The sequence below is a fragment of the Triticum aestivum genome, chromosome 5A (assembly GCF_018294505.1).
Source record: "Triticum aestivum cultivar Chinese Spring chromosome 5A, IWGSC CS RefSeq v2.1, whole genome shotgun sequence".
NCBI lineage: Eukaryota > Viridiplantae > Streptophyta > Magnoliopsida > Poales > Poaceae > Triticum > Triticum aestivum.
Window position 1 is genome coordinate 9,393,259 of NC_057806.1, and position 66,602 is coordinate 9,459,860.

The following is a 66,602-nucleotide window of genomic DNA, read 5'->3' on the forward strand; positions in this document are numbered from 1 at the left end:
AGGAAGGGGAGGGAGGAGGAGGGAGGAGGAGAAGGGAGGAGGAGGGGGCCGCCGGAGGGAGGAGGAGGGGGCCGCCGGAGGGAGGAGGAGGGCGCAGAGGGAGGGAGGGAGTTACCTAGGGGCGCTGGTGGGCGACGGCGGCGACGGCGAGCGGCGGTTTATGCGCGAGTGAGAATGCGAGTGGAGTGGCAGGGACGCACGCGGGTGGATAAGATACACATAGTAGTAGCGCTAGAAGGCAAATAGCGCTACTGCTAATGTACATAGCAGTAGCGCTTCGTTGCAAAAAGTGCTACTGCTATGATCATTACCAGTAGAATTTCTAGTAGTAGCGCTTGTTAGTGTAAAGCGCTACTGCTAAGTTCAATAGCAGTAGCGCCTTTCAATTATAAGCGCTACTAGTATACCTAGCCTGCCTGCAACTGTCTGATAATTATAATAGTAGCGTGTTTTGCATCCACAGCGCTACTGCTAAGTGATTAGTAGCAGCGCTTGTTGTCAAAAAGCGTTGTTGCTATTTAGCAGCAGCGCTTGCTTATGAAAAGTGCTACTGGTGAGTTCCTATGTATAAGCATTTCCCTAGTAGTGCCACACGAGGTCGTTTGAACAATGGTGTCAATCAGTCAATGCAATATAATCATTGAAGGGTTGGCAAGCAAGTGTGGCGTGCTAAATCACCAAGTGCTGAAATTTCAGAGCCTAGCAAGCAAAAGGAGAAGAGTACTAGTGCTGAAACTATTATGATAGGCACTAAAGAATTAACAATCAAAGAGCCGATTATTGTTGATAATCCGACTGATTCTAATAAAGATGTGGTTGTTGTCTAGCTGGGTCCCATGGCTAATGATCATGAAGCTAGCACAAGCAAGGCCAAATCGAGGGATCCAAAATATAATTAACCTAAGTGGTGTCCTTCCGGTCTGACCAAGGCACAAAAAAGGAGATTGTAGCGCATGAGGAGCCACGAGAAGGAGGAACAAGAAGCAGAGAAGCAAAGGGATAAATTGTTGAATGAAAGTCGTCCCATGGTACCCCCAGAACAAGTGTGGAAGCCTAAGAAAAAGAAAAATGTAGCAGCTTCTGCATTGACCATAGCAACACCTACACTACCAACGGAAGACGATGCGACTGCTATTACACTACTGCAGGATGCTGCTAACGCGACACTACGATCAGAGACCCTTCAAGAAACTGTGTGCGATGCCATAATCGCAAACGGTGGGGTATGAAAACCGTCAGAAATGTGTAAAACATTTGCGATGGAGGACACATCAAACACGGTTCAGATTTTAGTTGCGTGTGCGATGTAGGGCATACGGTTCAGTTCAATTAACTGTTTGCAGTGAGGGGGAACCAAAGAAATGGGTAGCCAGATGAAGGCGTGTGCGATACACAGCATACGGTTCACTCAGATGAACTGTTTGTGATTAGTCAACACAAAAGAAACAGGCAGCCAGATGAAGGTGTGTGCGATATACAGCATACGCTTCACTCGGATGAACTATTCGTGATTAGGCAACACAAAAGAAATGGTCAGCCAGATCAAGGTGTGTGTGATTGAGGGCATATGCTTTAGAAGGATTAACTATTTGCGATTAGGCAACAGAACAAAAACGGGTAAGCCAGATCAAAGTGTCTGCGATTGATGGCATACACTTCACATGGATGAACTGTTTGCGATTAGCCACAACAAACTGAAATAGTTAGATAGATCAACATGTGTGCGCTAAACGACACACCCATTCTAATTAAAAGAAGTGTGCACAATGGTAATAACGAGCGTGCGCGGTTGTTGGAACAAGACGTGTGCTGACATTGCCTATTGCGGTGCACCCTATGGTGCAAACGCCACGTACGCGGCCGAGAAGGCGTACGTGCCCACGTTACGACTTCTGGGAATAGTGCCGCACTTATAACCATCAGTAAATTTTGCGCATGTGTCCCATCACATTCCAAATTGCAAACCTATTCACACTGATCAAAACCTAAACGGTTTCCCACTTAGGAGTGTATTACTACGCGGTTATAAATACTACAACTCCAAGATGAATGCACATTCCTCCTCAACTCCTCATCCACAAAAAGACAAAAACAAACAAGTCATTCATCATCGTTCCCTTGTGTCCGCCATGGCCAGCGTGAGTTCTGGGTCGAGAGATTGCCACCAGGGAGAGGCGAGCCTGGAAGCGGGAGCACGAGAGATGTCCCGCCTCGTTGCGATAGCAGCCAACATGTCCTGCCGCATGGCCGTAGCAGCTGAGAGGTCCCGCCGCGCCGCCAAAGCAGCACGAAGGACCTGCCGCGCCGTCGATGCAGCAGACTGGTTCGACCGCGCCGCGGAAGCAGAAGAGATGTCCCGCCGCGCCGCGAATGCAGCAGAGATGTCCTCCCTTGCCACAGCGGCCTGGGAAAATGCCTCACGGGCAGGCGATGACTCTTACAGGCGCATCCGTGCCCTCGTCCTTAGGCAGATGGATCAGATCTCCAGGTGGGCGAGGTTGCAGGATGACCTGCAAGCCTCGTTTGAACAGTCTACCGACGTCATCCGGCAACTAAATGAGAGGAATACGAAGCTCCGGGCCGAGCGCAACCTGCTGATGGCGAAGATCGTCGGAAGTGCGGAGCAGCAGGAGCAGACCACTGCCTTGTTGAAGAGGACCGGCGTCATCGTCGAGAAACTTATGGACAAGAATGTCATGCTGCGCAACGAGCACAGAAAGCTAGTGGAGGAATCCGTGGATGCTCTCAACCAGCATCTTGAGGATAATAAAGAGCTTGTCGCCGCCCGCCGCGGAGACTGGTTGTCTTCCTTCTTCTTTTGCCCTTGTCTATATCGGGCGTTGCCGCATGTGTCTTTTTTTAATTATGTTTATAAATATGTAAGACAATTATTATCCAATGTCATCGTCCTTATATTCATCATGCTTGCTATAAGTCGCAGTCAATGCTATATAGGTCCATCGGATCTTACATCAAGATCCGTGCAAAACTTTCTTTTCAGATTTTCCTTTTTCTCTCTTAAATCTCAGTCTAGTGAGACATATAGCCACGCCGTAGAACAGGTGCTCGAGCGCCATTAATGGAGACGTTGGGAGGGAGGTGCGCGGCGGGTAGCGGTCAAAAGGGCTCTCCTCCCGATGAGCACGCGCAGGGGTCTGATCGCACGCCTCCCGTACTCAAATAGCTACCCCGCACGGCACCTCCTAGCCAATAAAAAAAGGGGGCGCGTGGCCGCACGTAAATGGTAAGTCAAACGCCCATGGTTTCAATAATGCTTGTGTTTCCGATTTGTAACGTGACAACACTTGTTCCAAAATGACTTTGTTGATTGTTAAGGTGTGCGTCTTCGCAAATCAGACAGAAAAATTACCACAGCATGTTGGTGCAATGTCATGAGACCATGCCAAGTTTCATGATTTTCAGGCGTGTTTTGGAATTACAGGAATTAAAAAACCAAGTTTCTCAATCTTTCCGGCCGAGCCACGATGCCTAGATGTTTGAATTACACTCCCATCTCTTGCGTGGGACCTAGAAATTCACCCAAGGACACACATGAGATTATTCAAACAATTTTGGTGCACTGGAGCATGTGCTTGCAGTTCAAATTTGAATTATGCACATTAATTGCCTAGAAACTCAATTAATGTATAAAAAAGGCTAAACGAACCCGGAATAATTCTAAAATTTAGCACGGTACTCCTATTTTGTCTAATCTGGCTGTGTAAAAAAATTAAGGCGGGAGAAGGCAGTGTACGTATGTCGTTTCGCACACGGAATTGACACGTTCCTTCTCGGAACCACGAGCCTTCTTGAGGGAAGCTCCGGTTTGCAAGAAGCTTACACCAAAGCTTGTCCCAATTCGGCCAAAAAAATACCGCAGCATGTCGGTGCCATGTCATGATACCATGCCAAGTTTCATGATTTTCAGACGTGTTTTGGAATTACAGGAATTAAAAAACCAAGTTTCTAAATCTTTTCGGCCGAGCCACGACGCCCAAATGTTTGAATTTCACTCAATCTCTTGCATGGGACCTAGAAATTCACCCAAGGACACACATGTGATTTTTCAAACAACTTTGGTGCATTGGAGCCTGTGCTTGTAGTTCAAAGTTAAATTATGCACATTAAATGTCCAGAAACTCAATTAATGTATAAAAAAGGCGAAACGAGCCCGGAATAATTCCAAAATTTAGCACGGTACTTCTATTTAGTCTAATCTGGCTGTGTAAAAAAATAAGGCGGGAGAAGGCAGTGTACATATGTCGTTTCGCACACGGAGATGACACGTTCCCTCTCGGAACCACGAGCCTTCTTGAGGGAAGCTCCGGTTTGCAAGAAGCTTACACCAAAGCTTATCCCAATTCGGCCAAAAAAATTACCGCAGCATGTTGGTGCCATGTCATGACACCATGCCAAGTTTCATGATTTTCAGGCGTGTTTTGGAATTACGGGAATTAAAAAACCAAGTTTCTCAATCTTTCCGGCCAAGCCACGACGCCCAGATGTTTGAATTTCACTCCAATCTCTTGCATGGGACCTAAATTCACTCAAGGACACACATGTGATTTTTCAAAAAACTTTGGTGCACTGGAGCCTGTGCTTGTAGTTCAAATTTGAATTATCCACATTAAATGCCCATAAACTCAATTAATGTATAAAAAAGGCGAAACGAGCCCGGAATAATTCCAAAATTTAGCACGGTTTTGGTCTAATCTGGCTGTGTAAAAAAATTAAGGCGAGAGAACGCAGTGTACGTATGTCGTTTCGCGCACGGAGGTGACACGTTCCCTCTCGGAACCACGAGCCTTCTTGAGGGAAGCTCCGGTTTGCAAGAAGATTACACCAAAGCTTGTCCCAATTCGGTCAAAAAAATTACCGCAGCATGTTCGTGCCATATCATGACACCATGCCAAGTTTCATGATTTTCAGGCGTGTTATGAAATTACAGGAATTAAAAAACCAAGTTTCTCAATCTTTCCAGCCGAGCCACGACGCCCAGATGTTTGAATTTCACTCCAATCTCTTGCATGGGACCTACAAATTCACCCAAGGACACACATGTGATTTTTCAAACAACTTTGGTGCACTAGAGCCTGTGCTTGTAGTTCAAATTTGAATTATGCACATTAAATGCCCAAAAACTGAATTAATGTATAAAAAGGCCAAACGAACATGGAATAATTCCAAAATTTACCATGGTACTTCTATTTAGTCTAATCTGACTGTGTAAAAAATTATGGCGGGAGAAGGCAATGTACGTATGTCGTTTAGCACATGGAGGTGACACGTTCCCTCTCGGAACCACGAGCCTTCTTGAGGGAAGCTCCGGTTTGCAAGAAGCCTACACCAAAGCTTGTCCCAATTCGGCCAAAAAAATTACCGCAGCATATTGGTGCCATGTCATGAGTCCATGCCAAGTTTCATGATTTTCAGGCGTGTTTTGGAATTACAGGAATTAAAAAACCAAGTTTCTCAATCTTTCCGGCCGAGCCAGAACGCCAGATGTTTGAATTTCAGTCCCATCTCTTGCATGGGACCTAGAAATTCACCCAAGGACACACATGTGATTTTTCAAACAACTTTGGTGCACTGGAGCTTGTGCTTGTAGTTCGAATTTAAATTATGCACATTAAATGCCCAGAAACTTAATTAATGTATAGAAAAGGCCAAACGAACCCGGAATAATTCCAAAATTTAGCACGGTACTTCTATTTGGTCTAATCTGCCTATGTAAAAAAATTAAGGAGGGAGAAGGCAGCGTACATGTGTCGTTTCGCACACGGAGGTGACACGTTCCCTCTCGGAACCACGAGCCTTCTTGAGGGAAGCTCCGGTTTGCAAGAAGCTTACACCAAAGTTTGTCCCAATTCGGCCAAAAAAATTACTGCAGCATGTTCGTGCCATGTCATGACACCATGCCAAGTTTCATGATTTTCAGCCGTGTTTTGGATTTACAGGAATTAAAAAACCAAGCTTCTCAATTATTCCGGCCAAGCCACGACACTCAGATGTTTGAATTTTATTCTCATTTCTTGCATGGGACCTATAAATTCACCCAAAGACACACATGTGATTTTTCAGCAAAGTTTGGTGCGTTGGAGCATGTGCTTGTAGTTCAAATTTGAATTATGCACATTAAATGCCGAGAAACTCAATTAATGCATAAAAATGCCAAATGAACCTGTAATAATTCCAAATTTAAACACGACAGTCGTGTACAGGTTGCATGTTCATTGTACGTAAATGTTCTAGCAATTCAGACACCATCTTTCCCTCCGTAACACCATTTTGTCTTCCAAAACATAATGAAAAAATCAGGTATACCACAAACAGTTCACTAGAAAGAATCGTGTGGGATGCGATATAAAATATCTTGGCGCACCGTCTTGTCTGGCTTATGCAGGAAGCTTCGTCGTCTACAGTACACCGCCCCCGCATGAACCACACTTGCGCGCCAGTTTCTCGCGGCACCGAGCGAATTTTTTTGCCACCGCGGAAATATCTATCTCCCCGCCCCCTCCCTCCTACCAAAAGCCACATTTCCACTGTTCCTCCTTGCTTTCCAAGTTCAAACCTTCACTGTTGCTTACTGGCAGCTCAGCCTCCTCGCCGGCGACCCTTCTTCTTGTAGAGCCGCCTCCTCGCCGGCTACCCTTCTTCTTGCAGCACTGCCTCCTCGCCGGTGACCCTTCTTCTTGCAGCGCCGCCTCCTCGCTAGCGACCCTTCTTCTTGCAGCGCGGCCTCCTCGCCGCCGACACTTCTTCTTGCTGCGCGGCCTCGTCGATATGGTCAGGTAATCCACACCCGACCCACACCATCCTCCTCCTTTCCCGTCCCACATACCCCGACTGACGGACCGACGCCTTCCACCCAAATCACTACCCCCTCCTCCAATTAAGCGCCGCCCACAGCCATTTTACATGCAGTATAACATGGAGCTGAGTAGCATGCGGCCGCACGCATGAACGAGGTTGCTATAGCTGCCATGCGGGTCGACCGCCAGATCTTGGAGGAGCACCTCATCTTCGAGGCCACCGTCGACACCGCCGCGCGGTTGTCTACTTTAAAATACAGTTCGTGATGTTTTCTCGAGGCCACCGCGAGTGCCTTCTAGTGATTTGTCCTCTGTAATGTTAATATGCAATCTGATGTTCCGTTAACAGTTTGGTCCTCTGAAATGTAATGTTCAGTTAACACTTTGGTCCAACAATTGCTACATTTCGTAGTACTGTTCTCAAGCATCCTTTGTTTTGTTAACTGTCTTATCTTCTAGTACATGTTTCTATTCTGCAATGTCGTGCTCAGTTAACTATTTTGGTTCATTTGGTCTGCTGTCCATTTAACTGTTTGGTTCAGTTCTGCAATTTGATTTTCATTTGCTGTGGGTACAATTTTGTATTGTTATGCATGTGACACCAATCGAATTTGGCTGTACTCAACACATATTCTACTGATAGTATGGCAACTCTCAGTTAACCTGATCAAGATCTTCCTTATGTGTGTTGCGGGGAAACAATGGGAGATACTGCAGTTTACCATCGAGGTTTGTTCAAGCAGGGTCCTTTGGCTAATAGCACATTATTGTGCAGTTGCAGGAATCATTCTAATATTTAGGTTTCTTACAATTTGGTCTTGCACATGTAGGTCCTGCTGTCAGAGGCTTAGACACACTGTTCGACCCATTTTGCATATGGGGAAATGATATGTCCATGAATATCAGTCAAGTCAAGAAACTCAGAAAGATTGTTAGGATGAAGAAACTTGCGACGAATAACAGCAAGATCTTTGTTTGCACAATGAAGAAGACATCAGTCAACTATAGGATGGTACCAACTCTTTTACCTTGTTTTTATCCCTTGCGCCATTTCAAAATTTACAACAGCGATTTATGCATAGCTTTTGTTTTTAGTACTTTTCAAAGCAGTTCACCGATGATTACCTCTCAAACCACCTGCATGGTCAAGAGGCGAGGAAGGTATTCATTCAACACCCACGGTACAATATTGAAGTCTTGCTGAAGAGGACGAAGGTCGGGCCGGCAATTATCCATAGCCACTGGCCTAAAGTTGCAAGAACATTCAACATCACTGAAGGCTCAATATTTGCCTTCCGCTTCTGCAGTTTCCCAGATGAGATTCATCTGTCTATTTACCGTGTATGCTGCTACTTTCCAAAGGTTTTTGATGCTGCATGTGAAACTTGGTGCTGTTGTGTAATGGTGTAACTGAGTGTTGAAGCTATCTGATGTAGTTCGATTATGAAATCCTGGTTGCTTTTATACGGATATGAAATATCTGGCGTGTTTTATAAGAAATATCAGTTTGATTAGTACATAGATTATCAATAATAGGCTAATTCACTGCTTATTGGGGTTTTCTATTGCAAACGGTTACTCAGACAGCACCGTGGGCGATGAACTCAAACAACCCGCACGGTTTTTAGAAAGTAGGCGTGTTCGATCAACTAACAATCACACACGGCTTCCGGCAGCGAACTGTTTGTGTTAGGCCACCTTGCACAAACATTTCCACACAAAGAACTATGTGGGATGTACATACCTACGGAAATGATTTTCTGGGATTCACCGTGTGGGATGTACATACCTACGAAAATGATTTCTGGGATTCACCGTGTGGGATGTACATACCTACGGAAATGATTTCTGGGATTCACCGTGTGGGATGTACATACCTACGGAAATGATTGGGTTTCCATGCCTTGCCCAATCGCACATGGCCCCAGCCTGGGTCCCACGAGGGCCTATCCCCGACGATTTCTGGGTCGTGTGGGAAGGACCCCCCTATCGCCCACACTCACTTGGCGACGGTTCCAAATGCCATCGCGGAAAGGGGTTTTAAACCGTTTGTTTAGGACGTCGCTATACCAGTGTTACATCGTCCACTGCACCTATTACTTCCTCTTCACTTGGGGATATTTCAGAGCCAGTGGACATGCTTGAGGATGAAGATGATATGCTTGATTATGAGTTTACACCGGTTCATGAAAGTATGGATATTAATATGGTGTACTGCTTACCCGCTAAATTTCATGCTATAGATGAAGAAGGAGAAGTAGCTCAGTTGGATTTTGGTCCTAAAAATGCTATATTCAAGAAGCCAAAAGAATCGGTGATGCACTTGAAGCCATTGTTCCTTAAAGGTCATATTAATGGATCGCCGGTTGCTAGAATGCTTGTTGATGGTGGTGCTGTGGTGAATCTTATGCCATATTCAGTCTTCAAAAAGATGGGGCTGCGTGATGAAGAGTTGATAAGACCGACATGGTGCTCAATGGATTTGAAGGCAAAGAGAAAACTGAAGCCAAAGGTGTGATAGATGTGGAGCTCACGGTGGGAAGGAAAACTTTGGCTACTGCATTCTTTGTCGCTGAGGTGCAAGGTAACTACAATGTGATATTAGGCCACGATTAGGTTCATGCAAACCAATGCGTGTCATCTACTATGCACCAGTTTTTAATTCAATGGGTTGATGATGAAGTAGAAGTCATTCATGCGGATAATTCGGCTTGTGTTTCTTTGGCCGATGCATCGGTGGATTGGCAACAACCCAATGCTACTTGCTTGACGGGGCATGACTTATCAGAATTTGATTTTCTTAGCGCCACAAAAAGTGGTTTCGTGCCTGTTTCCTTAAAGCCGGTTGGCGATAATCGGCTCCAAGGTATGATGTATTTAAATGGATCCTAACTTAGAGTGGTTACAAAAGCGTCTTGTAGTATATTGGTCCAATGAGAACGATATGTATGAGTCCATAGAAGAGTTAGATGATATTGATAAATTGGGACAAGGTTTTACATCGGCCGATCCATTAGAAGAGATAGATATAGGAGATGGTTCAATTCCTAAGCCGACATTTGTAACCAAAATTTAAGAACCGATCATAAAGCTTAGCTGTTAAAAGAATATGTCTGTTGCTTTGCATGGGAATATCATGATATGCCAAGTTTAAGCCGAGAGCTAGTGGAGCATCAGTTACCTATAAAGGCCGGTTTTAGACCATGCAAGCAATCGGCCAGAAAGTTTAATCCAAAAACGTATTATCGGATCAAGGAAGAGATCGGTCATTTGCTTAATGCTAATTTTATTAGACCTTGCAAGTATGCCGAGTGGATTTCTAACATTGTGCCAGTAGAGAAGAAAGACTCCGGCAAGTTGAGGGTGTGCATTGATTTCAGAGATTTAAATTGAGCTACACCTAAAGATGAGCATCCCATGCCAATAGCCGATATGCTTATTAATGATGCTTCTGGACATAAGGTCATTAGCTTTCTTGATGGTAATGCTGGGTATAATCAGATTTTTATGGCCTAAGAGGACATGTCCAAAACGGCTTTTTGATGCCCCGGTTTCCTTGGTTTATTTGAGTGGACGATGATGACCTTTGGATTAAAGAATGCCGGTGCCAGGTATCAAAGGGCTATGAATTTAATTTTTCATGATTTACTTGGTGTTATACTTGAGGTCTATATTGATGATATTGTTGTCAAATCAGATGCTTTTGAATCTCACTTAGCCGATTTGTGTTTGGCTTTTGAAAGAATGGAGAAATATGGGCTGAAAATGAATCCTTTGAAGTGTGCCTTTGGTGTATCGGCTGGAAAGTTTTTGGGTTTCATTATTCATGAAGATGGCATGGAAATTGATCCCAAAAAGATAGAAGCTATACAGAAAGTAGAGGCTCCAACATGCAAGAGAGATATGAAAAAATTCCTTGGCAAGGTCAATTATTTGAGGAGATCCATGGCCAATCTATCAGGGAAGGTTGATGCATTTACTCCTATCCTTCGGTTAAAGAATGATGTTGATTTTACTTGGGGGGCAAAACAGCAAGAGGCATTTGATATGATTAAGAAATATGTGTGCACTCCTCCGGTTATGAAAGCGCCCAGGCACAGGGAGCCATTTAGACTTTACATTGCAGCGGAGGAAGGTGTTATTGGTGCTGTTTTGACTCAAGAGACTGAAGGAAAGGAGCATGCTATTACTTATTTGAGCCGACGATTATTGGACGCCGAGACAAGGTATACATTTATTGAGAGATTATGCTTATGCTTATATTATGCTTGCACAAAATTGAGACATTATCTAGTGCCTAGTACTTGCATTATAGCTTGTCAAACCGATGTCATCAAATACATGTTGCATAGGCCAATTCTTAGTGGTAGAATTGGCAAGTGGCTTATGCTTTAATTGAATATGATTTGGCTTATGAATCTATGAAATCCATGAAAGGCCACATTGTTGCTAATTTTATTGTTGAGCATCAGATTGATGACAAGCATGATATTGATATAAACATTGTCTCATTAGTGCCATGGAGATTATATTTTGATGGTTCGGTTTGTAGCAACGGCCAAGGTGTCGGTATTGTTTACATATATCCTCATGGTGCTGTTTTTGAAGCCTCGTGCCGCTTAGAATATTTTTGCACAAATAATCAAGCCGAATATGAAGCATTGTTATTCGGCTTAGAGATGTCGCTTGCCATAGGTGTTACACATATTGAGGCTTTTGGTGATTCATTATTAGTAGTGCAGCAAATATCCAAAGTTTTTCAATGTTTTAACGAATCACCGATTTTTATCTTGATAAATGTCTAGATATAATTTCTACTTTGGATTATTTTAGCATTGCTCACATATCTAGACATGAAAATTGGAGAGAAAATGAGTTGGCACAACAAGCATCTGGCTATCATGTTGATCATGGCATGTTTCATATTTCCCAAAGGTCGATGTCTAGTCTTGCCAACGTAGGGGAGGCTGAACCGGAGCCCACCATTTCAGCCGCTAATGAAAATTTTAATGCAGGAGAAAATCAGGACTGGAGGAAGCCCATTATTGATTATTTGTGTGATCCTAGTAAAAGAGTGGACAGGGATGTTTGGTGTATGGCTATCAAATACACAATGAGAGATGATGATTGAGGGAGTCCTGGATTAGGGGGTGTTCGGATGGCCGGACTATACCTTCAGCCGGACTCCAGGACTATGAAGATACAAGATTGAAGACTTCGTCCCGTGTCCGGATGGGACTTTCCTTGGCGTGGAAGGCAAGCTTGGAGATGTGGATATTCAGATCTCCTACCATTGTAACCGACTTTGTGTAACCCTAACCCTCTCCAGTGTATATATAAACCGGAGGGTTTTAGTCCGTAGGACAACCTCAACATACAACAATCATACCATAGGCTGGCTTCTAGGGTTTAGACTCCTTGATCTCGTGGTAGATCTACTCTTGTACTACCCATATCATCAATATTAATCAAGCAGGACGTAGGGTTTTACCTCCATCAAGAGGGCCCGAACCTGGGTAAAACTTCATGTCCCTTGTCTCCTGTTACCATCCGCCTAGACGCACAGTTCGGGACCCCCTACCCGAGATCCGCCGGTTTTGACACCGACATTGGTGCTTTCATTGAGAGTTCCTCTGTGTCGTCGCCTTTAGGCCCGATGGCTCCTTCGATCGTCAACAACGATGCAGTCCAGGGTGAGACTTTTCTCCTCGGACAGATCTTCGTCTTCGGTGGCTTCGCACTGCGGGCCAATTCGCTTGGCCACCTGGAGCAGATCAAAAGCTACGCCCCTGGCCATCAGGTCAGATTTGGAAGCTTAAACTACACGGCTGACATCCACGGGGACTTGATCTTCGACGGATTCGAGCCACAACCGAGCGCGCCGCACTGTCTCGATGGGCATGATCTAGCTCTGTCGCCGAACAGTGCCCTAGAGGCCGCACACGCATCGGTTCTGACCCTTAATTCGGAGCCGGTTGCATCTATCGAGGATGAGCGGTTGGACGCTGCCTCGGGGGCTGTGATCCCAAAGGCGATCGAGCCGAATACCAGCCCCGCACTCTGCAAGGCCCGTGGCTCCGAGTGGCCGGACTCCTCTCCGGACTCCGAGCCCTCCGCGCCCCTGCCGATCTAACACGATTGGGTGCCTATCATGGAGTTCACCACTGCAGACATCTTTCAGCACTCGCCCTTCGGCGATATCCTGAAGTCACTAAAGTCTCTCTCTTTATCAGGAGAGCCCTGGCCAGACTACGGTCAGCAAGGTTGGGATACGGACGATGTGGAAATTCAAAACCCACCCACCACCCATTTGGTAGCCACCGTCGATAATCTAAACGACGTGATCAATTTCGACTCTGAAGACATCGACGGTATGGACGACGATGCAGGAGAAGCATATGAACCAACGCCTATAGGGCATTAGACAGCCACCTCATCTCATGATGTGTACATGGTGGATACACCTAAAGGAAGCAACAACGAGGAACACGGGGATGCAACGAGGGATCGATCTCTCGAAAAGAAAACAAAGCGGCGGCGTAAACGCCGCTCCAAGCCCCGCCTCGATACAGACCCAGCCATAGAGCAGGATGAGCTAGCAGACGACGAGCATGCCTTAAAGCAACCGTCCGAACAGGGCAACTCGGATAAAGAAACCGAACAACCCATCCCCGCGAAAACGGCATTCCAGACAACCTTACTCCGGATAAGCCCATGGAGCAGAAGAACCTCCACAAAAGGCTCGTTTCAACCGCACGCAGCCTGAAAAAGCAGAAGCGGAAGCTAAAAACTGCGGTAGATGCACTCAGAATTAGTTGGAGCAAAGTAATCAATACCGCAGACAAATACGGCAGCAGTCGCCACACTAAAAGCTATCCGAAGCGAAAGCTACTGCTCGAATTCGACGAAGAGGCCTTAGAGCCCTCGCATTCAAAAAATAAGAAAGCCACACGGTCGGATAGACGACCCCATGGCCAGCATAAAGCAGCAAGCGGCGCCGCACTTAAGCCGGCATGCGACCCACTTAAGGATTCGCATCAAAAAGATGGCCCAGCCAGGTCCATTTATGGGCCAAGAAAGCAAGCTCCCGTAAGCAATGCAATAAAGCCAGTATCCGAATCCGGCACACGCAAATACAGGGGCTCCGCACACCCCCTATGTTTCACCGATGAGGTCCTGGATTATGAATTTCCAGCGGGATTCAAACCCGTAAACATAGAGGCATATGACGGAACAACAGACCCTGGAGTCTGGATCGAGGACTATATCCTCCACATACATATGGCTAGAGGAGATGACCTCCACGCCATCAAATACTTACCCCTCAAGCTTAAAGGGCCAGCCCGGCATTGGCTTAAAAGCCTTCCTGAAAACACAATTGGAAGTTGGGAAGAGTTCGAGGAAGCTTTCCGAGCAAATTTTCAAGGGACCTATGTCCGCCCTCCGGATGCAGACGATCTCAGTCATATAACCCAACAGTCCGGAGAGTCAGCTCGGCAGTTCTGGAATAGATTTCTCACTAAGAAGAATCAGATAGTCGACTGTCCGGACGCCGAAGCCATAGCAGCTTTCAGGCATAACGTTCGAGACGAATGGCTCGCCAGACACCTTGGCCAAGAAAAGCCAAGAACAATGGCCGCATTAACAAGCCTCATGACCCGCTTTTGCACAGGAGAGGACAGCTGGTTGGCAAGATGTAGCACCAGCGACCCAAGTACATCCGAAACTAGGGATGGAAACGGAAAACCGCAATGCAACAAGGATCATCGCCGGACTAAGGAAAACAGTCCGAAGAGCACGGCAGTCAACGCCGGATTCAAAAGCTCATGGCAGAATCAGAAAAAGCCGCCCCTCCAGGATAACAGAGATGATTTATCCAACCTAAACAAAATCTTGGACAGGATATGTCAAATACATAGTACTCCCGGGAAGCCTGCTGACCATACCCACAAAGATTGTTGGGTTTTCAAACAATCTGGCAGACTCAACGCCGAACACAAGGGGCTCGACACACCAAGCGAAGACGATGACGAATCCCAAAAGCAGAGCACCAGAAAACAAAAGAATTCTCCACAAGAAGTAAAAACAGTAAACTTACTTCACATAACAAAACGTGCGGCGCCCATAAAGGTACGCGCCATACGGCCTACCCCAACGGAGTCTCGCCACTGGTTGTCAAAACCAATAATCATCGATCATCTGGATTATTCTAGAAGTATCAGGAACGCAGGCTGGAATGCCTTGGTACTCGATCCAATAATTGGCGGACTCCAATTTACAAATGTCCTGATGGACGGCGGCAGCAGTCTAAACCTGATATATCAGGACACAATCCGCCACATGGGGATAGACCCAACAAGAATTCGCCACAGCAAAACCTCCTTTCAAGGGGTAACGCCAGGTCCGGACACCCATTGTATGGGTTTTCTCCGGCTCGAAGTTATATTCGTCTCTACCGATAACTTCCGTCGCGAAAAGCTGACTTTCCATATCGTCCCATTCTCAAGTCGCTATCAAGCACTGCTGGGACGCGAAGCTTTCGCCCACTTTAACGCAATACCGCATTATGCATCTCTTACGCTTAAGATGCCTGGTCCGCGAGGCATCATCTCTTTGAAGGGGAAGCATTGAGTGCGCCTCCCCCGAGCGGAGGATTGTGCGGCCGCTTTAACAGCCCCACAATAAAATGGCTTCACCAGCCAAAACATCTGAACAGGTCATTAAAACCACGGACACGGATAGACAAGTCCGGCACAAAAATATCATTAATAAAGGCTTAATAGCCGTACATCTCTGCTCTAGGGGCTCCACACATATAAAATAAGAGACAATCAAGCTCAATTTTACCCATTTCAATTTCTACTTTTTATTTTATATAAACTTCTGTTCGGCACGACCTCTTTTCAACTAAGTTCCTCTCTTTTACAGATGAACATCATGCTGCGCCCGTCCAGGATACGGCACAACGGAGACACAGGCGCAGACGTGCAGTAGGGACCCGTTCCAAGGATTCTTTTCAGATTAAGACCCTGTGTAAACCTTTTTTACTGTCTCTTGTTGATACACATCCCCTGGTTTTCTCTGGTATAACCAAGGAGGAGGCTGGCGTCTTGGCATGTGGCCACGTCAGAATTATTTGCACGTACCTGGACACTAGGGGCTTTTAATAAAGGGCGTTGTCTCGCCCGCACTCATAAAGACCGAATGCCTTAGGGAGTGTTCAGCGTCGCGAGTTTTGGCCTTATATGCATCAGCTCCGAATCATGTCTTTGGTCAAATGTTGGGTTGCCCGGCTCCTGTGTTCGGCTGCCTTATGTTCCGCTCTATCGGCTAAGGTAGCACCAGGAGAACTACTGCGATTGTGCCCTGGTTCGGCCAGGCGAGTACCTCAGTAGAGAAAGCCAAAAACTGACTGTCATGATATACCGTGAGACTGGTCAGCCACTCGATGACCTACCGGAATCTATAGGATTCCTCCGCTTTAACGAAGGGTCGTTTCCCGGCCAGGCACATACGCGCCCCGAATTCAGGCGAGCGCAGTCGCCACCAGGGGCTATCTAAGTAGCCTCACTGTCAAGCTCCTATGGCTAAGTGAAAGTGATAAAGCATTATAGTCCGATTGCCTAGTTCGCTGCGCTATCACCTCCTTTGTAGGACCAAGGCGTTGGATTAAGTGTGAAAACGCGCCTTCTACGAACACCCCGGCATTATGTGCGTGGGGGCTGAAGCCGACGACTGCCATCTTTCAGATTTTATATAAACGGACGCACAGGAGGTGTTAAAATACTTGCAGGCACAAGTATAAAAAGTTCCTATAATTTATCAAAATATAGTTTTACAATCGCATATGCTATTCGAAGATAGCATCCTTCGAGCACTGCGTCTCTATTACACGAGCGCCTTGCATAACTTCCTAAAAATAGTGCTCGGCAGGTACTCGGCTTCCGTCCGAATCTCGGGATGCAACAGCGGTGGTCTCCATTTCCGCCCAGTATGTCTTGACACGGGCAAGAGCCATCCGCGCACCCTCTATACATGCTGACCTCTTCATTGCATTAATACGCGGCACCATACCAAGGAATTGCTGCACCAAGCTGAAATAACTCTTTGGCTCCGATCTCTCCGGCCACAAATGACTCATGGCGCACTTCATGGCGAGTCCAGACAACCTATTCAGCTCGGCCCATTCGGCCAGGCGATCGGCCACTGATAGTGGACGCTCTGGATTGTGGAACTGCGACCAGAAGAGTTTCTCCACTTCGCAATCTTTCTGATCTCGGAAGTGTTCGGTCACATCAGCAGCACTTGCCGCCAAATCCAGATAGGTGTCCGCCGTACTCCACAGTCAGTCCAACGGAGCATGCTTAGGATCACAAAACTTCCTCCGCATCATATAGGGCTTTCCAGCCGCGATTTCTCCGGCCTGACGCAGCTCCTCCTTCGCAGCTCTCATTGCAGAGCGAGCATCCTTGGCATCGGCAACGGCCTTCTTCAAGTCCGTCTGCTCCGCCCGGTCTTCTTTTTCAAGAAGCTTGCAACGGTCAGCAGCGCTTTTTAGCTTCACGGCCATCTCGGACATCTCTTTCTTGCTTCAGCAGTGAGCAGCCTGTTCGGCTCTCAGCTCTTCAAGGGCCTTCTCGGCAGCCGCATCACTTTTTCAGGCTTGTTCCTTGGCTCGGGCAAGTTCCGCCCGAAGACTCTCCACGGCGGCTGCACCATCTGCGTCAAGCATACACGATGTAAGATACTGGCATAAAGCTCCTCTTACCAGGTGCTGCCCGAGGAATTACATACCTTGTGCCTCATCAGGCCGCTTGTTGACAAGCGCGATGTCGGCACCTGCCACGTCAAGTTGCCGCTTTAGCTCGGCAAATTCATCAGTCCGACTGGATTCCGGACACTTCGCCACCTATATACAAAGGCGACATTTTAGACCTGGGATTATGATCCTCTGCGCGTCGTCACTTTTGACAACGCATAGAGTCTCAGGGGCTAATATCTACACAGGGCGCATCTTATTTATGCGCAACTGTCAAAAAGTGTACATTATTTCACTTACCTCAAAACTTGTTAGTAAACTTCTGACGGCCTCGTGCAAACCGCTTTCCACGGACGAAATCCTTTCAATCACCATGCCCATCAATGCACGATGCTCCGCTGAGATAGAGGCTCGCCCTAGCAGATTCTTCAGCTCCTCCGACCGCGCACCGGGCGGTGCCGGACTCGTCCTATGGCCTCTTTCAAAAGCCGGACGCGGAGAACCTTGGGGGGCCATATGGATACCTTCCGCCCCTGCCGGATTCGGAGAAACCCTCCGCGACGATACCTCAGGGTCTCCCGCCTCGCTAGGCGATACGGCAGGGGGAGGCGTTCCACTCTCCATCATTTCCGGAAGAAGGTCCCCCGAAGACGAGCTCTGCTGAGAAGGGCGGAGGTCCGAACTACAAGGTAAATTCTCTGTTACTTTTCTCAGATATAAAGCAAGGATTTCTCTCATCTTTCAAGAATAAAATCTTTCTCTACTTACGGCTCACTGGAGGGCTGATCCCCTTGAGGGCATAATTCGGCCGAGGTACCCCCCGGCGTGGGACCCTCTGACGAGGATTTTTTTCCCCACTTCGAGGCCACGGTCTCCGGGTCGTCAGAGGCGACCCTCTTCTTCCCCTAAGGAGAGGAATTGTCGGTTCCTCCCTTCGGAACAGCCTCCTTCGAGGAGGCCGAAGTCTCCTTGTCCCCTCCCTTGCTTTTCTCCCAAGGCATAATCTTCAACATCCTGACCAGCACGTGATCCGGCCTGGTCTCGAGGAGGGGAGCCCGACACCTGACTAGCTTTGCTTTTGCTATCCACTCCTGTTTAAAAGGACATCTCTTTTTAGGGGCAAGTTTATGACAAGTATATGGATAGCGAGTCCGGGCACAAGGCTACTTACTTGAGTATCCGGGCGATTGCAGTTTAGACCTGCGTCCTCGGTCAAATCCGGACACATTGCTTGTGATCCGAAGAACAGTTTATATATCTTCGCGGGCGTAGCACCCATAAAATGCTGGAGAGCTCGCGGTCCCTCTGGATTAAACTCCCACAGACGAAGGGAGCGACATTTGCCGGGCAGGGTTCGGCGAATCAGCATGACTTGCGTCACTTTGACCAAGCTGAGGTCTCTTTCTAAGAGATCCCTGATGCGGCCCTGCAACAAGGGCACGTCCTTAGATGGCCCCCAGTCTAGGCCTTTATTGGCCCACGACCCTAGCTGCTGTGGGGGACCCGAGCGAAAGGCAGGCGGCGCCACCCACTTGGTGCCCCTGGGAGCGGTGATATAGAACCACTCTTGTTGCCATAAGCCGAGCTCCTCTTGAAAAGAGCCCTCGGGCCATGGAGCATCAGCGTTCTTGCTTATAACAGCGCCTCCGCACTCTGCGTGCCGTCCCTTAATCATCTTCGGCTCTACTTTAAAGGTCTTGAGCCATAATCTGAAGTGAGGAGTAACACGGAGGAATGCTTCACACGCGACGATAAATGAGGAAATATGGAGGATGGACTCCGGAGCTAAGTCGTGGAATTCCAGCCCATAATAGAACATCAGCCCCCTCATGAAGGGATCCATTGGGAAGCCTAACCCCCGAAGGAAGTGAGACACGAACACCACGCTCTCACCAGGCTGAGGACTGGGAATAGCCTGCCCTTGAGCGGGCAGCCTATGCGAAATTTCGCCGGTCAAGAACTTTTCCTCTCTCAACTTTAGCACATCCTCCTCCATGACGGAGGAGGGCATCCATCGGCCTTGAAGGTCGGAACCGGACATTGTCGAAGGTCTGAAGCACCTGAAATCTAGAGCCTAGGGTGTTGGAACTCGAGGCGACGGACGAACTCGTTTGAGATTGAAAGGAAGGAGTAAGGCCTTGGTCTCTTTATAAGAGGTTGAATACCAAGAGCCCTCCCCGTAACCGTTTGGGACTCGCCTTTAATCAAGAAAACATGCTAACGGGCATGATTGGGTTACCCACGCCCGTATTGATGAGAATCCCGTAAATAAAGGGGACACGATCTCTGCTTTGACAAGACGTGCCAAGGAAACCGCCTCGCAAAATACGCTGAGGTGGGGAAGTAAAAACGATTCAAGTAAAGGACTTGGCCGTAGCGTGATGTCATGCTACGGAATACGTCAGCAGATTAGATTTGTGTTAATATTATTCTCTCTATGGCAATATGTGGAAACTTATTTTGCAGAGCCGGACACTATCCTTAGTGTTTACGATCTTTTATGAAGAACTTGGAGGAGGAACCTGCCTTGCAATGCCGAAGACAATCTGCGCGTCGGACTCGTCGTCATTGAAGCCTGGTTCAGGGGCTACTGAGGGAGTCCTGGATTAGGGGGTGTTCGGATGGCCGGACTATACCTTCAGCCGGACTCCAGGACTATGAAGATACAAGATTGAAGACTTCGTCCCGTGTCCGGATGGGACTTTCCTTGGCGTGGAAGGCAAGCTTGGCGATGCGGATATTCAGATCTCCTACCATTGTAACCGACTTTGTGTAACCCTAACCCTCTCTGGTTTCTATATAAACCGAAGGGTTTTAGTCCGTAGGACAACCTCAACATACAACAATCATACCATAGGCTGGCTTCTAGGGTTTAGCCTCCTTGATCTCGTGGTAGATCTACTCTTGTACTACCCATATCATCAATATTAGTCAAGCAGGACGTAGGGTTTTACCTCCATCAAGAGGGCCCGAACCTGGGTAAAACTTTGTGTCCCTTGTCTCCTGTTACCATCCGCCTAGACGCACAGTTCGGGACCCCCTACCCGAGATCCGCCGGTTTTGACACCGACAATGATTTCTATCGTCGAACAGTTGATGATGTTCTTTTAAAGTGGTTGGACGAGGACCAAGCGAGAGTTGCTATGGGAGAGGTCCATGAAGGTATTTGTGGCACTCATCAGTCGGCTCCCAAGATGAAATGGTTATTACGACGTGCTGGGTTTTATTGGCCGACGATGGTTAATGATTGCTTCCGGTATTTTATAGGATGTGAAACTTGTCAAAAGTTTGGTGATATTCAGCTGGCTCCCGCTGCTATGTTACATCCTATTATCAAGCCCTTACCGTTTAGAGGTTAGGGATTAGACTTTATTGGAGAGATTCATCCTTCTTCTTCAAAGGGGCATCGGTTCGTGTTGGTGGCAACTGATTATTTCACTAAATGGTCTGAAACAATACCACTCAAAAATATGATGCATACAGAGGTAATTCAATTCATAACTGAGCGTATTATTCATAGATTCGACATTCCTCAAATATTAACTACAGACCAAGGTTCATCCTTTATGTCACATCAAATTAGAGAATTTGCCGAATCATATAAGATAAAGTTGCTCAATTCCTCTCCATATTATGCCCAAGCCAATGGACAAGCTGAGTCTAGTAATAAAATATTGATCAAGCTCATCAAGAAGATGATTGAGAATAATCCAAGGAGATGGCATGAGCTATTGTCGGAAGCTTTGTGGGCACACAGAATCTCAAGGCATGGTGCTACAATGGTAACTCCATATGAGCTTGTATATGGTCAAGAGGCCGTTTTATCAGTGGAAGTGAATTTGAATGCTTTGAGAATAGCCAAACAAAATGATTTATCGGCAGTGGACTTTTATAACTTGATGATGGACAATATTGATGAGGTCGTCGATAAACGTTTGGCTGCTTTGAAGGCCATAGAGAGAGATAAGTTGAGGGTGGCTAAAGCTTACAATAAAAAGGTCAAGTTGAAGAGTTTTCAAGTTGGCGATCTCATGTGGAAAGTGATTCTACCAATTGGTTCGAAAGACAGAAAATTTGGGAAGTGGTCTCCAAGTTGGGAAGGTCCTTTTAAGATTACAAGAGTAGTTCCTGAAAACTCATATTTGGTGGAATCCGTACAAGGGACATTGTTACCTCGAGCTCTCAATGGAAAATATTTTAAAAAAATACCATCCAAGTGTGTGGCAAGAAGCCTAGATAGGCAACGGCCGATATATAACTATCGCCCTTAGCATAAAGATGACCGATACATGATTATCGCCCTAAGAAGAATAAATGACCGATAAATAACTATCGCCCTTAGGATAAATCATGGTCGATAAATAGTTATCGTCCTAAGAAATATAAATGGTCGATAGAGTGTTGACATTGTCCTTAGAATGAATACATTGCCAATTATTTTTTGGCGCGCAAGTTTTGCCCAAAAACAGGGGGCATGTGTTGACACCAGAGTTTGGCATTGTCAAAAACATCTATATCAATATAAAAAGACCCAAAGGGGCGGATCCAAACCATCTCGACCGTCAAATCATGTTATCTAGCGGTTCAAATTGCTCCAACGTTGAGCACCAAACACGTTTAACGCTCTAATTACCCACCACTGCCATTGGTTATAAACACATTTTGACTCAGCGCTATCCCATGAAATCTACCATGTAATTAATATCCTACCATTTCCGCAAAAAAGTAATTGATATCTTACCAATTACCAACGTGCAACAGATATATCTTACCTAATATATGCAACTAATATCCTACCTAATACGTACATTATTATTAGTAAAATATAAAGACCCAAAAAGGCAGATCCAATTAATCTCGGCCATCAAATCATGTCAATTCGACGACCTAGACTGCTTCAATGTCGGGCGCTCAACACGTTTAGCGTGCAGTTAATTTCATGCCAAATATAGTGCTAATCACATAATTACACACAAATAATATTCTACTTAATATCCGCATGCACTTAATATATTTTCAAATTAATATGCATTGCACATGCATATTGACTAGTATTTAAGAAGGCCTCAAATAGAAAAGTGCTCAAAGTGATAAAGTTTCGTATCATCGAAAGGAGAAACTTTCATATTTGACCCATAGCCATCCAATCTCATCTCTAAGGCCGAAAATGTGTTCGAACTACTGAGATTTTGTATTTAGAACACTTTTCGGTTTATTACGCCCCCAAGACGGCCCCATATGAAAAACTGGTTTACACGAATTATCTTTTTCTCGACGAAACGATCGATTTTGATATAAAGATTGTCCCAATTTGAGGTCATATGCAAAAGTTAGAGCCCGCACAGCGCGACGCTCCAGTGGGCAAAATATGACGCCCGGAACGAGACACACATGTGGGTATGTCTGATGAGCTGCGTGAATAAGTAGCTGTTTTGCGCGAGCAATTTGGCCCTGAATATGGCCTCAAATTTAATAATGTTCAACATGAAAGTTGTTCGCCTCGTCGAAACGAGTAAATATTCTTTTGGCCGCATTTTCATCAGAGGTCGTTTACTGCCACAAAATTGACCCGCAAGGTGCAGCCAGGTTGTAAACCGAACAGTTTTGGAAAGTTCGGATTTTGAGTTGGACTCAAACTAGGGTTTTGGACGTGAATTATAACTTTTTCTTACACGGAAAGTCAAGCCGCCTCTTATATACATGAGGGGTGATGGCCGATTGAAACAACAACACACAATCGCAAAAACTCATCTATAAACTTTTGTCTCCTACCCTAGTTTTCTGCTTCTCGTTCATCGGTGTTCTTCGCTTCGGAGAGCTTCGATCTACGAAGTCCTAGGGGCGGGCGAACCGACATAGGGCAGCCCATCACCGCCGTGCGTCTAGACAGGGTCTCTCCCGGCCACGTGGGGTGTCGGGTCTTCAAAAGTGTTCGCCGGATTGTCTTGCGTATCGCGATTCCGGTGAGCCTCCTTCGGCGACGTGTCTGGCGTATCGCGCTCGACGCCGAGGGTACACGGTGACGTGTTCGTGTGCGAACAGTCTGTGCTGCTTCTCAGGGCTAGACAAGTTTTGTCGTGTCGTTTCCTCTGTTTAGGCCGTGCCATGTGTTGTACCATCCCTTATAGTCACTCTTTCTTCTTCTATCAATGGAAAGATAAGCAAGCTTTGCGTATTCACAAAAAGGATTTGGGACAAAAATGAGTATTGATGTTCCGGTTTCTGTATTATTTTGCAGCAACTTCAAATTCTTTAGCAGAACAAGAATCAAATTTAGAAATGTTAAAAACGAATATAAGAAAGGAAAAGTTATATACATGAATACGTAGTAGAAAATGGATAAAAGCGCAAATATATGTCAGAAGAAGAAAAATCTCTTGTAGTACTATAAAAGAACATAACAAAACAAAACAAGACTACTCAGGTTGCTTGCAAATATTGTTGACAAAGGCTACAATCAAATAGTAACTAGACAGGGATCAATTGTCAATATTACAATGCCAGCCAGCATCACCATACATGTTTGTTTTTCTAGAAACGGGACTCACACCCCGGGTTAAACTGAGGCCTTACAAGTTCTAGGAACGGTAAAATGAGTTTGATACAAGGGTCAAGTAGTGACCGGACTGCGACACAGCGCAGGTAAGATAAAGTACGGCTAGAAGATACCATGATCACCATATGGATAAGATAACCTACGGCTAGAAGATACCATGACCACCATACGTCTCAGCAACCAAACGCAAACTGAAACATTTTCCACCAAGCAGACGTGTTGTTCCATACCTAGGTTAGGTAGGTGATGACAGTGCTGACTCAGGCATCATTAGGAAGCATCCAGGTTGGGATCTCAATACGAAATCCATACAAGTATGGACCCAAATCCTGCGCCAATAGGTACACATCCCCACCATAACCTCCTTGTGCAGCAGACCTGTGAGCTGTAGACCCATTTGAGTTCCTTGCCTTAAAAAGAAGGCTGGGAACCACCTCACTCTGCCGGGTTATGTTATTTGGGAGCACCACTTGTCGTGCTACCCTTCCGATCAGCAACACAGCATGATTACCGGGAAATTCAGCAGGAGGCCCCATGTACAAGTGTCCATCCGCTGCCATTCTGTGTTAGCACTAATCTTGTCATGATTACCAGCATGCATGTTTAGTTTTGAGTTTGCATGTAGTTTAGATGATCTAGGGCAGTGTATGTAGGCCAATGATACTTCAGCTACGCGCGTGAAGAAAGCGAGATGTCGGGCTGCCGTGCGATGCGGTGAGCACGGCAAGATGCCGATGATGTCGTGCGATACGGTGAGGCCGTGAGAAGCGGCGAGACACGACGAAGCTGGAGGGTGATGGGCTGCTCGTTCAGGTTGAGCCGAATGATTTGGCCAAGCCGTAGTTAGTTAGAGTGTGCTGGTTGGTTGTAGCTAGCTAGCTTCGTGCATGAAGTAGTAGGCCACGTTGAGACGTGGAGCTAGTTTTAGATATGGCCGAGTCGTGTGGCCGTTGGAGTGATTTCAGGAGTAGGATAAGGCTGTTAGTGCATGCATAGATTAGTGGGATTAGTTGCCGAGAGAGGTGGCTGGCCAGTGCGTGTATGGTCCTTGTATATATATGTTTCAGTGGAGTAATGAAGAAAGGAGGCCGTGAGGGCTAGAGAAAAACATGTAGCCAAGGTGGTAACCAAGGAAGTGCTTGGGGCAAAGCTGTTCGTCTTCCTTGGTGTATGGCGTGTGTGTGTTGAGTCTTCTCACCGTGTGTGTGTGTAGAGAGAAGAGAGAGACCTCAAAAGAGTTGTGCGAGGCAGCTCGGGGTAGAAGAGGAAGCGGCGCTGCAAGGAGGCGGCGCCAACATTCTGAACCAGCGACCAATCTCCATGGTGGCTAATAACGGATAGCCATTAGCGATCAGGCGCACTAGATAGTCCATACTAGTCTGCCTAGTTGTCAGTCGAAACCAGGATTGCAGTCTCAGCGCCCTTGTGATTGTTCTCATAGGAGACACATACTGAACTCCGAACGCCTGGGCAACCCTCAGCAACTGTTCGTATCTGCGATATCCTCTCCATTCCCGCTCTCGTTCATGCCCAACACCATCCGGATAGAAGCGGTGGTAGTCTCTTAATAGGCTTGTACCATTGAGTGGCTGTAACACAGGCACGCCGCGGAGAGCCCCTTCGATTTTAAGTGCAGCATCCATGCCGGCCAAGACTGCATGTGCTCTGCAGTTCCCTGCAAAAAGCGAAAACATTAACAACAAAGTACGAGGAACCATACACATTATATGCAGTATAAATAGGTGTGTTATTAGTATGCACGAACCCTCCTCTTAAGTATGACAAATATATTAATTTTACTTGATTGTTTGTTTGAATAGTTTGTCCATATGCCCCTAGCACTCCTAACAGTGCAAGTGTACATGTGCTCAACTTTGTGATAGTACTTAACAAAAAATTGATTGCTCGATTACTTCTTAGATTGATTTATTACATGGTTCATATATACTCCACAATAATGTATATATCATGTGTGTTCCCAAGGACGAACACAAATTTTCTATATGACGTATACAATTCTTTTTGAGGATATAAGTATTTTTTTTATTTCATGCCCCTAAAAAGGACCTCTCTCTCTCTAAAACGTAATATATACTCCACAAAAGAGTATATTCCCTCACGCAAAAAAGTGGTATATTATCTAAAAAAGTAGCTGCTTGTGCAAAAAGAAACAGTATATACTCATTTGAAAACAAAGCACCACTGCTATGCACCCCTCAGTATTATCTATGCACCACTGCTCCCCTAAAATATGGGAGATTGTTGCGTCTTGCGTGTATGCATCATACGGAGTAGAAAAAAAATGCACGAATATTGGTTTAGCCTTGTGGAATTAATTAACATGGAAACCCTTTAAACAGCAACCGACTGAGAAGGGCGTGGAAGTACATACTGCTAGGCCGCTAGGAGTACAAAAGAGTATATAGTAGAGGTGTCAAGAGTTTAGACTTACGGTTATCGCCTTGACTTCTAATCAGAAAATTGGTCCTGACGGTATTCATTATGCAGTCAGTAAATGCTCAATTCAACTGTCCCAGGGCACTGCAAAAAATAAATTTAGATGTACAGTCAAACAAAAATAAATACCCGCAAAAAAGCAATTCAGATTAAATTAGATGTAAAAGGTTAAGGGAAGAAATAGTAGGACCTTAGCATTGCACTTATCGGGATTAGTACACTCGAAAGCTGGAACCCTATAGAGTAGGTTGTCTATGGGGTTGTTTACTTGATAACAACGCGGACAAAGCCAACCCTCAGCACTGAATTTATCCCTTATTAGTAGTGCGCGCTGGTCGAGATCCTCAACTGTTGGAGCAGCAACCCGATTAAACGCTGGTGCTGTTGGGTCCATGCTGTAATAACGAGAAAAGGATACATTAGTTTCGTTCCAGGATCGACGTTGCTGGACAAGTAAAACACAGGAAGAAGAAGAACAAGAAGAGAGAGAGAGAGAGAGAGAGAGAGAGAGAGAGAGAGAGAGAGAGAGAGAGAGAGAGACAGAGAGAGAGAGACAGAGAGACAGAGAGACAGAGCTAGCATGCCGTCGATCTACGTTGCTCCTGGATTTGTTCCAGGATCTACGTTGGTGAACAAGTAAAACGCAGCAGCGAGAAGAAGAAGTAAACATAAAATCAACGGGAGGAAGAACAAGATCATCAGCGACACCTGGTGAGGATCCTTGGGTTGGGGAGGTGGATGGCGAAGAACTAGCGTCCGGGAGAGAAGGGAAGAACGAGCGTCCGGGGGAGGGAGAATGGTTTGTTGCGTACTTGATGAGATGAGACGCTGCGCTAGTACTTGAGGTGGGAGGAAGGGGAGCGGGGATGCATGGAATAAATGCTGGCTAGTTGGGCGCTGGTAGGTTCTGTGCCGCGCGAGAGTAGAGGAACAGAGATCTATACGTGCCTAGACACGGTAATGCACGAGAGCGCAGAATCATCTACTAATACATGGGCCCGTACGTACGTCCATGCTGTGTGTACGAGCCTATGCGGGCGTGACAACGCATAAAAAAACGCTCCTATCCAAAGCCTCTCTCTCTATCTCTCTCTTCATTTCGCTTTCACCCCTGACGATCCTCTTATGCTCTTCTTTTCCTTTTGGCTTTTTCTTACTAATCTACACGTGATGATTGCATGCATCAAACAAGTACTTGGATGGTCAATTCTAAAATGGCTTGATTGACATATTACGAGCACTTAATTGTCGGATTGTTTAGTTGTCATATTACAAAACACTTAGTAGTTGCCAGGTTTCAAAATACTTATTACTAGTTGACATATCACAAGTACTTGGTTGTCAGACTTTAAACATGCTTTAGCTACCAGATTATGAGTATTTAGGGCATCTTCAACGCGGAACCTCAAGCTGCCCGTAACCGTCCGGACCGTGTGTTCTGGACGTGCCGTGCCGTGCCATTCAACACGGTCCTCCATCCGTCTGCATGGCGGCCCGCAGTGGCGATTCCACTAGGGAGGCTTCAATAGGCTTAAGCCTACTCTCTAAAATCCTACTTAAGCTAAACTTTACCACTTGACAAGTATGTTCTGGTGCTTTACATGCAACAATTGCAATGCATTTGCTAATTTGACTTAGGAATTTTGTGTTTTAAGCCTACCCTCCAATGTCCTGCTAGATTCGCCACTGGCGGCCCGGACGCATTTTTTTCCGCAAACCAAAGACAATCCTGGGGGGCTTTGCAAGCGTCCGGACAGCACCAACGCCCGCTTCTGGCCACCCTGGCCCACCCAAATCCCTTCTCCCACGTCCGCGCGCGTTCCCGCCCCGCGCCAGCTGCTCGCATTCATGCCTATGTAGAGTGGCCGCTCCACATTGAAGCCAACTCAGAGCGGAAGCGTCTCTCACTGCCTCCATCATTGAAGCGGCGCGTCGGCCGAGGGCATCGTCCCACTGCATGTGAGGCTGGACACGCCTCATTGCCGCATTCAAACATCTCCATTAAACCTGTGCGTGTGCCGAGAAACCTACTCCAGCACACGTCCATTCATGAGCGGGTCGGCATTAACCATAACGCCGGGCAAGCTCCTCCTGTCAGCCGGCTATTTTCAGGAGGCCAGAGCCGGGCAAGAATCACACCACTCTGCCGCTCCCTATCTTCTCCTTCCACCATTTTCTCCAACCTTTTGATGGCATCCGACAAGCTGAAAGAGCAGTTTTTTGGCATAAAAGTCGGGTAGGTGGCCGGCCGAGCCAGCTGGATACGAGCGAGGCAACTCACTGCTCCACCTCCCTCACCTAGCCCAGTTGTGCCAGTTGTCGCTCCAAGCCAATGCGTGGTTCAGCAAATCACCACCCCAAGCAAGCTCATGGAGGAATGGCGACTTGCTCCACGTAGGAACGCGGGGGAGCACGACGGCACTGACATCATGGTTGCCATGGACCAGGCCAGCCATCGTGCCATCCCCGTCAATGTTGGCGGCACCGCGCCCGGTCGGTGTAGAAAGACACGGAGATCGACGAGTCGGTGGCCAGCGCCTGCCGCCGCCAACATCGAGGTAAAGTATAAAATGGGAGGTCGTCGTCGCCTAGGTCCCAAGAAGTCCACCGTCGGCCCGTCACCAGCTTGCACAGCTGGTGACTTGCCCAGTTCTTCAGCGCAGACCATCGTTGCCCCTCGCATCGGCTTTACCGAAGCGGAGTAGGGACCCTTCCCTACCGGTTGAAGCGCCCCCCTTCCCCTCCGGCTGAACCACTCTCTTTGCCACTCTGATGAGCAGCACAACCAAACACAGGGAAGATATGGGGAAGAATATACCTCTGGGGCTCCCGACAGTCTAATGAGCGGGTTGCCTGACATGGGGAAGACAAAAGGATCCGTGGCGGTCGGTCGTAGACTAGTGCAGTGTATATGTGTCATGGGAATGGAGCTCCACGGACCGTATGTGCACATAGTTTTCCCTATTTAGTTAATATATGTCCAAAATGTAAATGTTTTCGTCCGGTTTGTATGAAATTCGCCGTGTTTGCATGCATTTTGTCTAGTTGGTTCAAAGAGTGGTTGAAATGTATGCGGGCAACGCGTTGGATGGCCGCCTCATGCATCCATGTCCGCAAACTGGTCCCCCTGTCCACAGACAGATGCGGCAGGAAATTTGTGGGTTACCATTGGAGATGCACTTAGTTACGAGGATTTAATAAACACTATGTTGCCAAAGCGCGCCTACCCGACCAGCCCGGAGCAGAATCTCTGACCCGTCTTAGACACAAAGCCGAGCACAAGCCCCATGTCATCGCCATCCCGAAGTGCGAGCAACCCACATGCTGCCAGTTTCTGATCCAGGAGAAGGCATGGCACAACCACCACCCGCACCCCGCCCCCGACCACAAACCGCTGCCGCCAGGGCATGCACGATCGTACCGGCGCCCGTACCATCGCCGAACCTCCACGGCACCACCAGAGCAAAGGGCCACAACCAACCAGCCACCAGACCTCTCCTGGACAAGGGCAGAGGGGACGAGGAAGAAACGGCCCCACGCTGCGGCCGGCGGCACTGCCCCCACCCATCAGATCTAGCCACCCCAGATTCGGGCGAGGCCCGCCTAGGGCAAACAGGCGCCTAGGCATGGCAGCATCGAATCACCCTCCAGCCAGGGGTCTGTTGTCGCCCGCACCTCCGACGGACGAGGAGGTCCACCCACTTCCCGCTCCCGACCTCAGCCCCGCTGCCAACGAGGACACCAACACGAGACATGAGCTTAGACGAGCTCCCCACACCTCCCCGTGCCGTCAGCTGTCCCCTAGCGCCAGATCCAGGTGGATCTAGCCAGGAACCCTAATGTGCGCCTCCACCTGCGATCGACCCACCAAGCAGCCGCCGCACCATGCCCGGGGACAGGCTGCCGCCGCATCGCCACCAGACGACCGTGCCGCCGCCTCGTACCGCCGGGCCCCGCCGAAGCCCAGCGCCTCCACCCGAGAACGCGCCCCTGTGACAGTCCCTCACAGGCAGAGGAGAAGGGAAGGCCCCGTCGCCGTCGTGCCGGCCAGGCTTTGCCCGGCAGCGCGTACCGGCGGGGAGGGAGGGATGGAGGCGGGGGGGCGAAGGAGCGGCAACTAGGAAAAAGGATGAATTCTTAGATGGACACTCAGTCGTATTCAAGTGAATTTCTTTTTTATTTCTATCTCCTTCATATAGAGCGGGGAGCACGCGAGTTGGTGTCCGTGTTTGGCGTCCTCATACATATATACTAGTACTGGCTTGTCACGTCCATGAAGGAGCAGCACAGCACATGCACATGCACAAGCAGAGACCAGGTCAGGCATTGATATGCGCTGGGATACGTTAGCTATTATGCTGATCGCTGCCACCGATATCTACGTGTCGACCTTGCAATGGATGTTGATGATCTTGCATGCGCACTGCTCGGCGTACTGTCTCCCGCAGGCAGCCATGCATGGCTGGTCCTTGTGCAGCACACGGTGACCAGAGGAGAGAGAGAGAGAGATGAAGCGCTTAACCGCCGGCGTTCCCGCCCTTGTAACGACTTGTGTAGGTTATTACATTGAGACCTCACGCCGGCGAAGTTTTGCTAATTAAAGCTGAAGCCAGTCTCTTGTGTGAGACAAGAGACGGCATTCCACAGAAGAGATAAACGCTGCGCCTGGGTCCATCTCCGTCATCTTTTACCATTGCACTCCACTGCATGTAGCACTATAATTACTCTAGCTGTTTTGTTGTTATACCACGGCGCATGCATGTCACACGACCTATGGAACAGTGCGAAGATCGTAGGCCACTGTTTACATCATTTCTGATTCCTATAGAGCCTCGTAGCCTCCGGCCAGCTTGCTCTCACCCTGTGCCATGCCCATGCCCATGCCCATGCGTCGAACAGTGTGAGTACCTTTTCTCGGGCACAGGCTACGACGACGGGCTATACACGAGTTAGGCCAGCTCCAACGTATACAGATACAAACGGACGGGATATATACGAGTTTTTTTTATGGGAGGCTATACACGACTTATGCCAGCATGAGCGTGGGCTTGGAATTGTGGGCCTCTTTGATTCGCAGGGTTTGTTAAACGTGGGAATTGGAAAAACATATACTAGAACTAGAGTGGCATGACATTTTGAATACTACTCATACATGATTAGTATAGCCGTTTGATTGTGCGCGGGGAAAACGTAGGATTCTTCACATGAGGTTGTAGTGGATGAAACCTTTTCTATGAAAACTAGTGCTCCATAGAAAAAAATCCTGCAATTCTACAAATCAAACAAGCTCCACAGAAAAAATCCTAATGATTTGAATCATCCAAAATTCCTTTACTAGGAATTCTTTGGATCAAAGAAGCCCCGCATGAGCACATGAGACCAAAATTTGAACTCTACCATACCACACCTTTGCTCGTGCGTGCTTTCCTTGTACTGCTCCCATGATCCCATCCATGCTGCCGCGGCGTGCGCGACATCAACAAGATGCCAGCTCTTGGCGCGTAGTAAACGTACTCTGGAGCTGTTGCATGCACTCCATCTCTGACGTACTACAGCACTGTAGAGCTAGGGGATGCGACCTTTGCGTCCTCCAAAGAAACTGCACAACGCCATGCCACTGTGCTGAGCAATCATTCATTCCTTGGCCTCGCTCGCTTGAACTATGGCTGCCTCCTTAAATCCGTCTGTCCGTGGTATTGAATGCCAATGTCCCCGCCCCTGATTTATTGTCTCCTCTCAACTGTTCAAAAGCGGGCCTTTTTCTCCTGTGGGGTGTGCAGTGCACTCAGCCGCCACGCATATTTAATGGAACTAAAAGGAAATTAACGCTGGTGAAATGTTGAATATATGTAGACGATTGGAACCCATGTAGTATCCAAAGAACTAATCCATGAAAATCAAGCCTACTTCTCAGTCCTTGAAGGGTACTGACCTGGATACTCTTAAGACAGATCGTTTTCTTTGATATTCTTATCCTATGGTGTTGTGCATGAGTGGAATTAGATATGCATATATATTTTGCTCACTGGAATAAACTTTTGTACCACTTGGATTAAAAGCACAGAAAGTACCACTCTGGTTGCTGGCTGCATGCAACTTAATCATACACTCCTGATTAAATTCTACTAGGTTATGTTAAATTGTGATCCAAATTATACTGTGTTGGACTAGACGTAGTACAACCGGTGTGGGCCTTTGCGTTGACGTCGACGCGTACGAGTACAACTCGTTTACTTGTCCTCTAAGGACTCTCATGTATTGCCCTCTTATATACCCCATGTAGTCGCACCTCAGACGGCCTGTCGTCTCGTGCTTGTAATACTCCTCCTCATAGTGATTGCGCCTTCGTGCGTCCGTGGTTTTCTCCCGCAAGGGTTTCCACGTTAAAATCTGTGTCTCTCTGTCTCGTTTATTCTCATTATTATCTAACAAGTGGTATACAGAGCTGAGGTTGCATATACGAGTTTTGAGACGAGAGTTAGGGTTTCAGTCGCGTGCGCTGCCGCCACCGCATCGCGCGTTTCGCCGAGTCCGAGACGAGGTCTGCTCCACGGGTGATTTATCTGTGTTGCAAGTAGCCGAGACCGACGGAAGTTTGAGCCGATCAAAATCCGCTGCCCTCGCGCACACGCAGCGTCGCTGGTGCGTGAGCTGCCACTGCTACTAGTCCATCCATCAAAGCTACCGGATCAAGTCCCGAGGTACAATACCGGTTTGTGTTTTTCTGCTGCTTCACGTGGTCAAACCTACGAACCTACTGGTGTTACTACTTGCTACGTCCATCCGAAGCCACTAGGTGCTACTGTTTCTAATTCCGTTTGATCTGCATATTAAATTCTATCAAGAATTTTTCTATCGGCTTGCACTACTTTGTGTACACAGATTAATCTACTCATGGCATCCATGAAGTACGATTTTTCGCTGCTGGACCGTGACAAAAGGTTTATCCTATGGCAAGTCAAGATGCGGGCGTTGTTGGCACAGTCCGACTATGATGAAGCACTGGATAGTTTTGGGAAGAACCGAATTCAAGATTGGACTGATGAGGAGAAAAGAATTGATTGTAAGGCTTTGTCACAAATTCAACTCCATTTGCATAATAATATTTTGCAGGAAGTTTTGAGCGAGAAAACTGCCGCCGCTCTATGGTTAAAGCTGGAAGGGATTTGCATGACTAAAGATCTCACCAGCAAGATGCATCTGAAGCAAAAATTATTCCTGCACAGGTTACCCGAGGGAGGTAATGTTTTAAATCATATTTCAGAATTTAAGGAGATTATATCCGATCTAGCTGCAATGGAGGTTAAGTATGAAGAGGAAGATACTGCTTTAGTGTTACTTTGTTCACTGCCAAGTTCTTATACCAATTTTAGAGACACCATATTATACAGTCGTGATACTCTCACGCTTAATGAAGTTTATGAAGCTTTGAACTCTAAGGAGAAGATAAAATTAATGGTGCCTCATGATGGTTCAAGTTCATCCCAAACAGAGGGATTATCTGTTCGTGGCAGGACAAAGGAGAAGAACTCCAATAATGGAAACAGAGGCAAAAGTAAAAACGGCTACAGGGGCCGGTCACAATCCAGAGACAAGAAATATTGCAGGTATTGCAAGAGAGACGGGCATGACATCTCTGAGTGTTTCAAGTTGCAGAACAAGGAAAAGAGGAAAGGTAACCAACAAGGTGAAAATTCTGCTAACGTTGCTCGTGATGATAGTTCCGATGATGCTCTTGTCGTTATTGCTGGATGTGCTGAGACCAATGATGAGTGGGTACTTGACACTGCATGCACTTTTCATATGTGTCCACATAGAGATTGGTTTAATACTTTTGATTCCACTACTTCTGCTGGTTCCGTTTTGGGTTTTGATAATTCACCATGCAAGATTGAAGGCATAGGTTCTATTCGAATCAAGATGTTTGATGGCATAATCAGAACTTTGACAGATGTTCGGTATATTCCGAAGATGAAGAGAAATCTTATTTCTATGAGTGCCCTTGATGCAAAGGGATACAAGTATTCAGGTGGAGATAGTGTTTTGAAAGTCACCAAAGGTTCCCTTGTTGTGATGAAAGGTGACTTAAGTTCGACCAATGGTCTTTATTACCTTCGAGGTTCTACAGTTTCAGGTAACGCTACTCCAGTTGTTTCAAAGAATTTTGATTGTGATGCTGCTAACCTTTGGCATATGCGTCTTGGACATATGAGTGATCTTGGTTTAGCAGAGTTAAATAAGAGAGGTCTTCTTGATGGATATGAACCTGGTAAATTGAAATTTTGTGAGCATTGTATCTTCGGCAAGCACAAGAGGGTGAAGTTCAACACTTCGACTCATACAACCGAAGGTATTCTTAATTATGTGCATTCTGATTTATGGGGACCATCTCGCAGAAAGTCACTAGGTGGTGCTAGTTATATGCTGACTATTATTGATGATTATTCGAGAAAAGTTTGGCCTTATTTCTTGAAGCATAAATATGAAGCATTCTCAGCATTTAAGGAGTGGAAGATTATGATTGAAAGACAAACTGAAAAAAAGGTAAAGATACTTCGCACTGATAATGGTATGGAATTCTGTTCTAAGCAATTTAAGAATTATTGCAAGTCTGAAGGCATTGTCAGACATTACATCGTTCCTTATACTCCTCAACAAAACGGTGTGGCTGAGCGTATGAACAGGACCATTATTTCCAGAGCCCGTTGCATGTTGTCCAATGCAGGGTTGCATAGACGTTTTTGGGCTGAGGCCGCTTCCACTGCTTGTTATCTCATTAACCGTTCACCATCTATTGCTCTTAATAAGAAAACTCCAATTGAGGTATGGTCTGGTTCACCTGCTGATTATTCACAGTTGAGAGTTTTTGGTTGCACTGCTTATGCTCATGTTGATAATGGAAAGTTGGAGCCTAGGGTTGTTAAGTACATCTTTCTTGGTTATAAATCTGGTGTTAAAGGTTTTAAATTATGGAATCCTGAAACCCAGAAGGTTGTTATTAGCAGAAATGTTATCTTTAATGAATCTGCTATGTTACATGATGTTTCATCTACTAATGTTCCCGTTGAGAGTGAACAGCAGCCTATTGTTCAGGAGTCTACTGTTCAGGTGGAGCATGTTATTGATTCAGGTGATACATCTGGTAATGAAATTGTTGATGCACATGATGAACCCGTCGTTAATGATGATAATGTCACTCCCACTCCAAATCAGCATATTGTTCCACCCAGTTGGAATCTTGCACGTGACAGAGTTAGGCGGGGTACTAACAAACCTGACAGGTTAATTGAAGAGTGCAATATTGTTTCTTTTGCTTTATCTGTTGCAGAAGAAATTGAAGGTAATGCTGAGCCTTCTTCATATTCCGAGGCTATTATTTCTAGTGATAGTAATAAGTGGATGACCTCTATGCATGATGAGATGGAATCACTTGAAAAGAATGGCACTTGGGATTTAGTAAGATTACCTAGAGAGAAGAAACCTATTCGTTGCAAGTGGGTTTTCAAGAGGAAAGAAGGTGTTTCTCCTACTAATGAGACAAGATATAAAGCAACGTTAGTTGCTAAAGGTTACAGTCAGATTCCAGGTATTGACTATAACAAAGTCTTTTCTCCTGTTGTGAAGCATAGCTCTATTCGCACTTTACTCAGTATTGTTGCCATGCATGATCTTGAGCTTGAACAATTGGATGTTAAAACTGCATTTTTACATGGAGAATTAGAAGAGGATATTTATATGGAACAACTTGAAGGTTTTGTTATTCTTGGAAAAGAAAAGCTTGCCTGCAAGTTAAAGAAATCTCTTTATGGATTGAAGCAATCCCCGAGACAGTGGTACAAGAGATTTGACACCTTTATGCTCTCTCAAGGTTTCAAAAGGTCTAACTATGATAGTTGTGTTTATTTGAAAACTGTCAAAGGTTCAACTATTTATTTGCTCCTTTATGTTGATGATATGCTTATTGCTGCAAAGAGTATGACAGATATTAATGAACTAAAGAAGCAATTGAGTAATGAATTTGAGATGAAGGATTTGGGTGCAGCAAAGAAAATTCTTGGCATGGAAATATCCAGAGATAGACCGTCTGGAAAAGTGTATCTAAATCAGAAGAGATATATTGATAAAGTTCTTCGTCGTTTTAATATGCATAATGCCAAGCCAGTAAGTACTCCGTTAGCTGCACACTTCAAATTATCATCAGCTTTATGTCCTAAGTCAGATGCAGATATTGAGTACATGTCTAGAGTTCCCTATTCGAGTGCAGTTGGTTCACTTATGCATGCCATGGTTTGTTCTCGTCCTGATTTATCATATGCATTGAGTGTTGTCAGTAGATACATGGCTAATCCTGGAAAAGAGCATTGGAGAGCAGTTCAGTGGATTTTCAGATACCTGCGTGGTACTTCTAATGCTTATTTACAGTTTGAGAAATCTAGAGATGGACTTGTTGGTTTTGTTGATTCTGATTTTGCTGGTGATTTGGATAAGAGAAGATCACTCAGAGGTTATGTTTTCACCATTGGTGGTTGTGCTGTGAGTTGGAGAGCAACTTTGCAGTCTATTGTGGCTTGTTCCACTACTGATGCCGAGTATATGGCTATTTCTGAGGCATGCAAAGAAGCTATCTGGTTGAGAGGTTTGTACACTGAGCTTTGTGGAGACTCATCTTGCCCTACCGTATTTAGTGACAGTCAAAGTGCTATATATCTTACAAAGAATCCAATGTATCATGAGAGAACAAAGAACATTGATGTCAGATATCACTATATTCGAGATGTTGTTGCTGAAGGTGATTTGAAGGTATGCAAGATAAGTACTCATGATAATCCTGCTGATATGATGACAAAGCCAGTTCCGACCAATAAGTTTGAGCTTTGCTCAGGCTTAGTTAGTATTTCTCACTAGTCCTATGGACTTTGATGCACAAGGTGTTTATACTGATTTGGATGGAGTTATCTACTTTCTTCGACTACTGAAGGGAAATTTGGATCAAGGTGGAGATTGTTAAATTGTGATCAAAATTATACTGTGTTGGACTAGACGTGGTACAACCGGTGTGGGCCTTTGCGTTGACGTCGACGCATATGAGTACAACTCGTTTACTTGTCCTTTAAGGACTCTCATGTATTGCCCTCTTATATACCCCATGTAGTCGCACCTCAGACGGCCTGTCGTCTCGTGCTTGTAATACTCCTCATAGTGATTGCGCCTTCGTGCGTCCGTGGTTTTCTCCCGCAAGGGTTTCCACGTAAAAATCTGTGTCTCTCTGTCTCGTTTATTCTCGTTATTATCTAACAGGTTACAATGAAATGACGGTCTTAATTATATATGTACGAGGTTAAGTTAATTATATATGTGTGTACCAACATTTTTTTATAGCTTACAGCGAAATGCAGCAATGCCATTGACAACCTCCATGCATGAGTTGACCGTCACTGAGCTAACCTTATATTCATGCACTTGTTCATCGATAATTCAATTCAGATTCGACGGACAGCACAGCACAGAAGTAGTCGAGCAACGAGCCGGCATGAGCGTGGGCTTGGAAATTGAATGAGCGCATGAGACCAAATTTTGAAGCAATTCATTCTACCCTACCCCACTTGTGCCCATGATCCCATCCATGCTGCCGCCTCGTGCGCGACATCGACAGGAAGCCAGCTATTTGGCCGCGTAGTAAATGTACTTTAGAGCTGTTGGCCAGAGTTGAGCACCGTAGAGCCGGGGATGCATGCATGCGACCTTGGCGTCCTTGAAAGAAACTGTACAATGGCATTGCCACTGTACTGCTTATCCATTCATTCGCCTCCCTTGAACTATGGCTGCCTCCTTAAATCCGTCTGTCCGAACCGATGTCCTTGACCATACACTCCTGGTTAAGTACTACTCCTACTAGGCTAGAGAGAAATGATGGTCTTAGGTATGTACTCCCTCCGTTCTAAATTACTCGTCGTGATTTTAGTTCAAATTTAAACTAAAATCACGACGAGTAATTTGGAACGGATTTGAACTAAAACCACGACGAGTAATTTGGAACAGAGGGAGTACTAGGTTAAGTTAATTATATGTGTAGCAACATTTTTTTATGGCTTACAACGAAATGGAGCACAGCAATGCGATTGACCGTCATTGAGTTAACCACCTTTTTCGAGCTAACCCTGATGTGTTGCATTCATGCACTTGTTCATCTATTAATATATAAAGGGCGACTTTATCTAGAGACTCACGCAATAGATTGGTTCCGTGTAGCGTGAAAACCGGACTGACGCGCCAGCCTTTTCTAGCCATGGTACAGTAGTCTTCAAAGCGCTGGCTGCTCAATGGCTCTGTTGGGAAACTTTGGGAAACACTTCTTATCAGTAGTATGATACGAAGCCAGCGCCAGACCACTCGTTGTCCGTTGATTCTGGTTCAATCCCACGGTGGAGAACGCTAATTCTTTATATCTCTCGGTGCTGCTAACCACACCCGCACATCACGCACGCACATGTCCATCTATATATCCCCCTAATCTCGCATCTTCTCCGTTCTCCCATTCCCATCCATCGTTAAGCCTGTATGCGCACCTCCTTTCAAGCTTGCCATTGACATCGCCACCCCAGCCCTATCCAATTTCGCGGCCTAGATTCAATCTGTTGTGCCCCCGTGCTTCCTTCCCATCTCGTCCCTCCGAGCCCAAACCCTTTCGTCGATCTGCTCCGTGATGCATCCTCCAGCGGTTGGGAGAGGACGGTGAGCGTGACATGCTGGTTGATGGTGGCCATGGCGTGCAACGTGGAGCATCCTAGTGGTTGTTGTTCTCGTCACCGGCATAGGAGCAAGCTGGCAATGCACGCTCGACTGTTAAAGGTCTACAACATCGGCCACACGACGGTGCCGACCACGGTGCTCCTTTATGCTCGCTGGTCTCGACACTCACTGCTTTTAGGGAGAAGAGGAGGTCATCAAAGGTAGGGAGGAGATGGCGTCCGGAGTGGAGCGTCGAGGGACGTTCGGCATCGACAAAGCAGGCATGAAGCATCCATGCTTCCTTACATGGATTATCTGCTTCTTCATGCCTGATTCATTGCTTCCTACCTAGCCTTGCCCATGCATGAGGACATTAGACATGCCAAGTCTTCCTGTAGCACTGTCTAACCACCACACTCCAGCTGCATTGGTCTGATCTCATCGACACCACTACTCGAATACTTCCCTCTTTGTATGGTGCTCGTGTTCTAGTAGGGGATCGACCCATTGTGCTTCAATGTTTGTGTCTTGTTGTATGGAAGCAAAAATAATAATATATTCTGGAAGAAAAGTTTGTTTTCTTTGGAAGCAAATTATGATCTCATTTGGAAGCAATGTTGATGGAAACATACATCAATCAGAAAGTTGGTCGCTGAAAATATGTACATGCAACATTGTAAAGACATTTCAACTTTTTTAGAAGCACATGTATGTTGCGGCATCTTATTAATTTTGTATCCAACATATCTATATTTTGCTTCCTGCCACAAAAATGTAGCTCCGGTTACACAATGACCAGGCGTTGTGGTTTCGCAAAACATTTATGCTTCCTACACAGTTGAACAAAGTTTCAGTTAGACACTAATCATGCTTCCAACAGTTGCACACTATGCTTCCTATGCCGCTTCTCAATCAGGCATGCTTCGATCATTACTGCATGACACTTCAAACGTTCAGATTACATGTACAACCCAACATTTCAGTTTAAACGTCCTAGCTTCAACCGAGAATATATACGGTTGGAATGATTTTTTGGAGCATCCTTATTTTGGAAACAATTTTTTTTTCAAATAATATGTTTCCATGACATGAGTTTCCATGATAAAAAAAACAATTTTTCCATGTCATGTTTGCATTGCAAAAAAAAAGAACATGAACAGAAAAAAATAATTTCTTTATATGTGTGTTGGAAGCAAATCCGTAGTTAGTGGGAAGCATTATTTTTTGCATTTTTTTGTTGGAAGCAATCACAGCTTACCAAAACAACTAACGTAATTTCTGGAAGCAGTTAGTTACTAATATCACGTAAAAAAGGGTGGAGAGGTCAGCGGGAGGATAGGTGATAGTCATTACTAGAAGCACTTAATTAGGAAGGAAATAACTCAGCAACCTAACAATTATACTCCTATCAGATCTGGCAAATATCATGATGCTAATCCTACGGCTATTGAGCGGTCTGATGGGAAGCAAGGGATCAGTAGTCTGATCCCTAGCGGTTCCCGGAAACTTCCCCCCTGACCAAAAGCATGCACCTTTGAACTGCTCGCATGAAAACTTGCCTAAAATGCAATCCGGATTGTCATGACATGGCCATTGATTTGCCAGGGCAGGGAGCCGCTCCATTGACTGCCATTTTTCTGGTGCCGGCCGGTTCAGCACTTATTGCAAAAATGCATGTTTAATGCGTATTCAACACGCCTGTGTAGTAGCATCTGTTCGTCTTTGTCCTTTTACTATGAGCTACGTACTGAAAACCATGGCAAGGGCCTGCCTTTTACAGCGGCCGCGGTGTAAAATCGCCACTGGTTTGAGGCTCCCCATTTGCAAGGAAAGCAGATAGCGTGTTTTTCTCTAGGCCTCCAAAATCATGCACGGCCGCTGATCCCGCTTACTTTAAAGCAAGTTTCGGATTATAGACCCCGTACAGGACGTGTCCCATGCTGGTTTCAATGTGCATGGTTTCCCGTTGAGCACGGTGACCAGCAAATTTCTTCCTGAGTTTTGTTTTCTTCCCACCACTCTGGCTTGCTGTTGGTGTCATGATTTACAGGTTAGCTAGGCTTGTTGGTGTCATGCATCCATGGACAATCCGACAATGGGGGGGAGCAGCATACGATTTGTGCTGGACAACTACACCGCGAGAAAACGTTGCCAAAACTGTTGTACTCTAAATGTACACTGTTTTGCACAAGGGTTAGGATAGTACTGTAGAGGATCTCAACCAAATTTACGCCTCGTTTGGTTACGCCCGCCCCACGTGGTTTTGAGGCTAATCCACGGTGATCCACGCGGATTACCCTCGCTGGGGAACAAACCTGCCCCATCCACCTTTCTGCGTCCGTTTAAGCCCCGTGTGGCCTTTCCCGGCCCCAAACGTCTCCAAATACACGCGGAAGAAATCATCCTCTGGCACCCCGTGGAATAAATCCTGAGCGAAGCGCAATTCTTCTCTCTCCCGATCGACTCTCGTCTGTCTCGAGCGAAGTGATTGAACCGAACGCATCTCTACTCCTACTCCTAATGAAGGAGTTGGTAGCCTGGTACGGTCTTTTTTCGTCCGGTTTTATTTCGTCTGACCTCTCACCATTCCTTCCGCTGGTTTTTCTCCCTTCCGTTAAAAAACCAAATCCCATTAAGGTTGCGCTTGGATTGACTGTAAGTTAATACGGGTGTATCAATTTTACAAATGTATCTTACCGGATTAGAGTGTTTCCGGCCGGAAACGATCTTTTTACAAGTGTATCCGATAGATAGAAATACGACAATCCAAGCGAGGCCTAAGGGGGATCTTGTTTCGTGCTTGCTTTGGCAAATGCTGATTCAATTCAATTACATAAATAACAGGTAACTAAGAATTAAGAAATCACATCATCTATGTGAGATCACCTTCCTAAAAGACGGATATAAGACTTTTTTGATAACCTTCCAATACAAAATCATATATATTCCCACATAACAAATCACTACTCCCGCGCGCTATGCCATTTATTATTATCATTATCTCTACTATTAATTGGTAATCATAAGTTTCCTAATATAACAAAAATAACATATCTTTTTTCTTATGAGCGCATCCGCGCGTACACCATGTAAGACGCCGATGTGATTCTCGAGAATGCCAGGGTGTGGATCATGGTGTCGAGGATGGCTGTGGCGAAAGGCGGGTCATCGGGCCACCACATACAGTCTTATGCGAATGTTGTCAAATTATGTTTCTTTTAAGTCATACAGAGAGCCAGACAGGCTAAATTCTCAAATCAAATGTGATCATTTAAATGTCAAAAAAATCGTTAGGGAAATGCATCCAACAATACTCGGTAGTTGTCCTCGTCATTCGTAGCAGCCATTCACGTGAAAATATTATGAAAATTGAGCACATAATCAAATTGGAAATCAAACCATTAATGCAATTAATTAGTTAGAGATTAACTACGCATGCAATTAATTAGGTCCATTTAAATAGAAATTTTTCGCACTGAATCAATTTGAAAATCAAGTCATTAATGCAATTAGTTAATTAGGTAGACAATTTATTATGCCTAGAGATAATTAGAAGTACTCCCTCTCTCTCAATTCGGATTCGATAATTCAATTCGGATTCAACGACAGCACGGAAGTAGTCGAGCGACGAGCCAGCATGAGCGTGGGGAAATTGAACGAGCGCATGAGACCAAGTTTTGAAGCAAATCATTCTACCCTACCCCACTTGTGCGGTTGTGCACATGCGTGCTTCCCTTGTAGTGCTAGGAATACTACTCTCATCCATGCTGCCGCGGCGTGCGCGACATGGACAGGACGCCAGCTATTGGCTGCGTAGTAAATGTACTTTAGAGCTGTTGGCCAGAGTTGAGCACTGTGGAGCTGGGGATGCATGCGACCTTGGCGTCCTCCAAAGAAACTACACAATGGCCTTGTTTGGATCCCTAAGTTAGAGTTAGATATAGTTAGATTGGGCTCAAATAACCCAAAAGGATCCAAACATGATGGGTTAGTTTGGGTTAGTTGGATCTAACCCACCCCAAAAAACTAGCCCACACTAGAGGAGCTTATTTGGGTTAGTTTTTCTGGGCCCACTAAAAAAATAGTAAAAAAACTCACCCCTCCCGCACCAGATCCCTCCTCTCCACCCACCTCGCACGACTCCTCCCCATTGCGCCGCTCGCCCAAGCGCAGCGCCGCGCCGCCGGAACCCCGGGAGCGCCCTCTTGCGGCCCCGCTCGCCCTCCTCCGTCAGCCGCTCGCCCTCCTCCGGTCGCCGCTCGCGCCGCTCCCTCCTCACCGGCCGCCGCTCGCCCTCCTCCGTCAGCCGCTCGCCCTCCCTCGGTCGCCGCTCCCGCTGCTCCCTCCTCACCGGCCGCCGCTCGCCCTTCTCCGACCGCCGCTCGCAGCGCATCTAGGGGTGAGTTCGAGGGTTCCTTCTCTGGTTGCTAGATGGACAATTTATTCCATGAATTTCTGTAATTTCGGTCATGTGTTTTGGTTGCTAGATGGCCAGTCTAATTCATGAATTTCCTGAAGAAGGAAGACTATTATTGTACATGGAAACAAAAACAGATTAAGGAAAGAGTGCAATATCGTTCAAGGCAAGAGCAAATTAAGGAAGTCCATCCGGTATTAGAGGACTGCTGTTATTTACGTCCTTTCTGGCCTTCTGTTCCTAAATTATCTCGCCTACAGTTACGGCCACGCTGTGTTTTTTCATTCCTTGTATACCTGCAACGTCCGGTCATCATGGGAACGGTACACGGGACGCGGCGTCGACCCGCGTTCCGGGCTACTATGGCTTGGATTTTATAGGATACTTTGTACCTCAATTCCTTCTGTTGTGTTTCGTTTTCTACTATCATTGCTAAATGGCTGCAATACAGACATGTGAAAAGGTGGGGGCTGAGGTTGTTCTTTGCTATTTATATTTACTTACATTGCTTTGCCTAAAATGTGTATATTTACTCCTGTCCTGTGTATCACAATCGTTGTTATAAAATGCTTGTGTAAAAGTGGAACCGCATGCTTGTATAAATGTTCTGTGTATCACAATCCTATGTATAGTTGTTTGTCGTAGAAGTTGGTTATCTTAACCTATATATTTTATCCATCTTTTCATGTGTTCCCGAATATTACTCCGGTCTCCTTACTCTCTTCTTTCTGCGTGTTTCCATTGTGCTTTCCTGAATGTGCTACTGATTCTTCTCTTCTGGTGCAGGTAGTATAGCTTGGAGTAGAGCACCCGCGATGGATGGAGACGGCTTCGACGTTTGGGGTTCGCAGCCATCGGCAAGCGGCCCTGCTACCCATGCCGGTCTCGACCTCAACTCGCAAGCACCGGTGTCGGAGGGGTTCCCGGGGCTTGGGCTCTACGGAGCCTTCCTCCAGAGCGATGATGACGAGCTCCTCCCTGGGCGCGTCAGGGGCTCCGGGCTCCCTCCCTATCGCCCACCCTACGCCCGGCGACTGAACTTCGGCGGCTCCTCGGCGGCGGCAGCCAGTCGCGGAGGAGGAAACGGTGGCGTGTTCCTTGGCGGGTCGTCGTCGGGGGTAGGCGGCGGTGTTCGGCAGCGCGCCAACTCGGCCGCCGCGGCACCTAGCCGCCGTAACCAGCGCACCGGCACGGCGTTCAGTGGCGGCGACGTTCGGCAGCGCGCCAACTCGGCCGCCGCGGCACCCAGCCGCCAGGCACCGAGGAGTGCTGTCCGTGCGCAAGCATCCGGCTCTGGCGCTCCCTTTGACAATGGTGATGAAGAATTGAAGGATGACGTGGAAGAGTTTGCGAGCTCCGGAGGTCCCTCGGTGAGCCAAAACAATCGAGCCCAATGGAATGATGCTAATAGTGCTTGCTTGTTAGAATTGTGCATTGAGCAACGTGCAGCAGGAACATATAATGGTGTAACAATGACTGCTGAAGGGTACCAAGCTGTTATGGACGGCTTACTTGCTAGAAGGGGGTTGGTGTATTCCCGTGTGCAGGTGAAGAACCAGATAGGCGTACTCAAAAACACCCACTCCTTTTGGCGATACATGCAAGTGCACACAGGGTTGGGGAGGAAACCAGATGGAACCATTGATGCCGACTCTGAGTTCTGGATAACACAGACAGAGGTACACTTTTCACTAAGGCTAGCTAGATGTGACTCAACTACATACTGTACATATGTTTCATATGCTAGGCTGGGTTGTGCTTATTTTGGTTAGCAGAGGTGCACTTTTAACTAAGGCTAGCTAGATGTGACTCAACTACATACTGTACTTATGTTTCATATGCTAGGCTGGGTTGTGCTTATTTTGGTCAGCGGCAACAAAATTTACTCAAAAAGTGAAGTTCAACTACAATTCTAATTATTTTTACATAATATAAATGCTTTATTCTTCTACCCACTGTACTATTTTTAAATCTTGCTTGTTCTAATTTGAACCCACTATACAATCAGTGAATCAGATTTTTTTGCACTCCTTTTTCACTTTTTCTTGGCTGCACATACAGGATGACTCATTTTAATAATATAGTAGATAGATTCTGAAGTGTGCTCTCATATCCTAACTAGTTTTACATTTTCACTATCTTGCAGAAAAAGCCATACCTAAGGAAGTTGCAGTGGGGTCCTCCAGCAAACGAGGAGTTGCTTGATCAACTGTTCAGAGGTTGCACCGTGGATGGAAGCACAGCCTTTGTGCCTGGAGATGATTATGGTCAGACTCAAGGGCAAGATGCAGGGGCAGAAGAGGAGTTTCAAGGAACACCTACAAGTACAAGCAACCAGAGGAGACAGAGGGGCAAGTGGTCATTAAGCACTTCAAGCACTTTGACTAGTCCATTGAAGAAGAGCAAGAGCCCAATGGTGAAAATTGTCAAGGACATAGCCAATACCTACAAGGAGTCTGTCGCAGCCAACACTAAGCAAATGCAGAAACGTGCAAATGAGAAGGCTGCATTTTCTGTGAAGAGGTGTCAGGAGCTGGCATTTGAGTGCGGTGTTCAGCAAATAGTTGACTCTGTCTATGCTATGTCCAAGATGTTCGAAACGGAGTACCAAAGGGAGTTCTTTTGTGGCCAATTAACTCCTGAGCTTAGGTTGGGTTACTTCAAGAAATGGTGCAGAGACAACAATTTGGAGTAGTTGGGAAGTGTGTGTTAAGATGTTGAACCTATTTAAATTGTTGTATGTTGAACCTGTCATGTGTTTGTGAGGCGTTGAACTATTATTTGTGTTGAACCTATTTTGTTTTATCTGCGGGCCGAATTAATTTCATTTGCTTACATTCCTTCAAGTTTTATGCTATGTGCTGACGATTTGGTACATGTGTTGAAGCAGGAAGAAGATCATGTCCCCATGACTGAGGAAGAAGAATATGATGGAGGTAGCACAAGTGAGGATGAGATCATATCCATGTGCCGCAACAATTTGGTGTAGTCCGAGAATTTAATCTTGAAGTTGGTTCCTATCTTGGGTATGTACTCTGATAACTACTTTGTGAAACTACCTAGGAGGGTCAGTGGATATTCTGGTTTGGATTGGGTGCACGAGACACTAGCCCGAGATACCCAATGCTATAACATGTTTAGGGTTGAGAGACCTTTGTTTAATAGGCTACATAATACTTTGGTGCAATCATATGGCTTGAAGTCCACTACAAAAATGACATCTGTAGAGGCTCTAGCTATGTTTTTATGGATTGTTGGATCACCACAGTCAGTTAGACAGGCTGAGAACCGTTTCAGAAGGTCTATGGAGACAGTAAGTAGGACATTTAATAGAGTTTTGGCATGACTCCTCAGGTTAGCACATGACATAATTGTACCTAAGGATCCAACATTTTCAGAGGTGCACCCAAACTTAGAAAATCCAGTATTCTGGCCACACTTCAATGACTGCATAGGAGCTATAGATGGGACACATGTGAATGTTGTGGTGGATAAGAGTAAGAGGGTTCCATACTTGAACAGGCACAATGAAACCAGTCAGAATGTGCTTGCTGTTTGTGATTTCGACATGAGATTTACATTTGTGATGTCGGGATGGCCTGGTTCAGCACATGACATGAGAGTTTTCAAAGACGCCGTAACTACTCATCAAGACAAATTTCCACATCCACCACCAGGTTTGCGACTTGAACTGTCTTGCAATATTTTTTATCTAACTACACTAGTTCATCTAAGTCTCATTCTATGCCTTTCATAATATGTAGGGAAGTATTATGTGGTTGATGCGGGATACCCAAACCGGCCAGGCTACCTTTCACCATACAGATGTACAAGGTACCATGTGCAACAATGGCAAAATGGCCCGCCGCCACAAGGTATGAAAGAAACCTTCAACCATGCACATGCCAAAGTTAGGAATGTCGTTGAGCGATCCTTTGGAGTGTTGAAGATGAAATTTAGGATTTTATTGAACATGCCAAAATTTCCAGAGGACAAGCAAAGTAGAATTATTGTTGCCTGTATGGCTCTTCATAATTTCATTCGAGAGAGCAGAATTGCGGATAGGGAATTTGATGCTTGTGATGCAGATGAAAATTATAACCCAATGCCTAGTTCTTCTGCATCCGCATGGCCAGAAGATGAACCTCTTGTTGAAGATATCAACATGAATGCCTTCCGTGATGAGTTAGCTCATGCTTTGTTTTATGGAGTGTAATATTTTTTGAAGCTTCGATTGACGACTTGTATGTTTAAGTTATGTTTAAGTGGGACATCTCATTTGTATGGACAATTTTTTTTATCAAGTTTTGCATGCTTGATTTGTAAACATGATTCGTTTATGTCAATTGTGAGCGGGAGGAGGCCACACAAGAGCCGGCCACATCAAATCCGGCAGAAAATAGGGTCTAAAGTAGCCAAATGATTGAGAAGGAGCATTTATTGTCAATCTAACCTTGCTATCCAAAAACCACTTTGGTTAGAGTTAGTTCAAGGTTAGTTTAGAGTTAGAATCTAACTCTAGCCTCTAACTTAGTTAGAGTATCCAAACAGGGCGGCGGCCTCCAACTTTGGCTGCCTCCTTAAATCCGTCTGTCCGAACCCATGTCCCCTGCCCCATGATTTATTTACTTGTCTCCCTCTCAACAGTTTGGGCCTGTGGAGTGTGTAGCGCACTCAGGCCAACTCCACCGCACGACCCTAAACGGACGTCCGGATTGGCCGAATTTTGTCCCTTTGGGGCGCCGATGGGTTCGCCCGTGTTCGTCTTTGTCAGATGGGTCGTGCGTGCGCGCACCGCGCGGCCGCACCCCAAATCGTGTCCGGGGTGGACGTGAATAAAAGAAATATTAAAACTAAAACGAAATAACTAAAAAAATAAATAAACACATTTTAAAAAAACATAAAATATATATAGGGGGCGGCCACAAAACGGCCCAGTTTCCACGGCCACTTAAAAGGCCCATTTTTCATAATTAACATATAAAACAAAATAAAAAAACGCCTCCGCCTCCCGCGCGCTCCTGCCGCGCCCGTCGGTGCCGTGGCCGTCGCCGTCTTCACTGGCCGCCGGTGTCGTCGTCGTCGCTGACGAAGTCGACGTAGTCCAGCGGCGTCCAGAGGTGGGCCGGAGGTGCGTGGTGGACGGGGGCCGGCTGGACGGCCGGAGGTGCCTGCACCACCTCCTCCCGTGGCGAGGCCTCCCGCTCCGGTGACCGCGGCGGAGTGGGGCACCAGTTCACGCCCACGCCGGCGGCCATCTCCGGAGCAGTGCAGGACCAGCCCCACTCCTGGGCCAGCAATTGTTGGAACACGGCCGGCGGGTCGTCCCTCCTCTCCTCCTCGACGGGGAAGGCGGCGTCCCCGGCGGCAGAGAGGGCCATGGCCTCCTCCAGGCCGTCCCGCTGCCGCTCGTCGTGCGTGTTCATGGAATCGTCCATGACACGCTGCAGGAGACGAGCCTCCTCCTCCGCTGTCATGCGAGGAGGGGGAGGGGGCGACGGAGACGGGGAAGGCGACGGCGTGGGCGTCAGGCCACGCACCCGCGTACGCCCGCGCGGATCTGCACGTGGCCTCCGCGGCCCCGACACGGTGCCGGCGAAATAGGACGCACGCCGCATGTCGTGCTCGTCCTGGAGCCATGTGTCCCAGAGCGGCGAGTCGAGGGCATACTGTGGTCGTAGTACAGGTCGTCGGGGAGGAGGCGGCGGCGGCGGTTGATCTCATCGCGCCGTGCATGGCCGGTCGCCGGCACTGGCGGGATGGGCACCCGGTCCGCGGAGAGATGCCACCCGTTGGGGAGGTGGGCGTCGCTCCACGGGACCGACGTCCTCGTCTCCCAGTACCTCCGGCACACGTCCGCGCAGATGTACTTCCAGTCGCGCTCGCCGGAGGGCCTAGGGGCAATGGTGAAGGTGGCCGGCGCGGGGGCTCGACGAGAGGAGTGCGGCGGTGGCGCGGGGGCCCGACGGGAGGAGCGCGGAGGAGACGCAGGCTCCTCCTTCTTCACGGAGCCACGGCGGCGCCCCGAGGAGGATCCGGCCTCGCGGTCGTGCTTCCCCTTGCCGTTCCAGAAGCCCATGGCGAGGTGGGCGGCCGGCGAGCTCGAGGAGGAGTCGGGCTAGAGTTTCTGCGCTGTTGGGGTTCGAGGAGGTCGCTGGGTGGCGTGGGGCAGTGTGGACGGCGACCCGTCCACGCTTCCCACTTAAAGAAGGACGGCGACCGCTCGACATGCGGATGACAGGTGGGGCCGCCCGCTCGTGCGCATTGAAGTGGGTGGGTGGGAGGTGGGTGGCCGCCTGCCACGCGTCCCCAACGCGGACGAGCGCGCGTCCGTTTGGTGTCCGCCGCGACCCAAACCCGGCGCAAGTTTGCGCTCGAAATGGGTCAGCCCGGACACAAAACAGACAAGATGGGTCCAGGCCGTCGCGCGCTGGGCCGCCTCCTTTGTCCGTTTTACCCCAAACGGACGGGGCCGGACAGGATAGGGTCGCGCGGTGGAGTTGGCCTCAGCTGCCACGCATCTTTAATGGAACTGAAAAGGAAATTAACGCTGGTGAAATGTTGAATATAGATGTTAACGATTAGAACCCATCTATCTAAAGAAACAATCCATGAAAATCAAGCCTACTTCTCAGTCCCTCTTAAAGGGTTCTGAGCTGGATAAGGCACATCATTTTCTTTGATATTCTTATTATCCTATGGTGTTGTGCATAGGCAGTAGAATTAGATATGCATATATATTTTGTTCACTGGAATAAACTTTTCTGCCACATGGATTAAAAGCAGAGAAAGTAGCACTCTGGTTGCTGGCTGCATGCAACTTAATCATAACACTCTTGATTAAGTACTACTAGGTTACAGCGAAATGACGGTCTTATTAGGCTACGTACTAGGTTAAGTTAATTATATATGTGTGTAGCAACAAATTGTTACGAAATGCAGCAATGCGATTGAGAACCTCCATGCATGAGTTAGACCGTCATTGAGCTAACCTTATTCATGCACTTGCTCGTCTACTTTTCTATGGCTCTATGCTGTGGGCGAGTTTGGCTAGAAACCCACGCAATAGATTGTTTCCGTGTATGTTTGTAGCGCCAGCCTTTTCTACTAGACATGTACAGTCGTGAACTTAATTGTCTTCACAGCGCTGCTCCATGGCTCTGCTGGGAAACTTCCCCCCTGACCAAAAGCTTGCACCTTGAACTGCTCGCATGAAAACTTGCCTAAAATGCGCCGGCCTGTGACCATTGATTTGCGAGGGGCAGAGAGCCGCTGCGTCGCGGGGGTGCCAGAGCCAGCCATTTCTCCGGTGCAGGCCGGTTCAGCAGTTATTGCTAAAGTGACTAGAGCTCGGCCTTATAATCAGAACACGCAACACGCATGCACACCCTAGCTCGCACACAATGCGCATGCACACACTCGCTAGCAGCCTAGCACACATGACACGTCGATCGGAGGCCGCCGGGTCGTGCTCCGGCAGCCACGCCGCCATGGTGCGCGCGCATGCATGCAAGCAGAGCGACCGGTCTGCGTATCGCCGCTGTCGTCCATGTAGCCATCTCACGCAGACAGAGCGTTGGCATGCGCCTTCTCTCGCAGCTCCTGCGCATCCACCGACACCCATCAGTACTGCGACGCAGCGAGCGCTCATGAGACCTGTCCTAGATGGCCGGCAGCACGACGTACACCCCGGCACCATCCATCCACTCGCGCTAGCCATGCCAAGCGGCGGCTGCTTGCTGTGCGTGCGTACTGACTACTGAGTTGTGTTGGTGCTTATGCTTGTGTTTGTATGTGCATGTTGTGAATGCTGACAAGTTGCGCGAGCGCATCAGGCGGCGACAGGCTGCATGCGAACCAGCTAACTTTTTACGCTCAAGACCGGGAGATACATGGTCGCGGTGACCACGTGGAAGACATGTCGCGAGGGCTAGGACCTCAGGGACGGCAGACGAAACGGGTGCGTGCTACGCGTGGCTGAGTGTGTATAGTGCGCGTGCAGAGTGATTATATAAAGGAATTTCGTTCCCATAGACTCGAAAGAGCTCTGGTTTAGATGGCTTGCGCGCGCGTGTCTCTCACCTGAGATCTCAGGTTCAATCCTAATCTGTGCACTGTATTTTCTTTTGTTTCTTTCATCTCACTGATAGTGGGACCCACGTGAAGGTAGAGAGAAAACATTGACTGACCATATAATCACCGTAAGCCGCATTTAATGACCGTATTCATAAATATAGTGACCAGTGATGCATTTTACTCCGCCTCTTATCCAACGTCTATATTTACTCGACCGCCCACCGCTGGCAGAAAATCAGCCCCTGCCTCACCCACCCCCGCTCCCGCGCCTCATCTAAGTCGGTGCACCCTTCCTGCCCCCACCGGCTACCACCCATCACCCTGAACACTTCGTAGGGCCCACCGCGGTCCTCGCCCACCGAGATTTGAGCCTCTCTCGTCGGCGGCGGCGCAGAAATAGACAGATCTACGGTTGCTACCGTCGCTGCCAGATTTGACGCATTCGGCCGCCGCCGACGGCGTGTTCGTCATGGATTGGCCGGGTACTGAACCGCACAGCCCCGGCAACAACTCTGTGCCGCATGCAGTTATGGGCTCCTCCTCTAACTGCTCCGATCTCACTTGTCTGTGGTTCACCGGCAAAGACACAACCCGGCCGTCGGCCGAGCTCGGCATTGGCCCAGCAGCTCGGCGGCTCCCCGTTGCCGGTCATAAAGTGCGACGACTGCCCGCGGCAGGTGTCGCATCGAGTTTCGACCACGCCGGAACGCTCCGGATGGGTGTTCTTCAAGTGCAAAAAAGATGGGGTGAGTGCTTGTTTTGGTCAAATTTATAGCTCATTGTTTGCTCAAATTTGTGTGTAGGATGGATGCAAGTTTTGGTATTGGGAAGAAGATTACAATGATCTATTGAAAGCGAGAGTAGAGATTAGAGATAAGACAAGATGCGACACAATATCGAATTCGTCAGAACCAAAGAAGAAAAAAGTGTGCAAGCTCGAGAAGCCAATTGAGAGAATCAACAATGAAGACATAGTGCAAATATTAATCCAACCAGTGGGAGCATTTATGGAAGTTGGATATGTACTAAAGTGTCTAATTGTGATTCCCGTTTTATTTGGTTTCGTTCTCGTTCGATGTATCAAAATGTCGTTCAATGAGATAAAGAAGCAATGAAATTTGTTTCAATGGCCGAAAATGAAATGCAGATGACAAGAGAAAAAAATTATCCATTATATTTAGAGGATCAGTTAGGTCCGGCTAAAATACAGTGAAGTCATTAAGATTTACTCAGCCGGATACTCCTCTACTTTTTAGCGGATAGGATAGAGTTGCTCTTAGTAAAATATGTTTACTGTAAATGCCTTATAATCTGGTTGATAGAGGAGTCAATGTAGTTGTCCACACGTGTTCTTTTTTTTTTGGACCCACGAGTACAGATCACTCGGTGGTGTGATTACATTGAGAGAGCATCAGCTGACTGAGGCCATCTGGAACAGTCGCGATTAGCACAAAATCTCTAGAGGTTCTAGCTTTGGCGCCAGGGTGTTGCTATCCCTGCTGACGGCATTTATCTGATGTTTCACCAATGGGATCCACGCTGACCTGTTGATGGATTCAGGTTGCATGCTACGCCCCACAGAAGAGCAGTGGCCCATTATAAAATTTGGACAGTTGACCTAGTCCAATCAACATCGCTGTTGCTCCTGCATCCTCCACTGATTGACATACACCGGCCCTGTTTGGATCCCTCAGTTAGAGTCAGATTTGGTTAGTATGGCCTCAACTAGCTCTAAAGGATCCAAACACATGGGTTAGTTTCAGCTAGTTGGATCTAACCCATGTAAAAAAACTATCCCGATAAAGAGGTGCTAGTTGGGCTAGTTTTTCTGGGGCCCACTAAAAAAATCTCCCTACCGCACCAGATCCCTCCGTCCCGCACCCTCCCTTCGCGACTCCTCTCCTGTTCCCCATCGCGCCGCCGCCTAAGCGCCGCGCCGGCGGAACCCCAGGCGCGCCCTCCTCCGGCCGAAGATCGCCCCACTCCCCCGTCACCGGTCGTCTCTCTCTCTCTGTCGTGCGTGGTGGCGGCGCATCTACCAGAGATCCAGCGAGAGGTGAGTTCATTCATTCTTTCTGTACTCGTGCTCTCCCTCACCCTACGCGCCCATCTCTCTAGCAACGGCTCGTGGCCGGGATTTGAGCCGGCGGGGCGGCTGGATCCGTCGGAGCCGACAACTGGGGCTTGGGTGGAGTGAGTGGCCGGTGATTGAGGACTAGGTGGCGGCTGTGTGCATGTGGCTGGTGCATGCATGAGCAAGAACAATGGTTGTGCATGTGGCTGATGCATGCATGAGCAAGTCAGCAGGAGTAGTCTGCCCTCCTTCTCTTCGTAGGAAATTTCTTGCTGTTCTAGATTCTTGCATCCTAATTTGTTGGGGGAACTTCTGATTAGGTATTCTGTACTATTTTTTGTTAACAGAACGGGCACTGATGGTTAAAAGAAAACCATTGATGCATTTTACATAAGAAAAAGAGTTGAATGTGAAGAACATTAACTGAATCAGAGTGTCAAGCTAATGAACCAACAGTAACTGAATCAGAACACCATGTTCAGCCTCCTCTCTTGTTGCAGATGTTTTTGTGCAAATTTAGAGCATTAAGAAACAAAGAGCTGATCTATATAGTGTGATCAACTCAATGCTTCATCATTAAAAAATATTTTGGTACAATTTCATTTTTTTATGCACTAGCTGTTATAAATAATCATAGTTAGAAATGTATCTCATAAGTTAACATGGACAAGATTACTTATTCCGGAGAAGAGAACGGCTGCATGTGCGGTGTTGAGTTCGGCTTGCTTGTAGCACTTCCTGGATGCGCTACTGATTCTTCTCTTCTGGTGCAGGTAGTATAGCTTGGAGCAGAGCACCCGTGATGGACGGAGACGGCTTCGACGTGTGGGGTTCTGAAGTTCTGAAGTGTGTGTTAAGATGTTGAACCTATTTAAATTATTGCATGTGGAACCTATCATGTGTTTGTGAGGTGTTGAACTATTATCTGTGTTGAACCTATTTTGTTTTATCTGCGGGCTGAATTAATTTCATTTGCTTACATTCCTTCAAGTTTTATGATATGTGTTGACAATTTGATACATGTGTTGAAGCAGGAGGAAGAAGAATATGATGGAGGTAGCACAAGTGAGGATGAGATCATATCCATGTGCCGCAACAATTTGGTGCAGTCTGAGAATTTATCTTGAAGTAAAATTTATCATGTTTTTGATACTTGATTTGTAAAGATAATTTGTTTATGTCATTACTGAGCGGGAGGAGGCCACACAAGATCCGACCACAACGAATCCGGCTGAAAAGAGGGTCAAATGATTGAGAAAGTGCATTTATTGTCACTCTAACCCTCTTATCCAAACACCACAAAAGCTAGAGTTAGTTCAGGGTTAGTCACAAGTTAAAACCCAACTCTAACCTCTAACTAAGTTAGAGCATCCAAACAGGGCCACCGACATGCAGAAAGAAAGACCTCGCCGCGAGTATTTCTGCTATTGTTTCAGGGGTCAATGCGAGATTTGTGGCGTGCCCGCTTTTCCGGCCGGTCATGTGATCGATACGGGCAACAGATCGCGCGTGCCTGGCTACCCAGATCACGCGCGCCCGGATCCGCGCTGGTTGAAGCAGTTCTGAGTGGCTGTCGTGATGGCATGCAGCGGTTTTTACGTCCATCTCTGCTTCCTTCACGGGATATATATAGTCAAGTCAAATAAACAGCCGTATCCGTATGGCTGCTCGGTGACAACGATGCTGATGGTGGACCTCAGTACACCATCACCAACACAATATGCCGCAGGTGGCGTCTCCGTGTTGATTCGGTCGGTCAAGGTATTCAATTTTAGATTTAATTTACAATTTTGACTGGGTCAATGATTTCTCAAATTAATCAGTAGCAACCGGCCTAAAAACACATCAATCCCGTGCAACCTCTCACCACCTAGAAAAAAGAAGCGTCCACATGTGACACAATAACACCAATATAATACATGTGGCCACCAACACAAAAAACCCGCAATAGTATGAGTTAATTAGTAGACAACCCACAATCACACTGCCAATAAAAGCTCACCAAAAGGAGCAATTTTGGACTGTTGGTAGGACATTCCTCAAAACTAGCCCATTTCTTTGGATCCAAATATTGCAACATCCTAGCGTACCCACTTCCATTCCAAAGTGGGAAGCTAGTTCTGCTTTGGCAAGTAGGGTTTTCCCAAAAAAAAGTAGAGTTACCTCTCTTTTTGTTAGGTATCAGAGTATTTCAACATCTTTGAGCGTAGTTGCAATCCCAAAGCAGATGCAAAAGGGTTTCTTCTGACCGCTGATTGCAGTTTGGGCAGAAATAATCATCCAGATGCATGCCCCTTCCCCTTAGCATATCTCTAGTATTAGCTATGTCATGTGCGACTAGCCAGAAAAACATTATGTGTTTGAGTCTGCTAGAGCTGCCCCAGATGTGACTGAAGAAGATATGCCCCCCTTGGTTTCCAAGCAGATGTCTGTACAATTTCATGGAGGAGTATTTGCTGCGTTGCCCCACGCAATTCCAATTATCTTTCGCCAAGGGATTAAGTGTAGGAATGAGATCACTGAGTTGAAGAAGTTGCTCATGGACTTGTATAGATAATGGCAGATGAAAGTTGTCAGTCCAATCTTGTTGTTCAACAAAGCCTTGGATTGACATGGAGCTATGTTTGGCAAAAGAGTGAAGATGAGGACATTTTTTATGCGTTGGTTCAGCTGTCCAAGTGTCAATCCAGAGATGAATGGATGTCCCAGACTAAACTACAAACTTGCAAGCTTGCCTGTAGACTCGAGCAGATTAATGTGGGCCTTCCACCAAAAGGGTCCTTCTTTTTTATCTGAAGGCAAAGCAGAGGAGTAATAAACTTTCCAAATAAGATTAACCCAAGGCAGCTCCTGAGATGTTGTAGCGTTCCTCAGAATTCTTTTAAAAATTGTATGTAGTACTAATTGGCAAAGTGGGTTGTAGACTCGTCGGGGGTTCATGCCTTCGTGGCACGGTTCTGCTAGTGATGTAGCACTAGTATGGTGTGTGGTATATCAAAGTAGTTTATCTATACCTAATAATAAAGGAGCTTTTGCTTCTGGCGATACGTCACCGAAATTTCCCCAAAGTTGCAAAATATTACCCATCGATGTCACTTTTTTAGGGGCCCACGGATGTCAACTATAAGTAATAAAAAATATTTCACACAGGCGAATCCCCGTCTGGGCCGGCCCATACAGTAGGAACCTTCTATACTGCGCTCTGCACGCTGGGAGAAGAAATACAACGCCTCTTTGGGCCGGCCCATATCCGGACTACCTGTTTCTTAAATATCATTTTCTCGTCTTTTTTTTCTATTTTAAATAATTTCGGACTTCAGACAAGTACCGAAATTTTTTATAAATCAGAAGTTAGATTTTTTTAATAATTCATAAATGTTTGTGGATTCAGAAAATGTTCGCAATTTTCAAGAATGCTTGAAAATTCAAAAAACGTTTTCAATTTTGGACACAAATGTTCAGGAAATCAAAATATGCTCATGATTTTTTTAAACTATTGTGTATTAAAAAATGTTTTCAATTTTGGACACAAATGTTCGGGAAATCAAAATATGCTCGTGATTTTTTTAAACTATTGTGTATTAAAAATGTTTTCAATTTTAGACACAAATGTTCGGGAAATCAAAATATGCTCATGATTCTTTTAAAACTATTGTGTATTAAAAAATGTTTTCAATTTTGGACACAAATGTTCGGGAAATCAAAATATGCTCGTGATTTTTTTAAACTATTGTGTATTAAAAATGTTTTCAATTTTAGACACAAATGTTCGGGAAATCAAAATATGCTCATGATTTTTTTAAAACTATTGTGTATTAAAAAATGTCAATGAAATTGAACAAAAAATTTCCAATTCAAAAAGTGTTCATCAATTGAAAAATATCCTGAAAATTCAAAATTGTTGGTGAATTTTAAAATAGTTTATTTGTGCATAAAATGTTTGCCGATTCAAAAAATGATCTTTCATTTCAAAATATGTTTGTCAATTTCAAAAATTGTTCCACCAATTTCCAAAAAAATGTTCGTTGATTCTAGAAATGTTCACCTTTTCAAGAAATATGTTTTAAAAAATGTTCAATTTTTTCTAAATTTTTTATAAATAGTATCAAATGTTCATGAATTAAAAAAATGTTCATGATTTTAGAAAATGTTCACGAATTTAAAAAATGATTTCGATTTCAGGTAGGTTTGCGGGTTTAAAAGATGTTCGTGATTTTCAAAAATTGTTCATGATTTCACGAAAATGAGAGTGCTAATGTATCTCGGTGATGCAACAAAATATGGTCATGGACATTGGAGATTATGATTTTTTTTCTACCGTTGTAACGCACGGGCCGTTTTGCTAGTGAAGCCGAAGCATGGAAGATTGGAGACCCTTTCAACATTTGTTTTTCAAGTATTTGTAATTTTAGTTTTAAATGTAGTAATCTATATTAAAATATTCAAAACATCTTATATTTATGAACGGCGGGAATACTTATTAGCGCACAGATTGAAATCCAAAATAGTAACATACATTCGTATAATTCATGAATATTACAAATTCTTGGTTTACAAGTTAACTTATTCAAATTCAAATGGGAAGATTCAAATGAAGTAGAGGTTGTGCCCTATGTCGCCAACCCAATTGTCCCTGTCAGTGCAAGACACACCGTGCCAGAGCCCCGTCTTGGCATCACGAGTGAGATAGCTGACCTTGCTGTGCAATGTTGCACCATGGCCAGTGATCTCTGCAAGTATCTCGTGCTTGAACACATGGATTATCATATCCGTGCCGCGTAGAAACAACAGAGCGTATGGGCGTCTTTTCCAATCGAACAAAGTTTACGGCGGAGCCCGTGAGAAGTATAGCTAGCCAAATGGGCCGTGCTAACGGGCCGGCCCGGTAGCACACAGGAACGACAAGGCCCAGGCACGGCACGACCCGGGCTAAACAGGCCAGGCACGGCATGCGGCACGCCATGGGCCATGCCTGGATCTGGAGACTGGGCACGCGGGTCGGCACGGCACGGCCCGTTTAACTTTTTTGAAATATATAAATAAATATGTCCTATATAAATACCTAGTACTCTAATATGTTCAACAATTTTGTAGTGCATGCGTACATTTGTAATGCTCTAACATATTCCTTTCTATTTCTTTTAATCTTTTAGTATTTCTAGAGCATAGCTTGTACTCTTTTACTTCTTTGGAATGGAAGTTTTTAATGAGGCAAGCGCTAATAAAACTCTAGATTTATCCCACATAATACTCTACATTTTTTTTGCACTTTTCTACATTTTTTTGGACTTTTTTTCGCTGTACAGAGGGGGGAAACGCGCCAGCCAAGGTAAATATGCGCCAGGCGGCCCAGCGTGCCATAACAGGCCGGCGTGCCTGGGCGTGCCGCATGCCGGCCCAGATAGGCTGCCTGTTGTGCCTGGGCTATGAGCTCCCGCCCGTGCGCCGGCACGGTACGGCCCGGCTAATAATCGTGCCGTGGCGGGCAATGCCGTGCCAGGCACGATTGCCGCGGGCCGGGCCGTGCCGGTCCGTGCTGGCCCGTTTGGTCAGGTATAGTGAGAAGGGCCTCATAATAAGTAAGTTAAAAGGCGACAAGACAAACCTCTCCTTCCATGCCACAATCGGAAATGGAGATGTTGGGAAGACCACTCTGGCTAAAGCTGTGTTCAATGTCCCCTAAAAAAAAAGGCTGTGTTCAATGAACCCACAGTATCGGAGGATTTTGATATATACTATTGTGGGTCTATGTCGCTGTCTATTGTGGGTTATACACGAAATGTTGGAGTCCTTACTAGGGGACAATCATGAAAACATCAAGGGCCTGACGGAGCTCCAGGGCATTCTAGAATTAGCACCGAAGTCGAAACGAGTTCTACCTGTTCTGGACGACATGTGGGAAGATGGATAAGCCGAAAAGGAAAAATGGGACGGGCTGTTGATTCCACTGCCTGTCAACGACGTCCATGGGAATAATATCCTGGTGACACAACTCGGAAGCCATCTGTGGCCAAGTTCATTGGAGCTACAGACAACGTTGATCTGGATGGTCTAAAACCGACTGACTTTTGGCAATTTCTCAAAGAATGTGCATTTGGAGATTCGAACTACAGAGGAGGACAGAGGCTTGAGAAAATTGGGCAAAAGATAGTTGTCCAGTTGAAGGGTAATCCTTTGGCAGCAAAGAGTGTGGGCAGAGTACTCAGAAGCAGCCTGCTGCCCGTGAGCTGCGTGCCCCCGTCTCGCACATCTTGGAGCAGCCTGGTGCTCGTGAACTGCCGGCTAAGCAAAGAAAGCCCCGTCAAAAGAAGCCACTCGCTACCACACCGCGGAGGAGTGTTCGCCTTGCCAAAGGCGGCAAGGGCTCTAAGGCGTCTAAGCAACAATTAGTCCTAATCAAAAAGTTGTGCCTGGCGAACGAAGGGGATGCGATTACTGATGAGGCTCTTCAGGCATATGCGAAGCTGTTCGACAAGCCACTCCTCGACTGTCATGTGAAGGCTATTTTGGCGCTCTTTGGCTGGGATGCGTCGATCCTGCCCTTGCAAGGTGAGGAAGATGTGGTGGTGCAGGGGCACTAACGTCCCTAGGTTGTCATTGTGGACGTGGGTTACTCTTGATGATGACTCATCCACCAAAGTTACTAGCGTGGAACGTGCGAGGGCTTAACTCTCCTGCTCGTAGAGCTACTATCTATCAAGCGGTAGTGGAAGCTAGAGTGGATATTGTGTGTATCCAAGAAACTAAGATGGAGGTGATAACGGCCGAGGTTGTGCGGCAATGCCTTGGAAATAAATTTGATAACTTCTTTTACGTTCCGGCCACTGGCACGAGAGGTGGAATTCTCATTGCTTGGGATCACTTGGTGGTTTCAATCACTAATAGTCATATTACACAAAACACCCTCACGGTGCTCATTTCGCAAGAAGGGGCGCCATTTTGGTGGCTTACAGGTGTGTACGGTCCTCAAGGGGACGCTGAGAAAGTGGCTTTTCTGGAGGAGATAAGAGACGTGCGGGACTTACATGTGGGCCCGTGGGCGATTGTTGGGGACTTCAACTTGCTGGTCAACCCGGAGGATAAGAATAAGGCCACTGTTAACAGGTGCATGATGGCTCGTATGCGTGCTCTTCTCAATCGTCTTGAGTTGAAGGAACTTTACCTAAATGGAGGCGCTACACTTGGAGCAATGAGCGGAGGGACCCAACTATGGAGAAGATTGACCACGTTTTCGTCACTAATTCCTGGGAAGATATATACCCTAGGAGCCTTCTCATGTAGCTCGGTTCGGCGATCTCGGATCACTGCCCGCTCTTGGTTGATTTCGATGCGGATTTTGAGGTGGGACGACGATTTAAATTTGAAAGCTTCTTGCCGAAGGTGGATGGATTCTTGGACACTGTCAAGTTGGCCTGGCAATCTCTACCCTCGACGGGTAATCCCTTTATTGTGCTGGATAACAAGTTGCACGCAACGGCCAAGGCACTGCAGAGCTGGAATGATCGGTGGATTGGTAATGTGCGACTGCAAATTGCAATTGCCATGGAAATCATATGCCGTCTAGAGAAGGCATCGGAGGCGAGGGTTCTGTCCGAGCAAGAATTTGGACTTCGGAAGCTTCTTAAGCGGAAATTGCTAGGTTTGTGTTCTTTGGAGCGGACGATGGCAAGGCAGCGATCTCGTCTACTGCAGCTTAAGGTGGGAGAAGCAAACACGGCTTTTTTCCATCGGCATGCTAGACACAGACAGAGGAAGAACATCATCAACAAACTGTCAACGCGACGGGATTGTATACACAGGGCAGGATGAGGTTGCGGAGGTTGCCGACAAATACTTCCAAGAGCTGCTTGGTTCGTCGCGGCCCAGAGAAGCAAGGTTAAATATCGATATGTTGGACCTTCCTTCTCGGGACTTGAGGCATCTGGAAGCTCCTTTCACAGAGGAGGAGGTGATTTCGGCCATCAAGTGCATGTCGTTTGACAAAGCTCCGGGCCCCGACGGCTTCACCGATAGATTCTTTGTCTCTTGCTGGCAGATCATCAGGGCAGATTTCATGAACACACTTGACCATTTTCACGGAGAGGATATGCGTGGTTTGGGGGCAGTTAATAAAGCCCTGGTATCTCTACTGCCGAAGAAGGCCGGGGCCGTGGATATCAAAGATTTTCGTCCGGTTAGCCTCATCAGTGGTCCAGTAAAAATCTTTGACAAGATACTGGCCATTAGACTTGCTAAGGACTTGCCAAAGCTTGTGGGGCCGCACCAGAGTGCTTTTGTCAAGGGCAGATCCCTCCATGATAATTTTATGCTTGTACAATGCATGGCCAGAAGATTACATGCTCTCAAATCACCGACAGTTATGCTGAAGCTGGATATTACCAAAGCTTTCGACTCCATCAGCTGGCCCTTCCTGGTCGAGGTCCTAAGGCGATTTGGCTTTGGTGAAAAATGGATAGCATGGATATGTGGACTGCTAGCTACCTCCTCCACCCGGATCATGATCAATGGATGCCCTGGAAAACCTATCCTTGCTTGTCAAGGCTTGCGGCAAGGTGACCCCGTCTCGCCCATGATTTTCATTCTCTACATGGAGCCTTTATTTGCGCTGTTCAAGCACGCCATGGAACATTGGTTGTTGGTGCCGCTGTCTCAGGCCATGTTGCAGCATAGGGTATCCATGTTTGCGGATGATGTGATTGTGTTCTTCAAACCAAACGAGGTGGAAACTATCACTTGTGGAGCGATTCTTCAGCTTTTTGGGCAAGCTTCGGGCCTTGTGGTCAACATGAGTAAGAGTTCAGCAGTGCCTATTCGCTGCTCCTAGGAAGAGATATAGTGGGTGTCCCGCAGCCTGGGATGCTCGACCTCGCTGTTTCCCTGCAAGTATTTGGGCATACCACTCACGATCAGGAAGGCCACGGCAGCTCAACTCCAGGGACTGGTGGACCATGTGGCGGATTGCCTCCCACTTTGGAAGGCGGCAATGCTGCCTAAGAGTGGCCGTTTGTTGCTCATACAATCCGTGCTATGTGCCATACCTATCCACACAATTATGGCTTTGGATCTTCCTGCAAAGACGCTGGCGGCGCTAGTCAAGATATGCAGGAATTTCCTTTGGTGCGGTAAGAAGGAGGCTAGTGGAGGCAGCTGCTCGGTTGCTTGGGAGGAAGTTTGCACGCCCAAGTGGGCGGGTGGGTTAGGTTTACCAAATCCGCCTTGGCTTAACAAGGCCCTTCGGGCGCGCTGGGCCTGGCTGAGGAAAGCTGATAAGGAAAGACCTTGGATCGACTTTCAGATTACTATACCAACGGAATCACAGGCGCTGGTGGATGCTACTGTCCGGACGACAGTTGGTGATGGGAAAGCGACTCTGTTTTGGGAGGATAGATGGATCACGGGCGAGCGAGTCAGAGATATAGCACCGAGCATATACATTCGGGTTCCAAAACGGGTGCGATAATCTGAATTGGTGGCGGTCGCGTTGAGAGATGGCAGTTGGGCACGGCATGTTGGCACTGAACTGTCACCGGAGGCACTTGATCAATACCTCCTTCTGTGGACTTGTGTCTCAACCATTACACTTGATGATGAAAGTCAAGACTCTGTGACCTGGGCATGGGAGAGCAACGGGTGTTTTTCAACTCGCTCGGCTTATGCGGCAAGGTTCTCCGGGCGGCAGGTTTCACCAACCGCGGACTTCACCTGGCAATCCAAGGCACCGCTAAGGTGTCGTTTCTTCAGTTGGCTGGCCATAAAGGATAGATGTTGGACGTCGGTGAGGCTTGCACGGCACGGCCTGCCTCACCAAGCAGCCTGCCCCATGTGTGATCAGCAACAAGAATCTATGCAGCACCTGATGTTAGAATGTAGCTTTGCAAAGCAGATTTGGCTGGCGGTAAACAGACTTGCCAACAAGGTGGAGGTTCAGCCCAGATATGGGGAATCGCTTGAGCAATGGTGTCTGCGGCAGGAGGATGTCTTGGCTAACCGAAGAGCGCACAGAGCGAAGTGTCTGCTAGTCATGTGTACAATATGGAAGCATAGGAATGATGTGGTGTTTAATGGAGCAACGCCATCATTCCAACATGCCATGCAACGGATTCACGAGGAAGGATACTTGTGGGCGAAAGCAGGTCCCTTCAAGGAGGATAATATAGGGTTCGAGGTAGCTCAATTTGCGTGGGATGTCAGCGAGTAGTAGGCTTTGGTAGTCAAAGCTAGGCGGCAATCCGCTTGTACATAAGTCTGTAACGGTGGACATGGGTTTCGTACCCTTTCTTCTCTAATGAATGATACGCACTCTCTCGTGCGTATTCGAGAAAAAAAAGAGTACTCAGAAGGAGACTTGATGTTGAGTACTGGACGCAAGTTCTGGATAACAATGAATGGAAGCACCCAAAAGATAAAAATTGATATCATGCCAACCTTGATGATCAACTACATATATCTGTCAGTCCACCTCCAGCCTTGCTTCTCTTACTGTGCTCTGTTCCCCAAGTACAATAGATACGAGAAAGAACGTCTGGTCAATATCTGGATAGCTTAGGGTTTGATATATATGTTGCACTGACACGCATAGACGACTGGAAGACATTGGGAGTGAATTTTTCAATGATCTGGTCGAATGGGGATTTCTCCAAAAGGAATTTGAGTCGGGAAGGTTTCTTGCCATGCATGATCTCATTCATGATTTGGCGCAAAATGTTTCAGAGCTTCAACATAGAGAACAATGAGCTTGATGCTGCCGGGTGTCAGGGCGTGCTCGTCCACCGGCGCTTTGCGTTTGGTGTGGCAGGGATGCGGCGGACGGCGTGGCATGAGGCTGGAGCCCGGCGGAGGGCGATATGGTGGTGGTGGGACACCGCCGGCAGCCGGCCGATCTAGCGCTGGGCTCCCAGGAAGCGGAGCCGCTCGGGGCGTTCTGGACTTGGCTGCCCGATCTTGCCTTTTGGCTTAGATCTAGGTGTGTCGGGTTCAGCCAGGGCCGACTACGGGGGTCTAGCTGTGGCCTTCGGCCACGCCGGCGACCTAGAGACGGGCGCTGGTCTACCCCTCCATTGCTGTCGTTCCTGCTGAGTGTGGCCTCGCGGCGTCGAGGCCTGCAAGGCTTCAGATTAATGGCGGCGGTCCTAGGGTTCCTCTCACGTCAAGATGAAGATCTGCCTGACACCTGTCCTCCTCTGGCCGGAGTGTCGGATTCTGGAAGGCTCCGCTAGCGAACTCGCATAAGTGTGTTATGCCTGGAGATTGTTGAATCGGGTGGGAATCGGTCGTGCCCATTGGTCCTCCGCTAAGGAGGGAGCGGCGCCAAACTTTGCTATATGTTGCCATCATGAGCTATGTTTTGCTCCATGGTGAAGTCAAAGGCGGAGAATGTCATGAAAAGCTGAGGTTTGAGGACTAGTAATAGTGATTGGAGTTTCAGGATTCGTAGCAGCGGCATGTAAGTGGGGCCGACATCACATGTGAAGTTCAAGGTCGTACCTTTCAGGGTGGAAATCCAAGGCCTGGCCTTAATTGGTTTTGCCTGGCAATGGCCTTTTTGAAGGCATTGTTTTGAGAGCGGGGATTATCTCCGGGGTGAAAATCCAAGATTTACGATCGGGCAACGATGGCATTGGTGCATTGTTTCCTTCTTGGAGGCATCGCTTTTGGAGAAATTGGACATCAGGTGATGTCTTGCTGGTGGTTGTGCTACTGCTGCATGGACTGCAACTCTGTAGCGGGACTTCTCTTTTTTAGCTTCTTCTTCTTTTTTTGGCTGTGTGCATCCGTCATGCCATTAGGGCATTGCGTTGTTGCAGAGGCTGGGTGTAATTGGTATCTTCGCGATATTAATATATACTCTTTATCGAAAATAGAGAACAATGAGCATAGAGCTGCATCACGGCTTTTTTTAGAAAAGGAGGAAGACCCCCGGCCTCTGCATCTGGACGATGCATGCAGCCACTTTATTAATTATTCACAAAAGTCCTTACAAAGAAATTACAAAACAGTATAACACAGCTAGCTAGGAGCCTCCACAGCGCTTTGACTTCATTAGCCGTCGGATAGCTCGAACACACGATTCAGATCAACCCGGTTGTCCCAAGTCGTTACGCACGCATGCGACACCATATTGTGGGTCGCTGCTCCGCAGAACGACCTTCTGTTTATCTCCATCAGCGGGCCATCCAAGGCCAAGGTTTTTCGATTCGCTAACAGGCTCGATCGTCCCGTTCCAGCGCAAGCAAGCCCCCTCCACGAAAGAACACCTCCTCTCCTTCCACCGCAATGCGCCACTGCCGTGGCCGAGTTTCTGCTGCGCATCCGCCGCCCCTTCTTTATTGTTTTTGAATTTCCTACTACTGTTTTTAGGCCAACTCCACCGCACGACCCCAAATCGTCCGGGGTCGTCCGTTTGGGTGTAAATGGACAAAACCAACGACCCACCGCGCAACCCCATCTTGTCTTTTGTTCGTCTAGTGTCCGCTTCGATCCCATATCTAGACTAAATTTGAGATGGGTTTGAGGCAAAGTGGACAGCCGCGAACAGCCCGTCTGCGTCCTCGCGTCCGCACATGGCCCGCATGGCAGCCACCTGCCCCTGCTTTTGTCCTCTTCCCCTCTCTCTCCTCTGCTAGATGCCGGAGCCGCGTCGCCGGAGCCGCCCGCCCCTGCGTCTCTCGTCTTGCCGGAGCAAGAGGGCGCGGCGGCCGGTGGGGCCGGGTGAGCGGGCG

General features: G+C 47.0%; 2 protein-coding genes and 2 long non-coding RNA genes across 4 annotated transcripts; 3 read left to right on the forward strand and 1 right to left on the reverse strand.

The window, feature by feature from the left end:
* Positions 1–23,928: 23,928 nt before the first annotated feature.
* Positions 23,929–27,394, reverse strand: LOC123106327 (uncharacterized). Its single transcript, XR_006451299.1, has 4 exons — positions 27,296–27,394; positions 26,778–26,982; positions 26,583–26,671; positions 23,929–25,805 (listed from the first exon to the last, which is right to left on the reverse strand). It is a non-coding gene; the product is annotated as an uncharacterized lncRNA (long non-coding RNA).
* A 16,256-nt stretch (positions 27,395–43,650) lies between these two features.
* On the forward strand, positions 43,651–45,203 carry LOC123101127 (uncharacterized). Its single transcript, XM_044522728.1, has 3 exons — positions 43,651–43,715; positions 44,520–45,103; positions 45,159–45,203. The coding sequence occupies exons 2-3, from the start codon at positions 44,549–44,551 to the stop codon at positions 45,201–45,203; spliced, it is 600 nt and encodes a 199-aa protein (XP_044378663.1). The 5' UTR covers positions 43,651–43,715; positions 44,520–44,548.
* LOC123106328 (uncharacterized) lies at positions 45,020–46,540 on the forward strand. Its single transcript, XM_044528527.1, has 2 exons — positions 45,020–45,412; positions 45,880–46,540. The coding sequence occupies exons 1-2, from the start codon at positions 45,206–45,208 to the stop codon at positions 46,426–46,428; spliced, it is 756 nt and encodes a 251-aa protein (XP_044384462.1). The 5' UTR covers positions 45,020–45,205; the 3' UTR covers positions 46,429–46,540.
* An 88-nt stretch (positions 46,541–46,628) lies between these two features.
* On the forward strand, positions 46,629–47,860 carry LOC123106329 (uncharacterized). The gene is made up of 3 exons (XR_006451300.1): positions 46,629–46,759; positions 47,256–47,410; positions 47,498–47,860. It is a non-coding gene; the product is annotated as an uncharacterized lncRNA (long non-coding RNA).
* Positions 47,861–66,602: the final 18,742 nt, after the last annotated feature.

Coding starts and splice junctions, on each gene's coding strand:
- LOC123101127 (XM_044522728.1), top strand. CDS start 44,549: ATGGATGGAGACGGCTTCGACGTTTGGGGTTCGCAGCCATCGGCAAGC. Junction 45,104..45,158: donor CGAGCTCCGGAGGTCCCTCG/GTGAGCCAAAAC, acceptor CTTGCTTGTTAG/AATTGTGCATTGAGCAACGT.
- LOC123106328 (XM_044528527.1), top strand. CDS start 45,206: ATGACTGCTGAAGGGTACCAAGCTGTTATGGACGGCTTACTTGCTAGA. Junction 45,413..45,879: donor TCTGGATAACACAGACAGAG/GTACACTTTTCA, acceptor ACTATCTTGCAG/AAAAAGCCATACCTAAGGAA.